The 72,089-nt window shown below is 36.7% G+C and overlaps 5 protein-coding genes across 7 annotated transcripts in view; 3 read left to right on the top strand and 2 right to left on the bottom strand.

Annotated features, from left to right (window-relative positions):
• The first annotated feature begins 408 nt into the window (after positions 1-408).
• On the top strand, positions 409-1,788 carry LOC118348317 (E3 ubiquitin-protein ligase PUB24-like). The gene has a single exon (XM_035689830.1). The coding sequence runs from the start codon at positions 409-411 to the stop codon at positions 1,624-1,626; it is 1,218 nt and encodes a 405-aa protein (XP_035545723.1). The 3' UTR covers positions 1,627-1,788.
• A 10,941-nt stretch (positions 1,789-12,729) lies between these two features.
• Positions 12,730-14,474, top strand: LOC109013576 (E3 ubiquitin-protein ligase PUB22-like). Its single transcript, XM_018995721.2, has one exon. It carries the CDS (start codon positions 12,888-12,890, stop codon positions 14,121-14,123), a length of 1,236 nt encoding a protein of 411 aa, XP_018851266.1. The 5' UTR covers positions 12,730-12,887; the 3' UTR covers positions 14,124-14,474.
• An 8,300-nt stretch (positions 14,475-22,774) lies between these two features.
• Positions 22,775-24,365, bottom strand: LOC109013612 (dof zinc finger protein DOF3.5-like). The gene has a single exon (XM_018995758.2). It carries the CDS (start codon positions 23,881-23,883, stop codon positions 23,035-23,037), a length of 849 nt encoding a protein of 282 aa, XP_018851303.2. The 5' UTR covers positions 23,884-24,365; the 3' UTR covers positions 22,775-23,034.
• A 1,178-nt stretch (positions 24,366-25,543) lies between these two features.
• On the bottom strand, positions 25,544-55,222 carry LOC109013523 (protein virilizer homolog). 2 transcript variants are annotated; one of them, XR_001999593.2, is made up of 29 exons: positions 54,983-55,222; positions 54,590-54,678; positions 54,066-54,189; positions 52,355-53,011; positions 51,805-52,176; positions 51,609-51,713; positions 51,261-51,443; positions 50,397-50,538; positions 50,136-50,317; positions 49,938-50,023; positions 49,805-49,853; positions 49,181-49,247; positions 47,963-48,447; positions 47,788-47,887; positions 38,399-38,532; positions 37,257-37,324; positions 36,954-37,170; positions 36,502-36,717; positions 36,244-36,399; positions 36,110-36,163; positions 35,797-36,011; positions 35,631-35,700; positions 35,139-35,464; positions 29,959-30,142; positions 28,460-29,857; positions 27,608-28,351; positions 27,438-27,509; positions 25,917-26,012; positions 25,544-25,738 (listed from the first exon to the last, which is right to left on the bottom strand). XR_001999593.2 is itself a non-coding variant. In XM_018995644.2 (28 exons), exons 1-28 carry the CDS (start codon positions 55,055-55,057, stop codon positions 25,992-25,994), a joined length of 6,591 nt encoding a protein of 2,196 aa, XP_018851189.2. In that variant the 5' UTR covers positions 55,058-55,222; the 3' UTR covers positions 25,544-25,991. The 2 variants fall into 2 exon arrangements, 1 of the variants encoding a protein (XP_018851189.2); XM_018995644.2 differs by having other exon boundaries at positions 25,544-26,012.
• Positions 55,223-59,426: 4,204 nt separating this feature from the next.
• LOC109013520 (trafficking protein particle complex subunit 8) overlaps positions 59,427-72,089 on the top strand; it is a 25,798-nt gene continuing 13,135 nt past the window's right edge. The window contains exons 1-15 of one of the 2 annotated variants that reach the window (XM_018995640.2): positions 59,427-59,773; positions 59,933-60,027; positions 60,653-60,746; positions 61,230-61,334; positions 61,563-61,725; positions 64,779-64,899; positions 65,084-65,146; positions 65,267-65,347; positions 65,469-65,563; positions 65,659-65,809; positions 70,965-71,051; positions 71,390-71,509; positions 71,583-71,711; positions 71,801-71,898; positions 71,992-72,089. The exon at positions 71,992-72,089 is cut by the window's right edge and continues 26 nt beyond it. In XM_018995640.2, coding sequence (XP_018851185.2) covers positions 59,614-59,773; positions 59,933-60,027; positions 60,653-60,746; positions 61,230-61,334; positions 61,563-61,725; positions 64,779-64,899; positions 65,084-65,146; positions 65,267-65,347; positions 65,469-65,563; positions 65,659-65,809; positions 70,965-71,051; positions 71,390-71,509; positions 71,583-71,711; positions 71,801-71,898; positions 71,992-72,089 — 1,660 coding nt within the window. In that variant the 5' untranslated portion in view covers positions 59,427-59,613. Of the gene's footprint in view, positions 59,774-59,932; positions 60,028-60,652; positions 60,747-61,229; positions 61,335-61,562; positions 61,734-64,778; positions 64,900-65,083; positions 65,147-65,266; positions 65,348-65,468; positions 65,564-65,658; positions 65,810-70,964; positions 71,052-71,389; positions 71,510-71,582; positions 71,712-71,800; positions 71,899-71,991 lie in introns of those variants that run through there. The other variant, XM_035689456.1, reaches the window with a different exon arrangement.

Below are 72,089 nucleotides of genomic sequence, written 5' to 3'. Positions count from 1 at the left end.
GGAAAGGAAAATGTGATAAAAGAGAACCAAACGCATTTAAATGGGATCTGCTCATGCGTACATTTGATTTGGCCTTAGTCCACAACATCGTCCTCCTTTGACTGCCACCAAACGCTAGATGCATGCCTTGGAATGAATTATTGGCTTTTGGCTAGAATCGTCTTAATTAATAGACAACATGACTGGCAGGAAACGACCGGTCTCATGATGATTATATTATATTATATTATATTATATATAACTCTCTCTCTCTCTCTCTCTCTCGATATATATGTTTTTAATGAATTAGCTAGCCGCATTCCCTTACCAGTACTACTGCAACCAAAACAACGTTGCCATTCCAAGCTTGGTTTCTTTAAGTTATATATAAAAAGATCTATAGCATCCTATACGCGGTTTACTAATTTCATGGATGACATCGAAGTTCCTCAATATTTCATCTGCCCCATATCTCTCCAAATCATGAAAGACCCAGTGACAGCCATAACAGGCATCACCTACGATCGGGAAAGCATTGAACACTGGCTATTCACAAGCAAGAACAATACAACATGTCCGGTCAGCAAGCAGCCCTTGCCAAAAGAATCCGATTTAACACCTAATCACATGCTACGCCGCCTCATCCAGGCTTGGTGCGCCCAGAATGCCTCCCATGGCGTCGATCGGATTCCCACACCCAAACCACCTCTCGACAGGTTTCAAGTCCTCAAACTCATCAAACATCTTTGGCTACCTCAGTTCCAACTGAAAACTATTGGGCAATTGGAGTTGCTTGCAGCTGAAAGTGAAAGGAATAGGAATCCTATGGTGGAAGCTGGTGTTCCAAGAGCCACGCTGTCGTTTATTGCGATGTGTTTCAAGAAAGGCCAAACGGATGGTCTTGAGGAGGCCCTTAGTGTGCTTAAATTTATCCCGATTCCTTCGGCCGAAACAAAGCAAGTACTTGTGGAGAACGATCATATAATCGATTCCTTGACGTGGGTTCTTCGTTGCGAGATGAAAAATCAAATCACGGTGAAATCCCATGCGATGATAGTGTTGAAAACAATCACCAAAGCTGCGGGCTCGCGTGTACTAGAAAGATTAGAACCAGAATTCTTCAAGACGATTGTAAGGGTTTTAAGGTGTGGGATCACTCAACAAGGAATTAATGCAGCTTTGCATGTGCTGTTAGAAACTTGTCCTTGGCGTAGAAATCAAATAATAATGGTTGAAGCAGGCACAGTTTTTGAGCTCATTGAGCTTGAATTGGGAGTTCCTGAAAACAGAACCACAGAGCTTATTTTAGGGGTATTATTTCATCTATGTTCTCTCGCCGAAGGGAGAGCTCGGTTTCTGAATCATAGAGGAAGCATTGCAGTGGTCTCTAAAAGGATCTTGAGGGTTTCACCGGCAGCCGATGATCGAGCGGTGCTGATCCTTACAATGATATGTAAGTTCTCTGGGACACATATGGTGGTCCAGGAGATGTTAAAGGTTGGGGCTGTGTCAAAGCTTTGTTCATTGCTCCAAACTGACTGTGGCACATATTTGAAAGACAGAGTAAGAGATATCCTCAGGTTACATTCCAAGGATTGGAAGGATTCTCCTTGCATTGGTGTTTCCCAGGACCTATATCTTAGGTGAAATCACCTTCTTTATATTTTGTCATTTTATTCTTAATAGAAATATTTTAGCCATAAAAGATTTTATAAAAATAGATTTACAAATTAACGTAATTTGACGTAATATGTAAGTCAAATTATAAAATTATTTATATTATAAAATAAATTTAACGGATCACATAAAACCATAAGGAATTTGTGAATTAATTTACTTTTGAAAAACCTCATTGTGGCTATGCACTTCTCTTTTTCTTAATATTGTTTCTCTCTCTTGTTATATATGATCCATCAATATTATATCATTTTGCAACGCAAATTAATTATATATATATATATAATTACTTGACCCCCGATTTGCATGTGATTAATGTAATGATCTTGATTCTTGTGCACCTTTGTAAAAGGTATTTTGAGGAGAGAAGAAGAACCTGCATAATGCAAAGCTTCTGAAAATCATGAAGAATAGTACTACTAGATCAGGAAATTGATCTCACTAGTTTTGCTTGAAATTAATAGCTATAGCTGGGAATGATCTTTTTGCTTGTTTTGTTTTTGGAACAATACATATTAGATGATGAGGCTGTTAATGTTTGAGCAAAGTCACCACCATAATCGTGGTGAGTGTTTCTTCTATATATATATTATCAATTTGAATAATTACAAATCAAGGTATAAAGACTTATAATTACAATAGAAATGAAAGAATTGATCTGTACAAATAAATCTCTTAAGATTAAGGACAATAGATAAAGCCGAGGATTACGTTGGTAATGTATCCTTGACATCCCCCTGCAAGCTAACCGTCGGATTTGAACGAACATGAAGCTTGGTACGAAAGAATTTGAAGAGAGGTCGAGAAACATTTTTGGTGAAGAGGTCGGCAACTTGTAGATGAGAGGGCACATATTGAGTGCGAAGTTTGCCAGCAACAACAAGTTTTCGAAGAAAATGATAATCTAATTCAACATGTTTGGCCTGTTTATGGGAAACGGGATTGGAGCTTAAGAAGATCGCACTTTTGTTGTCACATAAGACAATAGGCGTCGGTGAAATGGGAACCTTGAGATCATGAAGTAGATGGGTAAGCCAAAGAAGTTCAGTGGCAGTTGAAGAACCAGAAGATTTAAGGAACTTATGGAAAAGGTCGAAACTTTCAACCTTGGAGACTAGATCAATGAAGGAAGGTAGGGGAGTTTGAGCCATTTGGGCGGTGGAAAAGCTGGTGAACTCCGAACCCAGTCTTCAGAGGAACTAGTGAACTTTATTAGTGCCGTCGACAAGTCTTCCGATGGCATGAAGTTGATTGCAAAGGGCCTTGAACGCCTGAGCATATTCGATTACCGAACGCATCCCTCATTTCATCAACTATAAATAGTCCTTGAGACGATTTTTGAGGGCTAGCCAGACTTCCCGTGAGGTGGAAAGACCCACAAACTCGGCCATGACTTCCTGCGTGAGGGAGGAGAGCAAGAGGCTCAAGAGTCGCTAGTCAGTATTCTTCCACACCAAGTGTTTGATGTTTGGCGTCTGAGAGCCAACAGGGTCAAACCATGGAGGAGGTGCAAGAGTTCCATCCACATGTCTGAGTAGTTCTTGGTTTTCAAGGAGAGGAAGAAGCTGACTTTTCCATACGAGATAATTGGAGGAGGATAATTTGATGGTTACCATTTGAATCATGGTATTGAAGGGGAGAAGGGTGGGTGAGGTGTTTTCGGCAGCCATGGAAGCAAGAGGGATCGATGGAGGTTAATTCGAGCGGGCTGTTGATACCATATTAATTTTTTAGCAAAGTCACCACCATAATCATGGTGAGTATTTCTTCTATATATATTATCAATTTGAATAATTACAAATCAAGGTATAAAGACTTATTACAATAGAAAAGGAAAGAATTGATGTGAACAAATAAATCTCCTAAGATTAAGGACAATAGATCAAGCCGAGGATTACGTTGGTAACATATCCTTGACAGAGGCGTTGCTAGTAGCTTATATTATGTATAGAAAAATATTATATTTTGTATATATCATATTATTGGAAACAAGCTAAAATATGATATTGGGATCGAGTAGTCTTTTATGTATTAATCCAACGGCCGGTTTATCATTAGTATTAGGGCTACATGATACTTATACCAGGCGGCCCGAAGAAAGGCCGATTTGAAACTTTTATCTCTTAATTTAATTGGTAGAACAAAGAAAACTGAAAGCAAAATGTCATTTATTGGGAGGAATAGCAATATAACACACACACACACTCAGGGGTCCTCCTGCATGTGTCTTTTCAGGGAAACTTGGATTTTTTTTGGCTCCCAGCCGCAGATCATGTACGTTCTCAACTATATATTTAATTAGAATTAGTACTCCATTAACGCCAACTTCAAGAACCACCAAATGCTATATATCTTCGATCGGCGCTTGTCTCGACTGATGATCGTTGTAATTATAAGTTTGCATTAATTCCCATAACTTCGCATGCATTGATCTTCTCATCATGTCTTTCTGAAAAAACTTGGCCGGGCCGAACTGGCTAGCTGTATCTGATCAAGATGATAAAAAACGGTGCATGTCTTCATGTTGTATATTGGAATTAAATTCTATTAATCATTTGCTTAATTATTTTCTAGGATATATATATATATATATATATATAATTAAGGAAGTACTCCGGCGGGCATGAAGGGGTAAAACCACTAATATATATTCAGTTGTTTATTATGGCTTGAACAAGCTAGCTAGCCATAAACAACTCAATGATGTACGTGTATAATTTGGAAACTTGTCATGATTCTCAAGAATACAGTACGTACATGCACATGAGCAACGTGCTTAATTGATTATTAATCCAACTACTACCAGCGAAAGTGCATGCCATGCATCTAGTATATAGGAATTGATCATAGACCAAATTCGTCTACGAGATCAATCAAACATAATAATGACTTTAATTCACAGGATCATATATTTAAATTCTGTAGGGAATTTAATTGAGAATTAAAAAAAATATATATGTAATTAACAAAAGGCAACCATACGCTCACGATAATCATCATCAGTGCTTGGTGAATTAAGCCGATATACAAATAACCCAGCTTTTCCTTGGGCCCAACTTTAAGGCTTCAATATGATGGGCCGGTTTTGTGCGTGCATATAAGAACTAGCCTTTTCTTTTTCTTTTTCTTTTTTTTTATCTTTTTTCAGGGCCTAAAACTAAAATACATTTCTCAGTCTTTGAAGAAACTTGGGATTTTTTTAATATATTTAAATTAGAACTAATGAAAAAAAGGAAGACTAGTGAGTCTTTATCTCATCGATTAAATAATATTACTGGTAAAGGTTTCCCAATATATATATATATATATATCACGTGGAATTCATGCCCAAATTAACGAGGTGGCCGTGCGTATGTGATTTTGTTAAAGGCGCGCAGTGGAATTTCTAAAGAGTTAGGCCCGTTGCCTCTTGCTAAGTACTTTTAATTATAGTATATGTGCACTAACTAAAATTGGTATAGATGTATGATTATTATAATTAGTAATGCTTTCCCAATCTATTCAACGTGACAAATTAAGATGAACTTCGAGTTATATATATTAATAATATTGATTATATAAGGTATGGTCAAAATGAGTTAATGTCGTGAGAGCCATCATTTTATAAATTTCCCAATCTATTATAATTAATTATGTTTCATATTTCACATGGGAATTAATAAATAGTTATATTTATTAGTTGACAATATAAATAATCTATGAGCCATTTTCTTTTATAAGTACTAAATTAATTAATTATATATTCGAGATTCTATTATTCCTAATTATAAAATCAAGGAAGAAGATAAGGAAATAGCACACAAGCCATTCGAGAAAATGCCTTAGAAGGCAGAGTATTCCATTCAATACTTTCTGAAAACTTTCACACTGTTTATTACAGCCACAGTCCATATTTATACACTTATAACAAGACAAATGATTTGATCATAAATTGATCAGACGGTGTACAACCATTTAGTCAGTTACAAGAGAATCTTCTAGAGTGGGACAGATGGCACAGTTGTTTTGCTCTTGACAGCTATGCTGGAGTTTGTTAGGCAATCCATGGACTCCTTGTGCACATGGGTGCCTTCTGTTGGATTGATGGCAGCAGGCTGATCTAGTGCTTCAATAGCCCCCCGAATTTGTGTTCCGAACAGTGGAGTTTGCTGCAATGGAAGTGTCTGAAAGAAGAGAATTAGTTTGATGTGTGATGCGAGACTCATGATTTAATAGATAGCTAAACACTTGAGGGGTAGATAAAGGTTCCGGACGTGTGGTGAGGGAAGTGACTAAGGATTCAAGTCACTGCCAAGACCAGCTAACAAGTAAGTAACAAAGTCAGAGCTCGGAAGAGGATAACCCACAGCACCTAAGGTGGATGCAAGAGCCGTAGCTTTGTTAAAATAAGTTGTAATGGAATCAGACCTCTTCTTAAGTGTAGCTAATTGAAATTTTGTCTGCATAATGTGTGCAGAAGACTGTGCAGAGAACATAGTCTCAAGAGTGTGCCAGACCTCGTGCGAGGTATTACAATTTAAGACCTGTGTAAGAATACTATCTGAGAGAGAAGCATTGATAGTGGAAATTATCAATTGATCTTGCAAGACCCAGGTATGATGATCCGGATTTGATAGGTTGTTGACCACAGAGGGGGGTGGAGGATGAGAACCATCAACGAAACCGAATAGATGATGACCTTTGAGGAACGACACTATTTGTGCCTTCCAGAGTAAGTAGTTTTCATGCGTGAGTTTTATGTTGATGCAATAAGTGGAGGAATGAATGATAGTGGGACCGATAGAAGGTGGCGGGGAGGAGGTAGGAATAACAGTGGTGTTTTCTGAAGTGGTCATTGTTGTAAAAACTAAGAGGACTTTAGTCCGTGGATGGCTCTGATACCATATAAAATCAAGGAAGAAGATAAGGAAATAGCACACAAGCCATTCGAGAAAATGTCTTAGAAGGCAGAGTATTCCATTCAATACTTTCTGAAAACTTTCACACTGTTTATTACAGTCACAGTCCATATTTATACACTTATAACAAGACTAATGATCTGATCATAAATTGATCAGACGGTGTACAACCATTTAGTTAGTTACAAGAGAATCTTCTAGAGTAGGACAGATGGCACGGTTGTTTTGCTCTTGACAGCTATGCTAGAGTTTGTTAGGCAATCCATGGACTCCTTGTGCGCATGGGTGCCTTCTATTGGACTAATGGCAGCAGGCTGATCTAGTGCTTCAATACTAATAAACATTACTATAATAATAATAAAAAAATAAAAATAAAAAATAAACAAATTAAGGAACTAAGGCCTAAGCTAGCTAGTGAGTAGTGAACCAATTAAGTAATGATCTACACGTAGGAGACGTACAACCAGAACCAACAGATCATCATGTGTTGAATTCATTCACACGCAATTCTCAACGATACAGCTAGCTATTCTATCCCGAATTAACACATACAGTTGGACGTTCTTGCATGGTTTATGTGGATGCACGTCGGTTTTACGCGATTAATTGTATATATTAAAATTTAAAAGTCTTGATCTTAATTTGATGCAATCCTAGGTTTAGTCTTTAAACTCAGAGCTAGCTGTAGCTAGCTAGCTAGAGCGCCTGGGTCGTCGGGGTCCACATTATACGTACTGCATGTATTAATCACACGTATATATACGTGTATAAATTCCTGTAATGACCGGCAAAATGTTGACTTTGTATTTAAATTTTGGCTGACTTTATCACCAAGAAAAAAAAATAGTTGACTTTGCATTTATTAAAAAAAAAAAAAAAAACTAGTAGAACTTTTTTTTTTAGAAGAACAAAATAGTTGACTTCGCATTTATTAAAAAAAGAAGCTAGCAGAATTTTTTTTTAGAAGAAAATTAAAATTGTACAATTTTTAATACAAAAAAAATTTCTGAAGAACCATAAAAACAACCATATATTAATATAGTGGTTGTGAAACATTAATATTAAATTCTCGTTTGTTTTTATAACTTTTCTCAATTCATCTCATCTAATCTAATTTAATCTAATCATTATAATTTTTTTAAATTTTTATATAAAATAAAATAAATAATTTAACTTTTTTAAATTTTAAAATTAAAAAAATATATTTTAATAATATTTTATTTAATTTTTAATTTTAATTTCGACTTCACTCATCTTTTACCTAAATTTTGACAACAGGAGGGAGAGAGGGGAAAAATATGTAGAAATTCTCTGAACCGTCTAATTAATTAACAGATCCGGGATCATAATCAGCTACGCTGCTCTCACACGGCTTCTGACCTCTGAGGCATGCATACAGTGAAAGCAGATAGCATATTATACATATATAGAAAAGTAATGATTTGTATAAATTTTAAATAAGTTTTGAACAGTCATTTTGAACTTCATCATAAAAATACATATATAAAAAAAAGAACTATTCTTTTTTGAAAAAAGCTACTTGCACCCGGGACGGGGACACACCGCGTACCCGGGTTCCAAGTCAGCTTTATTTAAACGGTACTTTTGCATCCTAAGTTAAACGCACCGTTTTTTCTGCTTGTTATCAACACTTGTGAAATGAAACTGACCCACGAAGACGAGACTATCTTCAGACGATTAGGACTGAACTCAACACAAAAACACCCATGGAAGACTGCTTCACCCCAATCTTCGTCCTTTCACACCTCCAAGCTTCCCAAACTTGCTACGAAGATGATTCCCCCACGAAGGTACAATGGGTGGCCACAAGCTTCTCCTCAAACAACTTTGGATGAAATACCCCCAACGTTGTAATTTTCTTCGCTTAATTTTCTTTTGTAAAATTTGAACCAACGTTGAAGTAATCCCGAGATACAAATTCCAATTCTAATCAATCCCCCCAAGTCTCAATATAAAAGACCACTTACTTGGATGAAATTGTTGAGAAAGCAAGAGGGCACGGCCTTGTAATTGGGCTTAACAAACGTGAGGCGCATCAACTCCCTCATCTTCTCGGGACTCCGCGGCAGCAGGATGCTAACAGCCTCATCCAAGCTCCTCACGATGTCGTTTCTTGAGGAATATACAAGTAGAAGAAAGGCTATCGCGGCTTTGTCACACTGGGTGGCGAAAAAATACAAAAAAAAAAGGAAAAAAAAAAACATCACTAAAACAGAGCATACCCACAACACGATGAAGAAAAATCAAGAAAAAAAAAATTGCTCAGGCCATGGGTACGACGGCACTCACTTGAAGAACGATGAACTCGATGAAGAACGACGAACCCGCGGTTCGCAAAATGGTTTCAGTACAAGCCGGGTTCTGGTGCTTTTCTTCTTCAGTGCAAAATGGGTTTCGGTGCTTTTGTTTTCAACGCTAGAATATTTGTGGTGCTTCTCTTTTCAGTACAAATGGTAACGATGAAGAACGGAACTCGTCTTTTTCTATGTTGCTTGGAGAATGGACAGAAAGCAAGTTTGGGAAGCTAGTATCATATTCAGACTGCTACACCCCAATCTTCGTCCTTTCCCCCACGATGAAGAACAGAACTTGTCTTCTTCTGCGCAAATGCTTTCCGTCCTTTTCTTTGTTTTTTTTTTTGTTTAGATGTGGCATTAGCCACTTCAGCGCTTCCGCAACGGGTACCCGAATACGGGTACCTATAGCAGAATTGTTCTTTTTTTTTTTTTTTTTTATAAAGAACCTATATAAAATTTATCTATACCACACGATATTATTCTCTCTCTCTCTCTCTCTCTATATATATATATATATATATATATATATATAAAAGGAGACAGGTCAGCGTTGCTAGCTTAATGCATTCATGGTAGCTTGGACTGTGAGGAAATTAGCTAGCTGGCGTGCGGCTTTGACATTTATATGGCTAGCTAGCTTGCCACTACTTATCAAGTCCAACTCTCCGATCGATCTGATTACTGACCTTTTGGGTTTACCACGTGGTCATAACGTACTTTCATCGCCGACAGACATCGATACGAATGAATTTTATGTACCCCACCATACTCATGATGATCATATATATGTTGTCTTATATATGCACAGGATGCATGCATGCATATGCTTCATCGATCTTTCAACTTGTTTCTTTTTCTTTCCTACCCACTTTAGTCTCCTTTAGAAATTTCTTTTACCTGAATATTCTTTTTCTTCTTCTTTCTCTCTCTCTCTCTCTTTCTCTCTCTCTCTGATCTAGCTATCCTCTCTCTTGATTCGTCTGCAGCTTTGAGCTTCATATAATATAACAAAATATATGGATTTGGAACACGTTTTCATCATCAATTGGTTTTGTTTCTGTCTTTTGTGTGACCTAGAATATTCATATATAGCACGTACGTAGTTTTCATTAGATCTTTAGTAATTGGCTGCAAAATAAAAATAACAAAACTGCGTACTACTGTTGTTTCAGATTCGGTGGGAAATTAAGTACTACTTGATATAGACTTTAAAAAAATGGAAGAGTAATTGGATCGAAGTTTGTAAACTTGGGCGACAATATCAAGGCTTTTTGTACGTAATAGCTATCTAGGTTATTTAACAGATCAAAGGTACTGATCAAACTGATGATGATGAACAAGTTCAATATATATTATTAATTAATTATGAATTAATTAAGTTTGTAGATGCATGAATATGCCAATTTTAATTAATTAGGTAAGTTCATGACTTCAGATCCAGTAATGGTTTAGGTATTGCACCATATTCCTAATGGGGATCGGACCGGATCAGTAGTACTTTATGATGTTATTTCTGGTGAAGAAAAACTGCTAAATGACATGTCATCGTGATCATGGAATTAATAGCATATTATATATAAATTTTATATAATACGTACGTATATATAACTTGCAGAAGGCATGCATCCAAAGTAAATTTATAATAAATTAAGATTTTTATTAATTATAATTTTCTTCCAAGGGATACATGCATGCATGACAAGGTTATTTGTTGGGATATGATCTCTTTGATCAGTCGTGACGTTTTATACAATCAAATACTCACAAGTTGGGTAGTTTGACTAGGATTTGATGATCATTCTCCTTGTTTGATAATTCATTTTCACAAAATTGACTGGTCATGACTCATCAATATCATCATCATCATCCGTGCCCATGTAATTCTGGAAATGAAATAGTGGTTAATGAAACCATGCATGAATCCGAACGTCTCATGCCCACGCGCATCCGACTATTTACAAGGCTAGATAAGTACTTTCACTAGTCAATGTAAGGATATGTTAGCTAAGTATATTCAAGACTAATATTAAGTACAATAGTACTCTTATTAAAGTTTGCAAATCTCGCATATATACTTCTTTTGTAAAGAATTATTTTATTTTCAAGCTGGTATTAGAGCAACCAACTATGTACATATAACTAATTAAATAGTAAGATTTGATTCGTATGATTTAAATTTTAAAATTTTTCTTTTAAAATAAAATGTCATCTAAACACTTTTTATTAGGTGTCATATTATAATCTATGGTGGGTTATAAATAAAATTTTTCTTATAGTGGCCGCCCACTATTAAAAAGTAGAATTTTTCATGCAGATATCAAATTTGTTATTATTTTTTAAGGAGAATACACCTTATTGCACATATATCCTAAAACCTTAAAAATTATTTTTATTGTGTATATATATATATATATATTCATACTCTTCCAGCCATTAGGTCGTTTTCATCATTCCTTCAAAAATCATAATTAATGAACCTGATCTTAGTTTTCACCGATATGCATTTTGCCATGCATGTAGCATGCATGCATGCGCAGTAGTTGTTGGTCAACCTCCCTTATAAACGAAAACATCAAGGATAGAACCGATCGAATTATTCCTCAACTACTACTTTCCACGTGGTAGTAATATGATCATGACCGGCGCCATCCACGACATTTTTGTTTAATTTGTCTTTGCTTGTTTTTTAATATATAAATCATTTGTGGAATATTTCCTATATATGTTTGGATCTGGGGGAGTGGAATGGATCAATCGAGCGAGGTGGCCTGGTTCATCATACGTACTACAAAACTCTGATCACTTTGATCAAGCTGTATTTTGATTGGAATAAAAGCACTACGTACTTTACGATCCTTTATAAACAACACTACTGTAATACATGATGGTCTCATCGATCCTAAACCCTAGGGGAGACGGTCCAGACGGAGACCGGATCAAGCTCATGTATTTTGTTATTTTTATTCATAAAACAGTACCACACTGTTCTCGCCCTAAACATTACTAGTAGGGGAAAAGCTAATAAGCTGGAAGATATATAAATAATCTCGAGGACACTGATCACCCAAATAGTAAATAGATAACGCTATATGCAGTTATAGAGTATACAGTATTCGCATATTTTCTTTGAAAAAAAGTATTGGAGACTACCATTAAAAAATAAATTTTTTCATGTAAATCTTAAATTTATCTATTTTTTTAAGGGAATATACAAAAATGATATTTTTTCTGTAAACATCATTTCTAAGAGCAAATTAATAAAAATTAAAACCTTCAAATTCCTTAATTTGGTGGGCGCAACTAAGGCTCGTTTGTTTTTTGATATGAAAGTTGAAAGTTAAATTGTTTATTATATTTTATGGAAAAAATTTAAAAAAAATTATAATGATTAGATAAAATGAGTTGAAATAAAATGTGAAAACAAAAAAAAACTCTTAAATTGCATGCAATGTGCCTACGGCAAAACCTTAATTGGGAAAGTACGTATATGTTGACCAAATTCGAACAGGAAACTGAGGAGTATAATTCGTTGGTTCCCTTAGCTTTCGTCGGCAACTGGACCCTGCCATTAATTAGAAAATACGAGTTTGAGAGGCGGAGGAGGATCGGACGACTTTTCCAAGCTATTGAAAGGCTCAAGAAGGTGCGACTTTACCAGGTCAGGAATGGGTGGTGATCAATTGCACATGCAAATTATATGTATTATCCCATGCCAACTCTCCCTTTGACTTTCTCTCTCTCTCTCAAAGCTCTCTTTTTTTTTTTTCCGTGTTTTGACTTTGCAATATTTTTGGACAGCTCACTCTCCCACACGCATATAAAACCCACCCCAATCTCTTCCTAACTTCTTCAAACCAATTCACAACTCCCCGGCCCCTAACAGTTTGCAACCTACGTTTTGTCAAACACTGATCATCAAATTCCTTTAGTACTGATTCCTAACCATTTTTCATCAACCGCACTCCTGCAATATCTGGGTTTTATTTGAACTGTTCATCTTCTTTGTTTGTTTTTGATGGACGAGATTGATGTCCCTCGATTATTTCTCTGCCCCATTTCTCTTGAAATCATGAAGGATCCTGTTACGGTCCTTACCGGGATAACCTATGATCGCGAAAGCATCGAGAAATGGTTGTTCTCCGAGAAGAACAATACCTGCCCAGTCACAAAACAAATACTTCCAGCCGATTGTGATCTAATTCCAAACCACACTCTCCGGAGATTGATCCAATCATGGTGCATCATGAACGCTTCGCATGGCATCGAAAGGATTCCAACACCAAAACCTCCAATCAACAAAAACCAGATTGCAAAGCTCCTCAAAGAAGCTAAATCTCCACAGTCGAAGATCAGATGTCTAGAAAAGCTCCGTTCAATCGCCTCCGAGAGTGAAACCAATAAACGTTATATTGAAGCTGCAGGTGCCGTTGAGTTTTTAGCATCAATTGTTAGTAACGCCAATTGTTTTGCATCAGAAGACCAAGCTTCGGATGATGGGGTCGGTACTGCAAGCTGCGAAGCCTTGAGCATGCTTCACAGTCTCCAAGTTTCTGAAGCCGGCCTAAAGAGTCTTGTAGGGAAAAATGGTGAATTTGTCAAAACCTTAATACGAGTGATGCAACGTGGGAATGACGAGTCTCGCGCTTATGCTGTTTTGTTATTGAAATCCATGCTTGAAGTGGCTGATCCGATGCAGTTAATCAGTTTGACAACCGGATTCTTCATCGAAATAGTCCAAGTCTTGCACGATCAGATTTCCCAGCAGGCCTCCAAAGCTGTATTGAAATTACTAATCCAGCTTTGTCCATGGGGAAGAAACAGAATTAAAGTAGTTGAAGCAGGCGCAGTTTCTATTTTGATAGAACTTCTTCTTGATTCTTCGGAGCGAAGGGTTTGTGAAATGATTCTAATGGCGTTGGACACGCTGTGCGGATGCGCCGAGGGGCGGGCCGAGCTGTTGCAGCACGGTGCGGGGCTTTCCATTGTGTCAAAGAAAATATTCAGGGTTTCCCAGGTCGCGAGCGACAGGGCAGTGAGAATTCTTTTGTCCATTTCAAAGTTCTCTGCAGCTCCGGGTGTTCTTCAGGAAATGTTGCAGCTGGGCGTTGTGGCAAAGTTGTGTTTGATTCTTCAAGTGGATTGTGGGATCAAGGTTAGAGAAAGAGCTCGAGAGATACTTAAATTGCATGCTAGGGCGTGGAGGAGTTCTTCATGTATACCAAACAACTTGCTTTCTTCGTATCCATCTTGACGTACGGGCAAGATCAGCTAGCTAGAAATATTGTGACTTTCCCTTTTTATAGATACTTTTTCTGTCTACATGTACAAATTAAATTGATTGGATTACATCTATGCTGGGTGCGAATTACGCCCACAAAAATATGATGAAACTTCATAAGATCATTAATGCAACGTCGAAGCTTAATAATTAAGCTGTTGCATTTTTCATATATATGTGAATGCATGGTTTGGTAATTATAATGTTTTCTTTCAAGGTGATCTAGCTTAAATTCTTATGCAAATTGTTTGAAACTAATTGGAATATTGCATGGACAAAAGCCAAAAACTACTACAATTTATAATGTTCATTGACATGAAGATTATATAATCAGGTGATCACCGGCCGGCGGGGAGGCTTCCTAATTATTAATTAATTCCGTGGATGTGCTCGAAATTATGAGTTTCAATTAATGGTCACAATTAAAAAAATGATACGTGACAAGATCTTTTAGATCAATTGACAACACCTTAATTTTTCACTAAAAGAATCAATGATCGAATTCCCCGCTCTCCCATGTATTAAAAAAAAAGAAGAAGATATGCAAGTAGTATAAGTCCTTGATCAGTTTGTTTTTTTTTTTTTTTTCCCCTCCAATTTCATTGTAGAGCTTTAAATAGTAATTAATATTACTTCTTGATCTATCTGGCCAGTATTTAGATGATTATTTATGGAATATATAGGTAATAAGCCATTTTAATTCACTTTTACAGGTTTCCTAATTCACTAATTTTTCAGGTCTCCAATCAAGTCCGATATTCGACCGTCAAAATTAACTGTTTATGATAATTAATCCATCTGGCGCTAGATCATTTTTGTTATAAATTTGTACGTAATAGATAAGCTAGAAACCGCATGCGTTTGGGTTTGTTAGAGATAATATCAAATTAAGATTCTTAATTTGATATATTATATTATCTTGATATCATGATTATCTAGATATAATTGTCAAATCAAAGTTCATGATTAGATTAATACTACTAATTAGATTAAGTACGTACTCTAGGTATATATATTACTTTGATTAGAATACGTCTTTATTTTATTAATTACTTAATTGGCTTATAATTTCTCTATATATATATAATAGAGATACATATATATATATATGCGGCATGCCTAACACTTGTGAGTGAATTTATTAATTTGTGAGTGAATTACATGATGATATATCTATATATGTTGAAGCATTACTTACCGCGTATACCAGCTAAGATGCCGCAGCTCATTAGCTATATGATTATCTATATATATAGCATGAGCAGCTAGCTAGCTAGAGTACGCGCGTACGTACGTAATTGATCATCTCTGCTTGGAAGATAAGAAAAGCATTAGATTATACAGATCTTCGAGCGCGTGCCCAGTTTATCTATTAATGACGTGGCTAATTCACATGTTATGAATATCTCTCTTAATTACACGCGCGTACGTAGATATACATGGCTTATTATCTATCCCAATTAGCTAGGGATTCGCTCGATCAACTAATTGCTAAATCATACATGGCCGGACGTTAATGATCATAGTTAGTATTTTATATAAATATATATATATATATATATATATATATATATTATATGCATACATGCTACAAATTAATGAATATCAACTACATGGTAGTGGAAACCAAAAACAATACATGGTAGTGCAGCCATGCAGAGTACTCGTTAATTCTATGCCTATTTCTGCATTAGTTACACAAATGAGATGAGATGAGATTAAAATTGAAAGTTAAATAAAATATTATTTTATTTTAAGATTTGAAAATTTTAAATTATTTATTGTATTTTATGTGAAAATTTAAAAAAATTATAATGATTGATGAGATGAATTGAGATAGATTGTATAACCAAACGAGACATTAGTCTAGTCGCTGTATATATGTAAGATCAATCCTGATCATGATGTGGTGACCATGAGTACGTGGCCGCCTAACTCCTCCCACATCTCGAATGAATCAATCTAAGCCATATATGTTTGGTATTTTAATTAATTTGTACCGGATAAATTAGGGGCTACCAATCGATGTCAAATTAGGTAGGTAATTTAATTAATATATTATATGATATATATATAAGATCATGAGCGATATATATTGATGATCTGTTGAAATGTTATGCTAATATCCATTTAATATAGAGAGAAATTAATTAAAGTACATCTACTATATATATATATTTTAATTCAAACCTTTTGATTAATTTAGTGGTCATGTGCTTTTCAAGTTTTAATTGTGATTCAAAGATTGAATTTGATCAAACTTTTAGAGCCTTTTACCCGATCGAGATCATGCGTCAATGCAAAGATTATTTGGGAATTGTTTTCTTGGAATATCATGTGCTAATTTTACGGGATCATGCATTGTATATTTTAATTTAATTTTAACCCAATTTTGCCAACCCGATCAACCCAATATTTTAATATGTCTTTGAATTTTCCTACCAATAGTAATTAATTAAAGACCGAAACAAAAGCTCTCAAACTTTTTCAAGGCTGAACATGATGAGTTCGTACGTGGTTCCATCAGGTGGTCCGATCCGGCCCTAAACACGTGGTCCATATCATTCTGTAAAGTTCAACGATCGAGTAGCCAATTAATTAATTACTACTTTTAATATAATGTTTTCGCTTTTATTTTTGAATGCTAGCTTTTGAAATGAATAATATATAATATATAAAAAAGGCAGGTCCACAAGAATACAATAAACAAAATACATAACAAACCAGTAACTCATGTTGACAATATTACACACTCTATATATATAATTCTTTCATAAGATATAGAATATTAAAATATTTTTTATAAAATATAAGATATAGAATGATAAATAGTCACTGAACATATAAACTTTCAATACATAATACCAAGCCATGCAGACTAGCTAGGTGTTTTTTTCAAAGTATTTTTGCATTATTTGTTTTTAGATATGAGATGAGATGAGTTAAGATTAAAGTTAAAAAATTAAATAAAGTATTGTTAAAATATATTTTTTAATATTATTTTTATTTTAAAATTTAAAAAAATTGAATTATTTATTTTATTTTATATTAAAAATTAAAAAAATTATTATAATGAGACGAGATGAAATGAAATGAAATATTTTTTGAAAACAAACGAAATTAATAATACATTTTGACCAGCATATTAATTAATATAGAAACTAATTCCTTCCGACCAACGACTGTTAATTGTACGATTCTTGCAAGTTGCACCCTTTGGTATGCAGTCGGTAGCTAGTCCGATCACTTCTTCTACCGTCAATTTTGAAGAACGTATATTCCACAAATCCATGTATATAGGCGTGCATCGACTTTAATATATAATCTGTGAATAATTTATTTAAAATTATTTACAATATATATTATTTACGTATCATAATTTGATTTAAAATTTAAATCTTATAAATCAAATTATATCATATAGATGGTATGTAGTATAAATTAAGACTTTTAAATAGTATTATTCTTTATATAGGAGGGTTTACCGCCACCTGCGGTTTCGGTGCTTTTCTTTCTATCAATTGCGCCTAAAATAGTTGAATGATAGGATGTAATGGGTGCATGAATTAAAGAAATGCGGTGCATGCATGTCTGTGGTTGAATTGGATCTTCCTGTATTTTCCATTTGTAATTGTTCCTCGTGTTATATTGAAGATAAACTCATTACCCGGCCCCACCTTCTAACGTGAAAACAATGGCAATCCCACAACCTATATATTATACTAGTATACCTTTGGGAGTCTAAGCAATTAATGTGCGGCCAAGAGCTGTCGAAGTTGCTGCATTCTTGACATTCTTGCCCTGCAAAAATGACGAAGATATCACTGATGTGATCAGACTCTTCCATCAGTTCTGAATATAGAGTATAATCAAATTTCGAGAGAGAAAATATATTCAAAGTTAGCTACTAATTACTTAAGGTGTTGAAGGTTTGAGCTTATAATCTAAATCAATTGAATTACTGAGGATTAATGGAGAACAAATTACTGATCCGAAAGGTATTAAATGCATTCCTTACTTTTCAAATTATTTTCTATTAATTGTTCAATATTTTGAACTTTTGTCTTCTTATGTTTCTGAAGCTAGAACAGAATTATTCTATGAAGACTTGCCAAGAAACTCGCAAATGAAACACAAGTAATAAAGAAAGTCACAAAGAATACAAGATCATTACGTGGTTTAATCCTATTGATCTACATCCACGACAGGAACAGCTAAAAGCCTTATGTGTTTATTGATGAAGTTTATCAATACAGTTTGTTTCAAGCATATACAACTCTCACATATCACTTCCTCTCTTGATGATAAAATGTCTCCCTCTCTCGAGTTCTTTTTCTCTTGCTCTACTGTATTTTTCTTTCCTTACATCAATTATATTGCATTACATTATGACTCACAGAGAACTGCTTCTATAGAGTATACGAGCATAACAGAAAATAGCAGCCCTCCACCTCAGCACTTGAGTCTTTGACTGCTTCCTTTTTTTCCACTTGACATGTGTAGAGTTCTAACTGGTTGTCACTATTTATAACAAATCTATACCTTGACAAGCATTTTGAACTTGCAAGATGTCTTCTCCTTCTTAGACGTTCCTGCTTGTTCCCCCTAGTGGGTACTTTAACAATTTCCCATGTGAATCAAGCTTAGACAGTATCTAAACTTGATTGTAGGTAGAGATTTTGTCATCATGTCGAAGGGATTGTCTTCAGTAGGGATCTTTCTCTTCATTTGTTTCTGGTATTTGAGAAATTGACAGTTTTGTATGTTGTCTAATTGGGGTGTTCACTGTTTTTGCTTGATCTATTCCAAACTTGTTAATAACTTTTGAAATGTATGACTTTTGAGATAGGTAGAAAAGCCCATTTTCCCTTTCCCTTACTATCTCCATTCCCAATATCCTTTTGTCAAGACCTAAGTTTTTCATTTCAAATTCTGACTCGAGTATGTATTTGACTTTATCAATCTAATTTTTATCCTTACATGCTATGAGCATGTCGTCCACATATTGTAGTAAGTATACTGAATTTTCTTCATGTGGCTTGTAATATACACAGCTGTCATAGTTGCTTCTATTGAAACCATTTTAAATAATGTAGGAGTCAAACCTTTTACACTACTATCTTGGGGACTGTTTAAGTCCATAGAGTGATTTTTTGAGTAAGCAAACTTGGTCCTTTGTGGTTTCAGTCATGAACCCTTCTGGTGGCTGCATGTATATCACTTCTTCTAGTTCCCCATGTAAGAAAGATGTTTTAACATCCAGCTATTCCAAATGCATATCCTAGTGAGCCACAAAAGAGAGCAACAACCTTATTGAGCTATGGCTTTACCATAGGAGAGAAAATTTCATTGTAGTTCACGCCTTCTCTCTGTGTGAACCCTTTAGCTACTAATCTAGCTTTGTATCTAGGTAATTCAACCCCTGGTATGCCTTCTTTTCTTTTATAGATCCATTTTGATCCAATTAGCTTCTGATTTATTGGTTTTTGAACCATTTCCCATGTTTTATTTTTGTTTAGAGACTCCATTTCTTCTTGCATTGCAAGAATCCATTTATAAGCCTCTTTACTAGTCATGGCTTCCTAAAATGATATTGGCTCTTGCTCAATTATTTCATTTGCAATAGTAAGGGCAAAGGCTGTTAACTCAGCTTGCCCATACCTCTGTGGAGGTTTTATAATTCTCCTTTCTCTGTCTCTAGCTAGTCTGTATGAGTATTCTCCACCTTGTGTTTTAACCTCAGAATCTGTGTCCTCAGCTTTTCTGACCTAAGTTTCCTGATGGCATGGTATACCATTTGATTGCTCCACCTCAAGGTGCATATCAATGGAGATGGATTGACACTTCTTATTGTTTTTCTGTCCAACCATTTGCTCCTCATTAAAGGTTACATCTCTACTTATAATACACATTTGCCTCTCAGGTTCATTTACCCATAGTTTATAACCCTTGACACCTTCTGGATACCCCACAAATATGCACTTGAATGCTCGAGGTTTCAACTTGTCTGTTTTGGAGTGTGCATATGCTACACATCCAAACACGCTTAAGTGTTCATAACCTGATGGTTTTCCAAACCACATCTCTTTAGGAGTTTTGAAGTTCAAGGCTGAAGATGGGCATCTGTTAATTAGATGCACTGCTGAACAGCAGCCTCAACCCAAAAAATCTTTGGTAATCCTGATGTTGCAAGCATGCACCTCACCCTTTCCAAAATGGTTCTATTCATTCTCTCTGCTAAACCATTTGTTAAGGAGTGTGTCTCACTGTTTTATGTCTGGCCATGCCCTCTTTCTTACAGAAATCATTAAAATCATTAGATAGGTATTCTAAGCCATTATCTATTCTCAACCATTTAACTTTTCTGCCCACTTGGTTTTCTACTAGACTTTTCCATTCTTTGAACTTAGAAAAAGTATTACTTTTATTCTTTAGAATGTATAGCCATACTTTTCTAGAATAGTCATCAATAATGGTTAAAAAATATCTTGCTTCACCATGTGAAGTCACTGTTGCAGGTCCCCATAGATCAGAGTGAATGTAGTCTAAAATCTGCTTGGTTTTATGAGTTGCTATCTTGAAGCTGACCCTTGTTGATTTCCCAAGAATGCAGTCTTCACATAAAGGTAATTCCCCAAGCTTTTCATCCTTTAATAGGCCTTGTTTCTTCAGTTTTTGTATACCTTGTTGGCTGACATGTCCTAGCCTTCTGTGCCATAACAAAACCTTGTCTTCCATTTGTTTTTGGACTAAAGAGGCTTCACCAGTTACTGTCTTCGCAACCAGTGTGTAAAGCCCATTTTTTATAATACCCTTCATCACAGTAAGGGACCCCTTTGGAACCCTTAAAATCCCAGCTTCAGATTTAAAAAAACAGCCTGATCAATCTTATATCCCCAGAGAAATCAAATTCCTCTTCAGCTCAGGTATGTATCTTACTTCCCTGAGTAGCCTTTCCATACCATCATGCATCTTCAATCTTACTGTCCCAATTCCCAAAATTTTACAGGATTTATTATTCCCAAGAATCACATGTCCTCCATCAAGTTCACTGAAGGTTTCAAACCAAGATTTAGTGGGGCACATATGGAATGAGCATCCTGAGTCTAGAATCCATTCCTTTCTTGAATCCACTTCTGAAACATTCAGTACTTCAGCACTTTCTTACCCATCAAAGACCACAGCTGCATCTCCCTCCTCCTTAGACTTGTTTCCCATACTTTGTCTCTTTTCTGGACAATCCCTTTTAAAATGTCCTTCCATGTGGCAGAGGAAACATTTTAATTGTTTTCCTCCCGATTTTGATCTTGTTTTATTGTTCTTCCCCTTGTAGTTTCTTTTATCTGGCCTGCCCTTTACAACTGGCCCGCCCCTTACAACTGGCCCTTCTCCAGTTTCTGTTTTAATTTCACTTTTGTTTTGTAACTCCCTTGAATGCAAGACAGATTGAACCTCTTCAAGTGACAGACTTTATCACCCATACATCATAGTTTCTTTAAGGTTCATATATGAGGAATCTAAGGAACTCAGTAATAGAATTGCTTGATCCTCATCTTCTATTGCTATGTCTATGTTTGCAAGATCCAAGATGATCTTATTAAACTCATCGAGGTGATCTTCCATAGCCATACCTAGTGTCATCTTGAAGGTGTAGAGCCTTATCTTCTTATGGAGTCTGTTTGCCAGAGATTTTGTCATGTATAAGTTCTCGAGTTTTAACCAAACTCCAGCCGCAGTATCTTCTTGAGCAACTTCCCTAAAGACTTTGTCTCCAAGAGAAAGAATTATGGTGCTATGAGCCTTCTGCAGAACTTGTGCATTCTCCTTTTTTGATAAAGAACTCAGTTTCTTTTCTCCAAGAATTACATCGTGGAGTCCCAGCTGAACCAGTAGTGCCTTCATTTTAATCTCCATAGGCCAAAATCATTTTTCCCTGTGAACTTCTCAACATCAAACTTGGTAGTCCCCATCGAACCTGGCTCTTGATGCCACTTGTTGAACTTTTGTCTTCTTATGTTTCTAATGCTAGAATAGAATTATTCTACCAAAACTTGCCAAGAAACTCACAAATGAAATACAAGTAATAAAGAAAGTCACAAAGAACACAAGATCATTATGTGGTTCGATCCTATTGATCTACATCCATGGCAGGAATAGCTAGAAGCCTTATGTGTTTATTGATGAAGTTTATCAATACAGTTTGTTTCAAGCATACACAACTCTCACAGATCACTTCCTCTCTTGATGAGAAAATGTCTCCCTCTCTCGAGTTCTTTTTCTCTTGCTCTCCTATATTTTTCTTTCCTTGCATCAATTGTATTGCATTACATTATGACTCACAGAGAACTGCTTTTATAGAGTATACAAGCATAACAGAAAACTGCAACCCTCTACCTTAGCACTTCAGTCTTTAACTGCTTCCTTTTTCTCCACTTGACATGTGTATAGTTCTAACTAGTTGTCACTATTTATAACACAATATTACTTGGAAAGATCTCTAATTAATTAGATCGATGAAATAATAAATGAGATTGTTTATGCCTTCATAATTACAAATATATTGTACTGTTATTAACGATTAGACCCACGTATATAATAAACACTTCCAAAATGAAAAAGAAGGGGAAAAAAGGCATACATTATCCAGTACTCGACTTTTGAGAGAAAATAATCAAATATATGTAACTTCGTGTACTACCACTTTGCGAATAGATAAGGAACTTGGCTATAAGATTGTCTTACCTTTATGGATTATTTCAGTACGGTGGTTTGTGGTTTTCCCATCCTATATCTAGACATAATTATAACTATAGAGTAATGTAAAATAAGATAACAACGATGAAAATCATATTCCTCATATCCGCGAGAAAGTTGCATGATCACTTTACAAATCGAACGGGCTGATCCAATTAGAAATCATTGGATTTGGGTCTTGTGCTCCGGATCCGAGCCCTGGCAGTTGTGCTGCTTCAAAGTTATGATTCAACATCATTTGAGAACTCGACCACACTACTTCTTGATCAGAGGCTATAATGTCTTCTCCTGGCAACGGTGGCAACCCATAATTGCTTGTGTTATACTTCATAGATTGTTCAGTTCTATCAGCTTGATCATGCTTCTGAATAGGGGAAGCTGATCCACAAAAGTACATCTGGTTATTGGCACTTGGAAAACTTTCAACAGAAAGTTCATGAGAAAGAGTAAGCTGGCATTCAAAGAAACAATTTTCTTCCACTAATTGAGTGCCCGAGCTCATATCAGTGTTTGATATACTCAAAGACTCCAATCTTGAATCGAAATCACTAGGAAATTCCGGCAACTCAAACCCTGTCTTGGAATCCGGCTTTTGATTTAAAAACTTTGCATAAACAAGTGCAAGGTCAATATGTGAACCATCGTTCATCAGTGACGAGCTAGTGGACTCAACCAATAAGGAATTCCCCATTAATGGACCATGTCGGAGATTCCCATTAGACAAACTTCTTGACTGGACACCATCAGTACTGGATAACCTTAAGGACTTCCCCCTTCTGTTTTTCCGGCAGCCGCCGCCGACGGGTACATTCCTGAGGGATCCACCTTTAGTCCAATACCTTCTACAGCCCTTGCAAAAGTACCTTGGTTGTGTCAAGCTGTAGTTGTTGTAGTAGCAAAATTTTGTGTTGCAAGAACCACAACGTGGACAATTTGGAGATATATGATCAACTTTTGGTTTCCATCCGCTCTCCATCATGACCAACTGCCTCAGACTGCATATGCTTCATGAAAGGCCCTCTCTCTCTCTCTCTCTCTCTGACTGGGAGGAGAAGAGGAGGGAGGGGCGGTGGAGTTCAGTTGGAGAGAATGCTCTTGTGACAACTGAGATATATGATGGGGTACTGGGAACGTTTATGCAGCCCAATGCACACGAGTGGAAGGGGTTTACGTCTGTTGATCAAGGACACATGGTTGTATTGGGGAATGGCTTGGAAATGCGTATATTTGCACCCCCATGCACATGCAAGTGCATGACAAGTTGGGATTTTCTGGCGCCGTTGAGGACAACAGATGGTGTAATATCACGGCCCCCGCCGTAGGCTGATAAGAGGTGTCGGTGATTTGCCACAGCGATAATGGCGGAGATATTGAGGGTCATAAGGGAAGCAATAGCCTCGAGACTCTCATTTAAAGTTTCTTCCAATGGCAGACATTTGAGAATAAATTAAGCACCATCGCTTGATATGGTTCCCCTTAATTGGTTCTTGATTTCCACCCTCCAATCCCTGAGATTTTACTATTTGACGTCCTCCCTACGAAAAATGAGTTTCCATGTTGTAGAATTCCTTAAAATTCTAACTTTTCTTTACATAATAGCTCACTTCTAACTTTTCTTTTTTCCAGACAATTTTGTGTGTTAATACTTATCCGTAGAAAAATCGAATGAGCTATCGGAGTTCCTGATTAGTCATGATCGTAAGCTGTCGCATCAATGTGCGAGGCTTTTATAATAAAAACTACCCTATGTTATTTTTTATTTGGATTAAATGTGCTGATGCTAGATGGAGCATGCATATTTACGACTTCTGGGTATCAAGTCGTTGCATTTTTTATTTTCCTGCATATACTTTTTTCTTCTGTCTTCAATATCTTCCTTGTGTTAGATTATTTCATGATACGACGGAGGACCGAGGAGAAAGGTGTTATCTGTTTTCATTTATGGCCGACATTTTATTGCGCGCAAGGCACGTTCACAAGTTCCTTAAGGAGGAATGTCTCATTAGTCGGTTGTTAAATTCGTAACGAACAGTCTCTCGGATCATGGGCTTCTGGGATCATGCAACTTGTATTTTACGATGTGAATACCATGATTCTATGAGATAGTGAGCAACTCAATCTTTTCTTCTGGACAGAGAGTAAGTCAATCAATAGTGAAGAAAGCCGATATATATTTTTTGAAAATAGATATTTATAATTGTGAATTACGCAAACATTACATAATTATTTTGAAAGAAATGAATAAAATATAAAATCCACATTAAAAAAATTAATTTTTTAATAGTCAACCACGCTCTTTTTTAAAGCGATTACGCGACGTTTACGCAATTCCTAATTATATTTAGAATCTCTTATTTTTGACAGCACAAAAGATATTCTCATATCATTTGCAATAATGACGACATTAATTATTTACTCTTTTAAGAAATATAGATGGGAGGGGGGAATTTATTTATTTAATTTTGGTACTTCCTCCAGAACACAATCACGAGCACTACGTTTTCTTACAGAGAGGCCAAAGTAAAATTCACTAAAACAAGACCAACACAAGTCCACAAATTCGGGGATGAAGCCAAACATTCACTCTAATTAAATTCGCAACCTATCCCCAATTCTTCACGAACTAAGTAAGGCTCATGAGTCAATAAACTGACTTCTGCGTCAATCACATCGAACGGAAAGTGATGAGGTTTTTCTATATACATCGAGTTAATGATAGCAATGTTGCTCTCTACAATCTCAAAACAACAAACATCTACGAAATAAACCCGTTTCAAGTAGACAAATTTGTCAACTAGTACCTCCACCTTTCTTGTCAAAAGCCACATCTTCAGCTGTAGACAAAATACATGAAAAGCTTTTCCCATTGAAAATAAGATGATTCGGAGGCAATTTAATTAATATTAAGATGAAAGAATACATGTATATGGTACATTACTGAGACAAAATTTAGCAGACTAGACATGATCGAAAGAACATCAATGACTGTTGGGGCAATGACTTCATACATACTCGGACCAGTAGTTTCCAGGTCTGAAGTATACCCACAACAGGTAAGAGCTCATCTTTTAATTCCTCTACCGTGTGCTATAGCTGACCCAACCTTTCCTGTTGAACCACAAAAGCCACCAATTTAAGCATCAGAATGACAGTTATATGCTAGTCATAAAAAGAAAATAAAGTCCCTTCATAGCTCAGATATTTTAGGGCTACAGCAGCTTGAAATTCCATTCATTGATGCGAGGACACCAAGCATATAAAGGTGCTGCATTGGCATGGGCCATTTAAACTCAAATGTTGATGGTTATTGCATTGGAAGCTATAGAATGCGTGGAGGGAATGGGATAGTGAGGAATGAGAAGGGCACGTTGTGATGGCTTTCTCACACTTCTATGGGGGGAGGGGACAGACAAACTCAAAGGCAGAGGTAAGATGGCTCTTGGATGGTTTAATGTTGTGCAGGCAGCAGGACTTGTTATCCATAGAGGTGGAATCAGATTCTAGGGTGGTAGTAGATTAGCTAAATGGACAAGGTTGTATCCCATGGTTTCTTCGGGACCCATGGGACCAAGTCACTATAGTCGGAAGATTTTGTGATATCCTCATCAGCCATGTCTTTTGAGAAGTGAACCAAGTGGTGAATTACTTGGCTAAATTGGGAGCGAGTGACGTATCACGAGACTGCAATCAATGGGATGAGTTGCCGAGAGAGGTACGAGGAGCCTTTCCAGTCGACAGAACGAGAATTCCTTACATGCATTGTAAACAAATTTTGCTTTTGGAATAGATCAGAGAGGATATAGGCTTTTCCACACCTTGGTTTTGGGCTTTGATGATATTTTTGTATCCCCCAAGGTGTTCTGATGTAACCATTGTTTTCTACCACCATAAGTGAAGATTTTATTTTTTGATCAGTAAAACCATAAGTGAGGATTTTTAAATGAAAAAGATGTCTAGGTGTGGGTCGAGGCTTTTCAAGGCCAACCTAAGCTGAAGTGAAAAAAAGAATGACAGTAACATACTGCCAAAGAAACCAAAACATGTAATGTTAATGTGCATAAAACGGAAAATACAAAAAGGCTAATTCATACTCCAATAAAAAATGCAATGAACTAGAAACGACGGTGGAAATGGTCCTGTGGCATGACACCAGAAACTTAGGAAAAAAGGGAAACTAATATTCATAATTTTTTGGGTGAGAGAAAACTTCCAACCTTGGCTTCCTCTTGTAATTATCAACCAAAGAACACATAACTAGGAGAACAGACCTAAATTATGTATAAATAAAGTTATTGTTTAACACAGGAACTATATTATTCTTATATCTTTTTTGTTTTTTTTAGTAGGTAAGCAAGAACGTTTATTGATAGCAATAGTTATAGCCCATGTACACGGGTCGTAAAAAGAGAAAAACCTAAGCATGATTAACATTTAATACTTGTATCTTTTTTGTTGTGACGAGAAATGAACACTTCCATGGTAGAAGAAAGCCAAAAGATGGGAAGCATAAATCATTGAAATAAAACCATATACCTGAAGCATCTGCATTAGTTTAGGATGCTGTTCCAGAAGCTGGCAGAGTTTATCCCGATCGCTTAATAAAGACTGCCATGAAAGGGGATTAGCAATGATTAGAATGAACAAAAGCAATACTAATAACTACATATGTAGAATTCTTTCCCATGGATTATTCATAAAAATACCTGAATAGCTTCTGGAGATTTGAAGTACTCATGTAATGACATTCCTGGATCTTGTAGCTGGTGGATTGCAACATCCCCCTGCTCATGTAAAACTGGCTGTTGAACAAGTTCCACTTGCTGTTGTGCATGTGAAAATTCCTGCTGTTGAGATTGGTAATAGGAATTGATGGGAGACATTTGTGAATGTTTCAGCATCTGCAGTGGATGCGCTTGCATGTGAATTTGATTTTGCAAAGGCACTCCTTGTTCTAACTGCTGTGAAGCTTGAATCGATGGCCTAGGATGCTGAGGCGGCTGTGGAGGACGTGGAAGCTGAGGGGGTTGTAATGGCTGCAACTGGGCTATGGAATGTAATGTTGGAATCGACGGCTGAGGGATGGCAAGACTCTGCAAGATACTTGGTGGGTTCTCGCCGAGCTGCTGACTTGCTGTGCTTCCATAAAGAGTGATGGGGATCGAAGCTGGTCGACTGAAACTTGCGGATGGCATCAAGGGAGGTGGTAGATAAGATGTTCCAACACTTGTTGGATTGTATAGTGAGGATGGTGAGGTAGAAGTTTTAGTAGATCCTAAATTAAAGGGGCTAGATGAATATGGAGGTGGTGTAGGAGGAAGTGGTGGAGGCGGCCTAGCAGATCTGGGAGAAGGGATGGAAGTCCTTGAATACTTGGAATCTGGCATGGGAAGGGAAGATAAAAATGTTGCTGAACTGTTGTTAAAGGTGGATAGGTAATCTGACTGAACCTGAAAAGAAGAAAAGGACATGTAATTACATAAATGCAGATTAAGAATAAAGCAGTAGACAGCAATGCTGCTGCAAAATTTGTGAATGAGGGGCGGAAATTCTCTTACTTGGAAGGCTCCAGGAAGTGACTGCTGTACATCCATTACAGAGTTAATAAATGGCGATGATTGAATAGGAAGTACATCAGAAGTCTGAGATATAACAGGCAAGATTGTTGGAGGTGGCGGCATTGGAGGTAAAGGAGGTTGATTTGGAGGAAATCTCTGGTCATAAAGTCCTTGAGATCCCATAGCCCCAGGCACATTAAAAGGAATTTGTGGATTGTTATTTGCATAAATCTTTTGCGGAGTCATCCTAGACTCCAGTGGCAATTGCAAAGATGATGCTGACGAACCATTGTAAACAGAGGCAGGAAAACCAGAACTACCTGTTGCTGCTGCAGAATCAAACCTGCCTGAGATCTTAACTGGAAAAACATTTTTTGTCTCATCGGACTGCTCAAAATACTTCTTATCTGAAGAAACACTTGGTTCTCGAGTCAATCGCATTTCAGGACGCGAGACTGACATAAGTGAAGAAAACTCACTTTGGGCATTTTCATCAACATTAGATGCTATTGTAGTACCCAGGTGAGAAAATTGGCTATTTTCATTGACATCACTCTCTGTCTCTTCAACAATAGAGCGGGGAGAACTTTGCTCCCCTATGAGTGGGGCAGGCTGCTGTAGATTATCGTCTGGCTGAGGAAAGGGCAATTTGTCATCAGATTCTGACTCCTCTCCATCAAAAACTATATCAATTCCCTGAAGTTCATCATCTAGCTCTGTTTTCAATTGCTTAGACTTGAATTTCTCCAAATCTGTGCCATTCTCAGGACCTACATTCTTCCCAAGTGCTGCTGCCTCCCCAACAATTGTTGCCATTGGATTCTGGCGTTCCCTTTCTAAGGCCATAAATTTATCCACATGTATTGAGGGCGGCCTTCCACCAGTAGATCCAACTCGTGGGACAGCTATTACATTAGAATTACTAGTATTATCTATACTTCTTTCTCTTGCAACATAGTCATCCACATGCATAGATGGTGGCCTGCTGGTATTTGGCTTCCGCCCCCTGAAGTTGTCCCTGCGAGTAGAACCAGAAGGGGCATTAGACGGTCCCAATCCCCGTGGAAATGCACCTTGGGCCACAAGCTCAGCCGGTGAATTTTCTCCTCTAGCACGTTTACTCAGACCGTCCACTGAAGAAACTTTTCTCTTTCCAGGAAAAGCTGTCTGTGATGATCTATCATCAGGACATTCCCACGGGAACTTGTCTCCTAGTCCTAGGTAAAGATAATCATCATCCTTTTCAGCACTGCCATCAGATATCCGATATATCTTTGATGAACCATGAACATAATTTGGCAACAAAAGAACATTTTTACTAGAAAAAATATCATCCACCTTAACAGAACCAGTAGGCTTCTGCAACATTAACAACAATGTCTTAGCAGACTCTGTGGCCTACAAAAAATGATAAGGTATTGGTGAAGTCAGGTAGTAAACAAGCAGCCAAGAGGAAAAGTAAAGAACGTAAGCAAAGCTAATTTTAAATTTAACTATACCCGATACAAAGAGGTGTCCACGTCAGAGGTGGCTGCATGGTCATCAGCAGTGATCTTTGAATTCAATAAAGTAATCATTTCTTGGATGTAATTAATATTTTCTTCAGAAAAGCCATCAGTCCCATGCATATCATCAGGAAGCCCAAAAAGGAATTTCAATGCAACAACACTGTCCAAGTTCAAACTAACCAACAAGCACACTGTAAGTCTAGCCAGTCAAATCAATTTTCAGAGAATCAATGTATGGAAAGATGACAATAATAAGTACAATCAAATATTACTCCATCTGAGACTATAGGAAGAGTTTGTGGCAGTAACTAAAGATAACACGTGATAAATTATGCTCATACAGAAGACAAGTGACATATATCCTCAAGCCAGTTCAGATCAGCAAGTATTTTGCCATTCCGGCAGAAAGGATTGAAAAAGCTAGTAAACGAAGAAATCACACAGCAAGCAAAGCTAAAAGCCTAAAACTAAAATCAACAGCAAGTTCCTAGCATAATAAACTAACAGAGGCCATCAACTAATTGTCAATGACCATTGCTTCGGTTTATTTTTGATAGGTAATTAAGAAGTAGTATTCATAGAAGTAGGCAAAGCCCAAGTACATCAGGAGTATACATGAGAATAACCTAATTAGAGTTTACAATCGAAAGTAGAAGATCATGGGCATTCAGCCCATTACGAACAATCGCCCTCGCCCATAAGAACAAAGTTCTAAAAAAGAAAACTTTAAGCTCATCCATTGTTCTCTCATGGTCTTCGAAGCTTCTATCATTTCTCTCTTGCCAAATACACCAACACATACATATAGAAACCATTCTCCAGATTGCTGCCACTTGTGAGTTGCCTTGAAGACCTCTCCAACTTGCAAGGAAATCCACCAATCTAAGAGGCATGACCCATGACAAGCCAATTCTCGCTAAAAAATCATCTCACATGGTCCTGGCCACCTTGCAGTATAAAAACAAATGATCGATTCACCATTCTTCTTACACATATAACACCAGTCCAACACTATTGCTCGGCGTTTCCTTAAATTATTTGTGGTGAGGATCTTGTCCAGAGATGTTATCCATACAAAAAAAAGCTACTTTTGAATGAGCTTTTGTCTGCCATATCTTATCTGACTTATCATACTTATCTTGCTGGCCAACACACTTAACCCTGTATGCAAGATTGTGCACCAGCCCCACATCCCGTGGCTGCAAGGGGAGACACTAATAGTATTCTAGCATACTATGGTAGAGCACGCTTAGCTCTGTGGCTTTCACATCCACCCATAAATCGCATTGGTACCATGCATCTAAGCGGCCATCTGATTAACTGCTCTGAACTTATCTTACACTTGATCTTATGAAAACTTACGTGTTTTATGCAACGTGAGATGCATGAGACGCATAATACATACATAAACTATAATATGCAGAATGAAACATAATGAATGGCGTACTTACAAATATCATGACTGCGTAGTACATAAACACTGGCTTCCAATGAACTGGCTTTAATAATAATATATATAACTAGCTAACATATGTTAATCCTAATTTATGATCAAGCTGCTTACCTTGTAACACTAATCCGATATTTTCGGGGTGCAGCTGATTTCCTTTTATGGGCTCGGCCGCTGCACTTATGAAGTTTTATGGTTTTTTCCCCAAATAACACACGGAAGTGATGTATTTATAGAGAGATTTGGGAGAGAGTGCCGACGAGTTTGAATTGGACTCAGTTAATACATGTAGTGATACTAATCTGCTGAACACTCAATCGTGATCATCTAAGAAGAGAGTTTGAATTTGAAAACATGAGTTAGCAGTTCATTCAATGTAGGATTGACAATGACTAAAACTGTGTAGAAGACTTCAATCAGTGATAATTTTAAATTGAAATAAACTTCTAATGGCCGATATTTAAATTCTAAAATGAGCTTAACTCGTTCAATAAATAATAAATGGGATTTTACCTAGTTATTAAGCCTAATTAAAACTCCTAATCAACCTTAATAATTTATCATTCGTGAGCTTATCCAATATGGCCCATTAAATATTATTTAGGCCCAATAAAAATAATCAATATTCTGACTTAAGAATTATTGGCCCAGGTCGTTACAGCCCCCCCTTTCATGTCAATACCTCTACAACCATTTACCCAACAGGGCTTGGTTGAATTTCATCAAGTTACTCCCCAACAAAAAACAGACCAGACCAATTAGTTGTCGCCCACCACAATATGCCCGAGATTTGCTCCAAGGAAGATAAGAGTATCGTCAGCAAAAGGTAGGTGAGAAATATTGATGGAACCATAATCACCATAGAGCTTCCATGACGAATAAAAAAAAGTAAAGGAGAGAGCGGATCCCTCTGTCTCAAACCACGGGAGGAGTCAAAGAAACCCACCTGTGAGCCATTCACCAAGATAGAGAATCGAACTATAGAGATGCAAAACTCTACCCATTTGTCATTTATCCCCAAAGTCACATCTTGTAAGTAAATAAAGTAGGAACTTCCAATTGACGTGATCATAGGCTTTCTACATGTCTAATTTGCAAAGTAAATTGGGTTCTCAAGATTTGAGTCGTTCATCCAAAACTTCATTTGCAATTAAGACCGAATCTAGGATTTGTCTACCTTTGACAAATGCGTTTTGCGGCTTCAAAATTAACTTTTCCATCACCATACTCAATCGATTCACTAACACTTTAGAAAGGATCTTAGAAACCCCCTTCACAAGGCTAATGGGACAGTAGCCTCTAACATCCACAGACCCCGTCTTTTTGGGAACGTGTGCTAGGAAAGTAGCATTAAGATTTTTTTCAAATCTAGCATTAGTATGAAAATCTTGGAAGGCCCACATAAGGTCTCCCTTGATCACTTCCCAACAAGCTTGGAAGAAACCCATGGTAAAACTGTCAGGGCCCAAGGCCTTGTCAATAGCCATGCCACGGATTTCTTTACCGACTTTATCTTCCTCAAATGAAATTAGAAATGAAATCAGAAAATTCCCACATGGCAGGAATGATGTGGGACACACCCGATCTTTCATTCGGGAAGCGAGTTACATTGAAGTGCCCCCTATGCAGCTTGGTAACTCCCACCAACTAAGATGTCCTGCCAATTCTTCCCACAATGACCTTCTCTCCGAATCAACATTAGGGCCATAAATTCCAGTGAATGCCCATTGGAAACCGTCTTCTACAAGAGCAAGCCACAGTGAACTCACACACATATTCCTCCACCCTTTCCACCATCTTTTTATCGAACATAATTAGGACGCCACTAGATGCTCCTTTCGATGGCAAATACAACCATCCTACATGTTGACCTCTTCATAAGCCCCGAACTAATTCCCTTGTGATGAATTCCAATTTGGTCTCATGTAAGTAAATAATATCACCCTTCCATTGACGAAGTAAAGTTTCTAACTTGGAGCCGTTTATTATACTCATTGCTCCTTTATTTTTCATGATATTATTTTTGGCTTCATAAAGCAACCATCTTACCTCTTATAAAAAAAAAAAAAAAATCAACCATCTTACCCCTCCCCCTTGAGACGCCCCCAGTTAGAGCTCTTCTCCAGTTCTCCCCACCTTCATCTTTCATGGCCCACATAAGCCTCTAGAGTTCTCTCTCTTTTTTTAGCCGAATTAAGGGATGGATTGGATTGTGCATATCCAGCCTCTATTGTTGTGAGTAATGCCATAAATTCATCTTCAAAACCCCACTGCTTCAGTTTATAATGCAATATACACCTCCAAACAGTTGATTGTCTATGTATATACCCCTGACGTTAATTATGCTCTGAAGTACTGGATATAACAGCTAATAACTTCATGCTACGTAATTTTCTATCCCACAGGAAGGTTACATGCATAAACACGTGCACAACAACACAAGAAGCAGTAACCTTTCTCAACCAACAATCCTTCCCATAGTTTGAATCCCATACCTACGATATGCTATAAATGGCATTGGTAGGCTATATGGCAGGCTATGAAAAAAATTTCATGACACTAGTTTGATAAAGAACTCAAGCAACTAGGGGTGTACAAAATTTGGTCCAGACCGGACCGAACCGGACTGAATATTGTACTAGTCGGTTGGATCAGACCGGACTGAACCCCTATATATATTTTTTTTAATATTTTTAATAATTTAATATATTATTTTTATATAGTAATTATATAAGTTAATGATGTAATTTTCATCTAATTTATTATCATTGATCATATAAAATATAAAATAATATATGCTATCAATTAATAATAAATCATAAATCATGTGATAATTTATGTCATTATATGTCAATAGTTAATACATCATACATTCATACATACTCTACAATTTACACTTAATTAAAGTAATTAGGTGATTTTTTTTAAATACCTAAGTTGCAAGCAAGCATAAATAATCTATGTACAATGAAATTATTTAATATTCATTAACCATATATAAAATGTATGACATTATTAATAATTATGCATTCTAAAGAGTAAAGTATAAGTTAGTAAGTAGTAACTATCGACATCATAAATATAATTATAATTAAATATTTTTTTAATGAGTTAGTTATATAATCCACATTAATAATTCACTTAATTTTAATTTTAGTAATTTAAATAATTTATTTATTAATTTAATTGTAAAAAAAAATTAAACAAAATAACAAAATAATTGGGCCGGACCGACTGGACCGATAGCTACTGATCCGGTCCGGTCCCTATGGGTGTTTGGGAAAATGAAGGTCCATCACCCCCACTCTCCCGGACCGGACTGATTTACCCCTACAAGCAACCACGAACAATGGTAGCTTTTACATGCTACACACCGATGAGCCCACTAACAACTTACAATTACATAGCTATAGATTTGCAAGTCACTGTCTACAACCCAACAAATCAAATGTATGAAAACTAATCACTACAAAACTTGAAGTTTGGGCCGTGAAGAATATTGCACAGAACATAACATCTTTCTTAGGTTGACTAATAAAAATTGCTAATAAATACAGAAGAAAGAGGGCAAGCAAACAATATTAAGGTCACCAAAATGACAAATTAATGAATATAAATGCAAGCAACAAAGTGGTGGCGATAAACCTTTTGTCAACGTAAATCCAAGTCTATAGACAAACACTCAAAACCACCTCTCCTCATAATGCATAAAAGAACTCACCTTTTCCCATCAATGCAAAAGCGCACAGCACTCAAAAACAAAGCGTCAACAGCCTCTATTGCATCCGTTGACAAACCATCTTTGGTATCGACTGATGTTAACAACTTTTTCCAGCAGCTTAGCATAGGGGGGTGCCTTCTCCACTCAAATTCACTAAGAAGATTATCTTTGCCATCCCTTTCATCTCCTCTCCCTAATTCGAGTTCCTGAAAATCAGATTGAATATGGAAGGAAATAGCCGCTAGAGCACTTCGACCTTCACTGCAAGAACCCAATTCACCAAAGGCTGCAAGACATGCAAGTAACTCTTTTCCAACCGGTAGGACCTGGAAACAATCAAACATCCAATGACTGATAGTGATCTTTGACATTTTACAATCAAAAGAAAAGCATTTTACAACACAAACTTCTATAAAATAATTTACAACATATATATAGCAGCACGAACTTAGAAAAATGAGCTTCATTTATATGAAAGGAACAAGTAGTTACCATACAAAACTTGAGGACATAACGTAAAATTAGTAAAAAGTCTTCAGCACTCAAGGTTTCAAAATTGCACCTGACAAACCCATCAATAAGTTTAAAATTTATATGGTTAGATTCACCAAATATACAAAAGAAAAAAAAAAAGAATATAAAACACATTACTACTTACAAATTGGGTCTGCCCGGGTATTGCCTGGGTGTTCGTGCATTACAAAGTAGTGAGATGAACTTGAATGCAGGGATGCACCAACTAATCAAAGTAAACCCACATTTAGTTGAATATTTACTGTCTGGAATATGTTTTGTGTCCAAATCAATGGAATCAAAAACCCTCTCCAACACTTGTGTGAGCATCTGAACAGCACCTTCCTTCAAGCATAGAGCCTGCAAAAGAATGTGATTGTGAGTGAACCCAACACAGGATAAAAAAACCCCATATATAGTAAAAAAATAACAATAAAACTAGTGAAAGATTAGAAAACCTTGCCACAGGGATGCTCCATTAAGCCAGCAAGAAAATCAAGAAATTTGTAAACCTGAAAATTGGGAAAAAAGAATTACAAGTAGAAGTACCAGGCTAGATAAACACGACTGTAATGTGAAAGATAATCTTCACCTTGTAAGCATCCATGTCCGATGGAGAAGAGGAATCAGAAACACAAGCACGAGTCCATGAGAATATGGGTCGCAAAAGTACACAAGCATTCTCAGCATTTTGGCAAGCGATGCGAATTATTAAAACACGTAGCATATCTTGAATGACCACCAATGCCTATTAAAAAAAAGAATTAAAAACAGAACCCCGAATCCAATTCCACCCTTTGTCAACAGTGTCAGAGGAGAGAAAAAACTAATCCAGAGGAAAGTGACATACAGATATAGCATATTGTTGGATAATTTGGGCAAGTTTGTCAAGCTGTGGTGTCAATTGGCTAAGCAGCTTTTCAACATGTCCCGGTTCTAGATACCAGTTGACCTGTCTCTCCTTCCGAGGCCCCAATAAAGTCCCAATGGCCAATGTTCTAAATGCACACAACAAGGGCGTCCCATTTTTCCAAAGCCAGATACCTTCTTCAGGAAATAAATCATTCTTGCAATACAAAAGAGATTTAAGAATAAAACTAGTCAACCATCACAAAATGCCAGTCAACGAATTGACAATGCAGGAAAAAGCATATGAAACATATCAGCTAAAAAACAGAACCAGAATGGAGAATAAAAAACACTCAAGCTCATCCAGTCAACAAGAAGACAACGTAAAAAAATCATTGCGTACTTATAATCATAGCATCAATGACATTATATGAGAATGGAAAACTTGCATACCAAAAGACACAGCAAACTGGACGTTTCTTTTGGGCCCAAGGCCAGGAAAGAAGCAGCATGAACACTGGCAAGCAAGGAATGGAAAAGGCCAGGAGTCCAACCACATACTGGCCAAGAAGCAAGTGCCGACACAATCAGATGGCACACGGCTCCAAAACCAAGTGCAGAATCCGGATAAGGAGAGGACAGGTCTGCTGCACATGCAGCTAGCCTTGGACTACAAAGTAAAAAATAAAAACTAAATCATATACAGACAACATCGCCACAGCTCTCAAATGCAAACAGAAGGAAAATCCAAATTACCTTACTTCTCGATGCAATCGTAAAAGGGCATTCATTAGTTTTGCATTTCGGTGTTGCTCCTTAGCTTCCTATAGGCATGGCAACGAAACAAATTCTATTCAAACACAACTTTGGTATAGGTAGAGAACGTCATGAAAGTCATAATATTACAACAGAAAAGTCAATTGTACCAGAAGAAATTTCCTTTTTCCTGAAAGATAATAAGATGATTATACAAGAAGAAATACAATAAAAACTATTAAGTACTAGTCTCATATCAGCCAGGCCAATTCTTATGTAGCCACAATGGCAGTCTTGAAGTATTACATGTCTGAAGAATATTGGCACCTTACACCCAGTGAATCATTAGAACAAAGAATAGTGGCAGACCAAAGATAAAGACGATATCAAAAGAAAGGGGCCAATCTCATGCACTGAACAAGAATATTATTATACACCAAATACTGGAAATCCTCCACACTCCTTGATCTGGATAGAAAATCCCATGCATGCAACATTAAATAAGATTACTGAGGAAAAAGGTTCATTATCAGCACGCTCCTCGGAACTTGACAGCAACTGACCACGCAGACACCCTAAACTTCTCGGTTAATTATTATGAAAAACCAACTGCCCGGCATCTGAACAGGTCTACAATTTCATCAGTCACCCATTTCTGTTGCAACATTCTCACATAAACACCTTTTCTTGCAGCACCATATAAACTTACCTGCTCTAGAGCGAGGACAGTGCTTAAATCCTAGAGGTTATCAGACGAAAAGAGCTTAGTCTATTTATGTTATGTAGAGCCAATTTCACTCAACGACTTGCGTTCTAGGTGTTGGGTTCATGTAACCTTTAAATTTCAACACATAAGGATAGTCAAACAGTTCCACGATTATTTTTTAAAAAAAATGGCTCCATCTTAGAGGCCAGAATTAAGAGAAGTTTCCACTTAACAAAGCTTGTTAAATTGGTTTTGAACTACCTATGTCACATGCAGGGCTGTCCCAATGGCTAGGCAAATTAGGTAAGGAGTCCTCCAAATAAGAACTGCTAGGAAATAATATTAAATGTATGCTAAGAAATGAAAATTCCTAAAACGGCCACAGTAGATAAGGGAGCTGTGCATAATTAAGAAGCCAGATTCTTAAAAGACATACCTGTAATTTTTGCAAAAGGTTGATCAGTAACACCAAAGAAGGAACCAAAAGATCAACTAAGCTCTGCTCACGATTACGTTCTAATAGTAAATCTGATGTAGAATTGCACTCTGTGCCCTCATCAACAAGGTAATCTGTTCAAGAGAAAACAAGAGGATGATGATCAAAAACAGCAGACATCTGCCGAGACTATGAAAAGTATATGATATTACAATGCCAAGGACCCGCTATAATGCAAATAAATTAACTATTAGAATGATAAAATTCCAAGGAACAAAAGATGATAACAACAACCTCATTGCACTACAAACAACAGTGAAAGAAATTCAATTAATTATATGCATAACAGCATCAAATATGGTCTTGGACAAAAATTTAAAAAAAAAAAAACACAGATAGCAGCTCATGGTACCTAAGTATATGTGTCAATATACGAGAAATGTTTGGCCTACAAAGAATATTACAAAAATGAAGCTTACAAAGTAACAGCTTGATGTGTCAAATCTACTTTATAATAAAAACAATTACAATCTGACGTACCATATTAAAATACGTCAGTTTGTAAGTAGACATTTGTAATTCTCTTTGTACGTCTAGCATTTCTCCTATAAAAATATTTCCACGAGTTTTCATGCACACACACAATCCCATATAAGAAACCCTTTTCTGGCAAGTATCCAACAGAGTATCAAATAAGCCCCAGCAAGGTAATGTTGTGGTTGAACGTAATGATGAAGAATCTAGTGCTGTCTCACCCTTGAGTGAGTCATCTTTGCTTTCACCACATGGAGGGTGAAAGGCGTTTACGATTGAAGAATCTTTCGCATTCTTGTTGGAGGGTGGTAGTAGTGTTCGCATCACTGAAAGAAGTAGAAGAATGGCTACGTTTATCGTCTTAAGTAGGGCATTGGCTACATGGGTGGTACAGATGGTGGAAGAAGAGTTAGCCTCTTGTCGACGTGAAAATTTCTTCATGCAAACAAGGATGGGGAATGAAGTCCGCACCATTCAACGACACGTTAACTCCAGGGGTTGTTTCTTACACTTGGGGGTGTAACCGGTCCAGTTTTAGACAAATTTTGGGATCGAACCAGTATAACATTTTCAAAAACCAATATCGCACCGGTTATCCTCCTAAACCGGTACTTCCAGTTTTACCGGGTCCGGTTTGGTCAGATTTTCCAGTTTTTAATATATATTAAATCTCTAATCTCTTATACTTATATATATTAATATATATAGATATTAGTAATACACTAATACTATTAGTATATAGTTAGTATATAGTAATACTATTGGTAGAGTAATATCACTATATGTTAGTGATAATATAGTAATTAATATACTAATGTATATTAGTATTATTAATATATTTATCAAAAGGAATATGTTGAGAATTTATTAAGCCATAAAATGTAATTAATATATATTTTATATTTAAAACATATGATCAAATAAATGTTCATGTTTAAAATTAAAATTAAAATTTTCTGTTATATATTATAATATAACATTATTTCATATATAATTATAATTTATAAAAATTATATATAATATTAAAAATATAAAAATATGCGAACCGGTCAGATCCGGTCCTAGAAAACATAAAACCGAGACCAAACCGGTTATGACTAGTTTTTAAAATGAAAGAACGGGTCCCGGACCGAACCAACCGGTCCAAGCCGGTTTTCCGGCTCTCCGGTTTATTTTTACAGCCCTACTTACACTTGGCAACTTGTGGATGGGATTGTCCCTAAAGGCTTGAAGGGCAGTGGTTGGGAGGATTTTGCTTACCACCTCGGAAAAATTGCTAGCTTCCAAAAGGGAAGGAAGACAGCTAGGGACATGGAGGCAGAGAGATTTCTACCCTCCAAAGGCGCCACCTACACCTCGGTTCTGAGTTTGCCGACAAGGAATGACTCTGCCGTGGTGGCCGACAGGGCTCAGGTGAAGGATACACGGCTTGGCAATGAAGGAAATCACAACAGCAAGCCTACCTCTGACATGGGTGGTAGGGGAGCCTCTGTTTCTGGTGCAACAATGGGAGATTTAGAAGGGGCGTTGTGGGCTGTCAGAGGCCATTTGTCAGGCATATCTAAGGAGATCTTTGCACTGATGAGGAAAGTGGACTTGGGCTTACGAGAGGTTATGGGCCAAGGCAGTGGGCTTGTGCAAAATGAGGAGCCTGCGAAGAAGAGAGAGCCCGAGGTGAATTTGGTAAGGGCTATGGAGACTTTAGGTAGAGGCTGTGGAGCGCCCGCTAGACGAGGCCTAAGCAAAAAGGGGCTTGACTCTCATCCACCAACACAGGTTGGGCCTGCAAAGTGTGGAGAATCGATTAGGCCCACCAACTTTGTTTGGTGGGCAACGAACTCATCTCTGGCCCGAGTCTCATCCACCTCGGGCTCGAGAGCCCCAAACCCACTGGCCACCACGTCAACTACCCCTCCAGCATCACAGAAAACGCCGACGACCCCCTATGACCCTAGTGGCCCAAACAAAGAGCTCCTAAAGGACACGGTGGCGACAACGCTCTTAGGGTTGGCCCAAAATGAAGTTGCCACCTATTCTCAAGCCATCGGAAGCTCGTCGTCGACATAGAGTGGGCCATCCTCCTCAGGCGTCCCCACAGTTTGTAACTTGGACCATCTCTCAGCCTTGGAGGGAGTAAACAGCCGCGATGAGGTGGAAGCCTCACCTGGGCTGTCTCATGTCGAAGCCCCCACTGGACTCCAACTCTCACAACCTCTAGAGGCTCCCTCCAAGACCCATGATCCTCACTCAACGGTGGCAGCAACCTAGGGCCCAGGACCCTCTTGCAAGGGACCACTCATGATGGCAACAACTGAGATCCCTTCCAGGGTTCTATGTACGGTGGAAGAAGAATAGGAGACTATTTCTAAAGATGAGGCACTCTCAAACAACGAGCCATCAATTAGGTCAGATTTATACTTGGCTTGCAAAGCGTCCGGAGATATTGTTCCCTTTTCTGAACTGGGGGACCCCAGGGATGACTCTAGTCCTATTTGTTCTCTAACTCCAGTGTTTATGTGTAGGGGTGAGAATCAGACGGTCCGGACCAGAAAAACTGACCGGTCGGTCTTGGTCCAAATTTGACCAAATTCATTCGGTCCAGTCCACGGTCCAGGGGTTTTTCACCCCGAACCGGACCAGACCGGACCAGACTGAATGAAAATTAAAAAAAATATATATTTTATAATTTATATATACTAATTATATAATTTTCATTTAACCTAATCATATCACTAACTCACCATTAAGTAATTATTAACTAATACTAATATTTATAATTTTATACTAATAGTAATATTTATACTAATACAAGTATTATATTAATAGTCTAGACTCTAGACTCTAGACTCTAATATGGTATAAAAAAAAAATACTAATAGTCTAATATAGACTATAGTTATACTTATACTAATATAGTTATATCTTATACTAAATCACTATAACTAATATTACTAATATATAGCTATACTATATTACTAATAGTCTAATACTGATACTATTATATAGTTATACTAATCATGATTCATAATAACTAATCATTATAAGTCTATAGTATTAATGTATTATTATATAATATATAATATTAGTATCACTATATCATTATAATATATATTTGAGTTCTGCTACATACAGTCACTTTTGTGGACTCTTTGCGTACTTCACTGATGTAATTAGCCAAAACAGTTATTTTACATTAAAAAAAGTGACACGGCCAAACACATTAGTAGAGTGTGCAAAGAGTATGCAAAAATAACTGCATATAGAGTTTTTGTATATATATACAGACACTATTAAGTCTATATGTAGTAGTAACAGTAACACTATAATAGTATAATATATAGTATTAGTATATAATATATATTAATATAATTTTTTTGATAAGAAGTATTAGTATATATTAATATAATATGAGAGTTATAGCATAATACAGTATATAGTATTAGTAATAATTTAGAATCAATGTATTATTATATAATATATATTCCAAGATTGGTATATATTAATATATTATAAGAATTGTAGTATAATATATGTATAACAGACTAATAGTATAGTTAACTTAATATGTTACTAATAAGTCTATAACTATATATAATATTAATATCACTATTAGTATAATATATAGTATTACTATTACTATTAGTATGGGTATAGTCTATAGTTATTTAGTATAATATAAGTATTATATTATACTATAAGTATTATATTATACTAACTATATAACTATTATAAGTTATAATAACTATACTGATGTTTACGCCTTTTTCATTTTATTTTGATATGGTGTGATAGTATAATTATGAAAAGATTTGGGTTTTTAAGAAAACAAATGAATGGATAAACATGGAGTTTCATTACGACTAATTCCTCTATACTCTCTCTATCTCTTTCTATGCAGGAACATCTTCATATTGCTGGAAAATATGGTCTTCATGCCATGCACCCATTATATGTTAAGTTGTTAAGTTTTGGATTGTAATTTGTAATTTATAATAACTTTCGTATTTTTTTTTTCTAGTTTTTTATATAGATTAGTTTTCTTTTATCATTGTATTTTTCAAGATTAAGTTCTTTTTTAGTATTGTTAGCTAAAAAATCTACAAAATTTAAAGTGGGCCGAAAATAATTGAAATTTGGCCCAAAAAAACTAGATTTAGATGGGTTGAATGGCCCATTTTGGGCATGGTCCAGATCGAATGGACCGACCGGACCGGTCCTATACATTACTCGGTCCGGTCCAGGGTGGAAAATCTCTGGACCAAATAGGTCCGGTCCAGTCCACAAAACCGCCTAAGACCGGACCGGACCGAGATCACCCCTACTTATGTGGACTGATCCATAGTCAAATTGGGTACTAAAGAAGGTCAATGAAATCCGACACTGAATAGGGATCTCCTGTGAAGGATTCGAGGATCAATTTAAAGCGCTACTTACGGCCATTGAAGCAAGACAGCCCCTCATAGTTAGATCTGCTTCTAAAAAAGAAAGGGAGCATAAGAGGCTATCTTGTTCCATAAATTATGAAACAAGGGAAGGAAGCGCTAGCAGGGGGAGGTATAATGATAGGGCAAACCTAGGTGACCCATGAAGCCCAAGATCCTTTCATGGAATGTTCGGAGTTTGAATAACTCGAACAAACGCCTTAGAGTGAAGAACTTAATAGGGGATTAAAAGGCAGTCATTATTTGTTTGCAGGAGACTAAATTGAAGTACGTTAACAAGAAGATAATAAGTAGTTTATGGAACTGTCCTTATGCGGGATGGACTAGCATTGCTTCAAAGGGCGCTTCACGGGGCATCATAGTGATGTGGGACAAGAGAATAGTTGATTTGGTGGAGGAGTTTATTGGAGAGTTTGCGTTAGCATATTCTCTCACAAGTTTGGATGATGGTTATGGATGGGGATTTGTAGGAGTTTACGGGCCTAACGATGACAACAATAGAAAGCTTCTTTGGGATGAGATCGCTAGTTTGTGTAGCAAGTGGGATGGCCCGTGGTGCATCGGAGGTGATTTTAACATCACTCGGTTTTTGAATGAAAGGTCAGGGGCTTCTACCTCGAGGTAAGCTTTGGCCGACTTTTCAGCTTTAATTTTCGAGCTGGATTTGATTGACCTACCTCTAGCTGGGGGCGACTACACTTGGTCTAATGGGAGGGTATGGTCTAGGCTAGACAGATTCATTGTCTCCCTTTCTTGGGAGGCACACTTTCCCAACCTATGCCAAAAATGCCTCCCCAGACTTTGCTCGGACCACTTCCCACTCTTATTGGATTGTGGGGGCCTCCTTGAGAGGCGGAGATACTTTAAATTTGAAAATATGTGGTTGAAGGTAGAGGAGTTTACGGATAAGATTAGATCGTGGTGGTCCTAATATCAGATCTCGAGTACTCCCAGTTTTGTTATAGCCGAGAAACTTAAAGCCATGAAAAATGACCTGAGAAATTGGAATACGAAAGTTTTTGGAAACTTTTTTTTTATGTCGAGGAACATCTCCAAGGCAGGGCCCTTCGGACCTACCCATGCAGAGTAAACCCCGATCCCGTGCACCACACCCTCGGAAGTAACACTATATGGAACTGGTTAAATCGCTAGCTTTTCACCAAAAGGTGTGGCCCCAAAGGATTGTTTGCACCCATGAGGTGTTAAATCTTAGACCTTGAAGGGAGTGATACCTCAAAACTAAGACTTTCACCACTTGGGTCAACCCCTTGGGGCTAAGTTTTCGGGAACTTAAATGACCAAAGGAATAACCTTTTTCAGGAATTGCAGCATTTTGAGGAAAAAGAGGTGAATAGGCCCTCCCGGTTGATGAGAAGGCAAGGAAAATTGTTGTAGTAGCTAAGCTGGAAAAAATACACTCATGGAGGAGTTATCCAGGAGACAAAAATCTCGGGTCCTTTGGTTGAAGGAAGAGGATAAGAGCACAAAGTTTTTTCATCGAATAGCTAATTCCCATCGAAGAACCAACGCCATCGAGGTTCTTCATTCGGAAGGGAGGGTTCTTTCAGACAAAGTAGCTATAAAGGATCACATTGTCCACTATTATGACCAGCTCCTAAAGGAGCAACATCATTGGAGGCCCAAGGTCGATGGGCTGATTTTCGATTCTATTGATCCACCAAGTGCAGCTTGCTTGGAGAGACCGTTTGAAGAAAATGAGGTGCTTAAAGTGTTAAAGAGGATAGAAAAAGACAAGGCCCCGGGTTCAGATGGTTTCACAATGGCTTTCTTCCAGGCTAGTTCAGACATTGTCAAGGAGGACATCATGAAGGTCTTTCTTGAATTTCACTCATTAATGAAATTTGAGAAAAGCCTCAATGCTTCATTTAGCACCCTTATTCTGAAAAGGGCAAGGTCGGTGGAGGTGCAAGATTTTCGTCCCATAAGTTTGGTGAGTAAGGTTTACAAAATCATCTCCAAAGTGTTAGCCCAGCGGTTGAGCGCAGTCATGGGGAAGATCATCTTGACGTCCCAAAACACCTTTGTAAAAGGAAGGCAAATACTAGACTTGGTCCTCATTGCTAATGAATGCTTTGACAGTAGAGTCGGAGCCAGCATTCCAGGTATCCTATGCAAATTGGATATGGAGAAAACTTTTGATCATGTAAATTGGGATTTCTTGGTGTATATACTTGGCAGGTACGGCTTTGGGGAAAGGTGGTGCCAGTGGATGAAACATTGTATCACAACAGTTAGATTCTCTGTTTTGGTTAACGGCACTCCTAAAGGCTTCTTCAATAGTTCTTGGGGCTTAAGGCAAGGGGACCCTTTATCCCCTCTCCTATTCATTTTAGTAATGGACGTTCTGAGTAGAATGTTGAAAGGGATGGCGCATAGGGGCTTCATCTCAGGGTTCTCTGTAGGCAGCTCCTCACATGGTAGTCTATCAGGGCTCATTTGTTTTCACAATTCATTTCAACTCATCTCATCTAATTATTAGAAATTTTCACACAAAATATAATAAACAATTCAATTTTTTCAAATCTCAATTCCACTTTTTCAAATTTCAAAATAAAAATAATATTAAAAATATATATTCTAACAGTATTTTATTCAACTTTCAACTTTCATCTCAACTTATCTCATCTAATCTCAAAAAACAAACGAGGCCTCAATCTCTCATCTACTTTTTGCTGACAACATGCTGATTTTTTGTGAGCCAGACCCGATCAGATTTGCTCCCTGAGAGCCCTCTTGCTTTGCTTTGGAGCTGTCTCCGGTGTCAAGGTGAATCTATCAAAATCTGAAATCATTCAAGTTGGCTCGGTTAATAACTTAAGCAACGTGGCTGCCATTTTGGGTTGCAAGGTGTCATCCTTGCCAATGAAGTACCTTGGACTCTCTCTAGGAGCCCCTCATAAATCCAAGGCAATGTGGGATGGGATTGTTGAGAAGATCGAATGCAAACTAGCGGATTGGAATAGACTTTACTTGTCCAAAGGTGGCAGAATCACTTTAATTAAGAGCACACTCTCCAATCTCCCCACATACTTACTATCTTTATTTCCCTTGCCTGCAGGTGTGGTGCATAAATTGGAGAGGATTTTTCGTGATTTCCTATGGGGCAATTTTGAGGACGTGAAAAAATTCCTTTTGATCAAGTGGGATAAGGTATGCACACCTTTGTCCAACGGTGGATTGGGGTTCGTAAATTGAGAACTTTCAACAAGGCTCTCCTAGGAAAATGGTTATGACAATATCATAGGGAAAGAGATGCCCTTTGGAGGAAAATTATCAACGTTAAATATGGGGGCATTTAGGGAGGCTGGTGCTCTAATGAAGTAAGAGGGGCCCATGGCGCGGGGGTGTGGAAATTTATTTGCAATGGCTGGGAAGACTTACTTGCTAACTGCAAGTTCGCGGTGGTATGGGCACACAAGTCAGATTTTGGCACGACACTTGGTGTGGCGATGTTGCTTTGAATATCACTTTTCTCCCTCTTTTCATGATTGCGTTCGATAGGGACACCGCAGTTGCTGATAATATGGCCTTCTCCTCTGACTCCACTTAATTGTCAATGAGATTTATTAGAGTGGCACAGGACTGGGAAATGGGAGATATTGTTGATTTCTACAGCGCGTAATACGCGCTGAACTTCCATGCAGATGGAGAGGATCGTTTGCTTTGGACATCTACAGGGAACAAAAACTTCTCAAGCCAATCCTTTCTATAAGGTATTACGCACCCCCCCCAAAAAAAAAAAAAAAGCATTCCCTTAGATGTGCATATGGAGGAGTAATGCTCCCTTCAAAGTGACCTTCTTTGGTTGGCTAACATCTCACAGGAAAATTTTGACTATCAACAAATTGAGAAGGCGTGGCCTCTACTTAATAGATTGGTGCTTCATGGGCAAACATGACAGTGAATCAGTAGATCACCTACTTCTTCATTGTGACGTAGTTATGGCTTTATGGGATGAAATTTTCACAAGGCTTGGTATGGCATGGTTAATGCCTAGAAGGGTGATAGAGTTATTGGCATGCTGGAGAGGAATCCAAGGCAACAGGCAGATCGCGGTTGTTTGGAAAATGGTGCCTCTTTGCCTAATGCAGTGCACATGGAATGCGAGGAATAGTCGTTGTTTCAAGGACAAGGAGCGCACACCGGAAGGATTTAGGGACTTTTCTTATCATACCTTGCTACTTTGGGCTTTTTCTATTGTATTAAACGGAACATCTTTTAACGACTTCTATGCTGCTTTTCGCAGCACTTAGCTTGTAATTAGGCTTTCTTTGTTTACTCCTTGTGTACTCGAGCTCTGCCTATTTACGTGTATTAATAACATCTTTTCTTACTTATCAAAAAAAAGTATCCAACAGAGTAAACCACTAAAAACAATAAAAACAAACTTACCATAATTGTTTGAGGACCTCTCCAGCATGAACCTGCAACTAACCAGAACAGCATAGATAACCGTTGTGGCACCTTCATCATACATTGCAGCAGCAACAGTCTAAGCCAAAAGAACTAAAATGAGCCAAGTCAATAATACAATTTTCACATAAGTAATATACAGACAATTACATACTGAGTTCTCCGAAATAAATGCCAAAATTCGAAATGTTGTTGTCAACTGTGCCACAGAAGAGTCACGCAGCATAACACCGTCAAAAGACTTCTCAGAAATATATTTTCCAAGAGTCTCCATAGCATTGACATCAAAACCGCTGGAAGAATCTCCAACAGCATTCTCACCATCAGCCAGATCTGACACAAGAACGGTGTTTGAAGTTAAGGGGGCATGGGCATCTCCTCCAGAAGCTAATACAGCAGCATACCGAAGAAGACCAGCCGCCCCATTCTTATGATAAACAACACCAGCATCTATCAATTCCAACAGCCGTGTAGGAGCATCTTTTCTATTTGACCCTGGAGAAGAGGAAAGTAGAGCCCTATGGATCTCTAAAGCATGTCCAATCCAAGAACATAGAGACAATGCCGTTGAATCAGTAACAATGACTTCAAGAATCTCAGCAGCAGAGTGAGAAATTGCAAGATTTAGGGGTACAGCACCTGGATATCCAAAATTCCATTGTCATTTCAACAAGTTTGAACATCCCAACGGAAAGTGTTTTATACTACATTTGTTTTCTCGTTCAATTTTTTTAATACAATAACTTGTTCTATTTTAATTTCAAACCATTAACCAGACATAAAGCTTTAAAAAAAAACTACTCAAACGAATATATGAAACACTGACTGACTGACCAACAGTAATTTTAAATATCTATAACAGCATTAACCTATCAAAAAGAAACCTCATTAGATGAATTATGCATGCTGAACTCAATTTTTATGACACCAGCACACAACTTGTGCATTGGCTATAGTTGTTTGAGATGTTAACTGAGTTTACACTCGTCCAACAGAACACATTAATTTGATAAATTTAATCAATCAAAATTTACTCTTCAATTCATTTGACTGATCTATTCTTAAGTTTTCTATGCACTTAAAACATTAATATTCTTTTACCAGTGATCGAAAAAATTTGTACAAAAAAAAAATGCAGAAGGCATAGCCTAGGTAGACAGGAAACTTAATTGCAACCTGGTATATAACACTGTATTCATAGAGTGGTTGAACTTGCTAGAAAAAAATTCTTACTATTAACTAATTTTCCCAATTAACTTGTTTTACAACTTATTGGTCCTTTCAAGAGAAAAGTATGCCTTATTAGTACTATCTCTTATTTCAAGATTAAAGCAGGAAAAAAAAAAAAAAAATAGCAGAGTAAATGGACTACCACTAATCTTGGCATCTGGCTCCAATTCCTTGACAGAATGTAGTGCTTCAATTAAAACTGAAACAGCCTACAAAAATGATAATTATAAAGCGTTACGGAATATTACTAAAGTATGTAGCCATCTAACAAGATTCTCTGCAATGAAAAACATGTTTACATACAATTGAAAATAATGTTGTGATAACTGGTTCAAGAGCATTATCAACTATTTACCTTGATAAATTGCACCAGTGTTGAGAGGGTTACTGCTAACTAAATATTCCACCTAGGTTATGTGTCCAAGCCTCAAAGAAATCATAGCAAAGACCTGGGTTTGAATCCCTTCTTAAAGACAACTCATTAACATCTAATCTTTTACTAGCACCCGAAAATTATATCATATCAAACAAATTAAAACCTATGTCATCTGATATGATATACCTGAAGTATTTAGAAAATTTGATAAATATATCTCAGCACAAGGGAAGTATCTGGCAAATCAATCACAATACAATCATCAAATAACCCTGAAAATATTATATGATGCTAGTTCATCTCTTGTACAGTGGTGACTGCATCAATGGAACTACAGTAAGACTTCTAAATGCCACAATGAATAACTTAAGATAGCATGCTCATCTCTACCTCTGGAAAATATCCAAGAGCCAGCAGAGCCTGGCGTCCACAGTCAGACCTGCAAATCATTTAAAGAAATCCAAGTCAAACCATTAAAGTGGTTTAAAAATTGAAAATTTACAAAGGACGGAATCTGTCTTACCTAGATAGGCCACAAAGTTCCCACAAAAGCCATAAAAATTCTTCTGAGTGTGGAGTTGATGTAAGTAAACGATCTATGGCATTAACCTGCACCAGAGCATTAAAAAACCACTATACTTGGCAACAATCCTGTAATAGAATCAGAAAAAACAAGAAACAGGACAGCGAAATTGTAGGTTTAATCAAGAATTGAACTAACCACCCTCAAATGCACCCCGACAATCATGCCAACTTCCTGAGGGCTGCAAAAGAAACCCTTGGATATTAAAACAGATGCATACCGAAGAGGAAGAAACTCTTCCTTATTCAAGTCATCCCCACCCCGTAGGGCATTAATTATTGTAGCTGAAAGTTCAGGATGATTTAGCAGAAATATTAAGCCTGAAAAATAAAAACACATAATTAGAAACACAAAAGTTGCAAGTCAGATTAATAAATATAACACGTACACTAACAAAACCTGAGCGACAAAATAGAAGTGAAAAGATTATGGCCTCAATTGACGATGCAATATCCACAAATACGTCCATGGCAGGTCCAACTTCAGACCGCAATACTGATGATGACAACAAAGCAGCTGACAAAGGGAGAAATCCCCTTTCCTGCTTCCACAAAAACATGCTCGATATTAGTATCGCCAAGAATTTCTCATGGCCATTTAAAGATATAATTGATTGCACGTCAAAATTCCACTCACAAATTGGAGAATAAAGGTTCCATCAATCAATAACAAATTGAAATTTATAAAAACAACTATTCTCCTGAATAGGGGTTCTCTTGTATACTTCTGGTGTAGTAGAGAGTTAAGAAGGCTTTCCTCCATTAATTTGACTGTTGGAGTACGAGTTGTAGTAGAGCTAAAGCGAGGATTGATTGAGAGCATATCAAGGCCACACCATGAAGTGTTCTATGCTTGATCAAGGGTGTCCTCAGTTCTAATTTTGCTTTGTGTAAGGAGTTTGTGGTGCTTTTCCGGGCCTTATAGGGAGTTCATTACATAGCTTGTGGTGTTTGGTGTTGTATAATATCTGCAGGGGTAGTTGGTTTTGTGGGATGGGACATGGTGGGTTTAGGGCATAGTTTGGTGGTTTTTTCTTTCCCTTTTGATAAGGTAGTTTTCTTGTACACTTCCTGTGTACTTGGGCATACCATTTGGTTTCTAATAAATTTCAAAAACTTTTCAAAAAAATATATTGTACATATATCCACACATTTAAGTACGCTCACACTTGTACATACACAAGTACACATGTACAAACATGCATTCATAAGTAGATGCATATCCAAGATCTGCTTGAGATGAAGAACTAGTGCACTGATATACCTTGATAAGTTCTAGCAAATGTGAGTCAATATCTGAAATTGAAAAACAACAATTTGATGAAGCAATCAAGCTATTGGTTGCTTTATACGACAATAATCCTTCTGTTTGACCAAGAATCAGTGATCTGCTTGCACAAGCCACTGGAGAGGGGTCTTCATTTAGGCCATGTGAATTTATCAACTTCTGCATTTTTTTATAAGTAATTAATCAGCATCTGCATTAATAATTGTCAATAAACGTAGACAAGAATTTAAATTACAAAACTACGGAATTTTGGAATGCAAAGGTACTGACTACTGCATGTCTCAGATACTAACAGAAACAAATGCAATAAAACATTCCACTGACCAGGAGCCTCTTAAGTTCAGATTTAGCACTGATAAGCATGTTCAAGGTATCTCTTGTAACCCTACCAACAGCTGAGAGACCTTCCAAAACAGACAGAACTGCACACTGGAAAAGAGAGAAATTACCTCAAGATACCAATAAATAAGTTATGGAGACACACCGACAAAAACACAAGCTCGCAAACCTCAAAGCATACCTCATATCTCGAAGCAACTTCATAAAATCGTAAACGGTGGAGGACATAAGTTGCAAGAGAAGCAACATCATGACGTGGTTTTTGCAACAACAACAACTTCAACAATTGACTATAACCTTCACTAATACCAGATGGGACATTTTCATCTTCCCGAGGCCACCAACCAAAAAATCCCTCGCATCCAATTGAAAATTGAGTAGCCCGCTCGACAACGCCTAGTAGTAGCAACGTGATGGTGATGGAATTTGGCTTGTCACAGCCAAAAATGTGTACAAGATGCTCCAATCCCCCACTATTTACAAAGTGAAAGCAGCTCTCTCTACTGGAGCACAAGAAGAGAGCCACACTCAACCCCAGAAGTACATTTTCTTTCTGAATTCGAGATAAGAGATCAGAACAGATAGGATTAAATATCAGAACAAGTTGATAGAGAGGAGAGGGAGGTAGAGAGTGTATGTTCTTTATCCCTTTTTCTGGTTCTATTTGTTATGTTAATTAGATGTAACTACATGGTGTAATATATGAGTGAAGAAGATTGTACTTAAATCACCTGTGAAAGATCATGATGTCCAAAATTTGAGGAGTTGCTGCTAAAATTGAAGTAGTTGCTGTACAAATCCACCAACTCTTTGGAATTAACCAAATCAGCCTCAAAATCAACAAAAGTGCATCCAGCCAACAAGTCAACAGATCCATTTCCGGTTTCCTGTTGCACTTTATAGAGCTCAAGAAGCTCTTCCCTGGCCTCACCAATAAGGCTGAGCAACTCCTTAAAATTTGTTGATTTGCCCCTTGTAATATTTTTGGCATTGTTTGCAGCATCATGCAACTCACATGTAACATATGAAGAGGCTGCTGAAACCAAAGTCTTTACGACTGTATGTACTGCATCCCCAAGTGTCGACAACCTCAAAATCTTAAACAACAGTTGTATAAATTGCTTGAGCTCAATTGATATATCCAATGGAGCAACTGGAATGGACAAAGCATTCAAAGAGGATATGGATTCCTCAATTGTCAAGTTAGTTGAGTGCAATGCCAACGGGAGATCTTCCAGCTTTCCCTCAGCAGAACTAACTAAATTTCTCAGCGAGTTATCATCAAATTCTATATTGAACTGCCCCAGATCCTCCGCTGTATTTCCATATATAACCAAACTTAGACTGCGGTAGCTGCCCCTTACAACCAGATGATTAGTAACAACAGCCTGACAAAATAATTGACTGCTTCAATATACAACTAAATCCACCCAAACACAAACCTTCAGAGTATATGCTCTAAAAAACAATCGAGATGAATCAAAATCATAGATGAACAAGGTGATAGATCATCTGACTTGTGCCCAAATTGAACCTTATTTGAAGTAAGCCCCAAAGACTAATCCACAAGAAATTGATTCTCAGAAGGACAGAATCTTATCACACTCATACCACAATGAATTTCTTCTATTCATTTCTCAAGGAGTACAATCCATAATAAATAGATCTCACAAGCACAGGAAATCCTATCACATGCATACCTCAACAAAGTTCTTCAATTAACTTCTTGAGGCAAACAGCTTGTGTACATGTTTTAGTGACCTTATTGCTATATATGTTATTTTGATCAACAGCCACCAACATTTCTTTCAACAATAGTGAAGTAAATGAAAAAATAATACATTGATCACAAAATACATCTCGGGCCAACAAGCTTTGTGCAGGCCCTTTGAAAAAAAAGTTGGACCCAAAAAATCCACCTTTATGGTGAGTCCCACCTTTTTTCAAAAGGATTGTGCAGGACTCGCATGCCCAAGGCCTGCACAAATCATTTTCCACTTTATAAACATCCATGTCTGCACAAAATTCATATTTTTGGGGAGAACATTTATGAAAAAAACTGTCAAAATAAACACTACTCAAGCAAGTGGCCAACCTCAATCTAGATTTAATTATACAATAATTCTAAGTTCTCACATGGTGGTGAGTATTTAAACGTTAGAAAGCTGATAAATTTAAATTTTCATAAAGGAACTTACTACACATGAAGGACCAGTCATCCCTTAGAATTCCTCACAAAACTCCTCAATATTAGATTTATGCACACTCAGGCAGTCTCCGTACCTTTTCTCCATCATGTAAAAGTAGCCCATTGAAGGACATTACAAGTGTGTGTAGTTAACAAGCAGATAGAAAACATATCACAGAGTTAAATAGAACAACAGCAAGGTTTCAACTAAATTGGCAAATGAAGCAGTGCAAGGAGAACGTAGGTCAGATTACCTCCACTTCTAGCACATTTGATGAAGAATGAGAATACAGAAAAGGCAGGCAGAGGCGCCTAAACCTTGTCTCCGCCTCACACTTAACAAACACTTCCAAAGCAAATGAAGGAGGTGAAGTAGCCCTGAAACAGATATGATTAATAGTCAGTATTAAAAAAATCTCTATTATATATCATCCAATAATAGCATGGCACGAGTTTCGCTTGTCAATTCAACCAAATATTCCCAAGTTTTTAAGCAAAATTTCATATGATCAGACATTGAAAATCACCAAATAGTCTAGACCAACCCGCCCATGTGACAATATATTAATGGCGGAACACAACCTGAGCATTTTTTCAGAAAACATATCAAACTAGTACTTCTTATTCTAAGAATTTATGGTACCACTACGTTAACATAATCCCATTGAGATTTTTATTTCAAAAACAATACATGCTTGTTAGTTTGAATCAAGTTCATCTTAGTTTAACTGATAAATGGGACCATTAAATATTAAAAGAAGCTACAAGCGCCACACACCCGAGAAGCGTTACTGCTTGAGCTGCTGAAGAAGCATTTTGTTCGAGGAACTCACAAGCAGTTATTACGACAGGTTCAGAAAACAATACCTGGATAAGAATAACGCATTAGTAAAAGGCAGCATTCAACTAATAATATGGTCAACAGCTTAGTAAAACTGAGCGTATTGAGTACTTTCCTATGCACAGTGGTTCATTAGATAGCAATTTAAGCATAGGCCGCAGTTTGACATAAGCTAAACATGGTAAGAAATTCAAAAATAAATCAACAAAGTTGCTACACATAATTTGAAAAAATAAAAAGAAAAAAATAATCGAATCAGAAGAACTGCGTCGTAAATTATAATGTGAGAATATAACGCTACGAAATTCGGAAAAAGCTGGAGTGGGTTACCTCGTCAACGTACTCGTCGAGATGTGGATGGTTGAAGGTCTGGGCAAACAAGACGTAGGGTTCGGGTCGACCCATTTGGTTTTTGCGGGTCTTGTAATATGATTCTTCAATGGAAAAAATAGGGGTCGAGACACTTGGATTGGAATCCTAGGGTTTTGGGCTTCTCACTCTGGAAATCATGTTTTACACGTTGATTTGTCACCGACTCGGAAGAAAGGAGAAAGTGGGACTCTCGTAGAGGGAAGAGAGTTTGTAATTTTTACCAAGTTTAGAATTAATTATAGACCTTTTTTGCGGCCTATAAAATGCAAACTTTATTTTTTAATCGCAACTTCATAGATCATAAAAACTCCAAACAGAAGTCTAAAAAATTATATTTCTATTGTTTCAAAAAAATATATATTTCAATGTTATAAACTATTATTTTTTAATGAAATAAAGATATCACGTCAATCACACAATTTTTTTTTAAATAAATGTTGAACTGAACCTCATAGCAGGAAGAAAGTATATTTCTTCATTTTATCTCTTTATTTTAATCGTTTATATATTTAATTTATTTTTAATAAAATTTATTAATAATTAAATAAATAATTATTAATATATTGATATTTTTTTATTTTTTATAAATATTTAAATATATTTAAAAAATATTTGAAATAAAATACAAAAAATAAAAAATAAAGTACAAATTATACTACACGGCACACAAAGCGATAACGCCTAGGTAGCATAATAGCACCGCTCAATCAGGAAATGCCACCTTAATAGATCCATTTTAGAAATATATTATGTAGGTTTAAAAGTTTCTTAACCGACTTGTTAAGGCGAAGTCATGTCCAAACTTAACGATTGATCTTACGATGCACTAGCCTATATAACTAGATTCCATTGAAATGATATTGAAACATGAGCAATCTTTTTAGTAGTTTTAATTCAATTAAAAAAATAGAAAATGTTTGGTCTACAAAAAGTAATTATAAAAAATTATCTTACCAAATAACGTAAATTGTGTGATACATTAATCGTAAAGTAACTTTGACATACAATATCAAGTCATTTCGATTTAAATAATATATTATAATTATTTACGTATATTTATCACTTTTCGACAAAAATAATTATTAGTGATCAAAATTTATCCAATTTACAACATGAATTCACCCATTCAACTAAATATATTAGTTACATAATGTCAATCGAACGAAAAAGTGTTGCCATCAAAACATAATCAGTGGATTGTACATATTCAGCCACTTTTCACTGCATATATCTCAAAACTAAGCATAGTTCTCTCTTCGAACGAAGGCAATCGAGCAATGAAGGTATAATTCTACTATAATACAAAGCAATTGATCCATTCTTACACCAATCAATAATTGAATATTGTTTTTTAACGACTGATAAAAACACATTAGAGGAAAGATCGAGTATTTTGGATAGGGTAATGCTATTATACCCCTTAATTTATATTATTTATTTTGTCTTCTTAATGTGGCAATGTGGTGCCACTTGACTTATTTAAAAATAAAAATAAAATCAAAAAATATATATTCAAAATACAACAAAATAAAGACTAAAAATCTAGATTCTTATACTCTCTTCTATGTTTGTGCTTTTATTTTTTATTTGTTTTTAACAAGCCACGTGGTGCCACGTCAATGAAGTATAGTAAGAGGTATAAATTATGAGACATTATAACATTTTCCTTTTTGATAACATGCACAACTTGCCAGTTAGATTGAAACGAGGATAAGATTCGATTTAGAGGAATGCATCCATAAACGGGTCAGTATCATTCATTTCTAATTTTGTGGTCTCCCTGTATAAATTTTCGGGGACTTGAAATTGTGTGATTGAGAAAAATGATAAGAGGTTGGTGTGATAGAAAATATTTTGTTTGTCTAGATGGGAAAGAATTACAATGATAAAAAAGTATGTTGTCTAATATTTCAACGTTTTTTTTTTTTTTCCATTTGCCCGTTGAGATGACTAATAGAATTGAGAGAATCTTTCGTACGTTTTTGTGGGGGCAATACTGGGAAACATAGAAAATTTCATTTAGTAAGTTGGGATAAAGCTTGTTTCTCGATTGATTGTAGATGTTTGGAGATTTGCCATTGAGACTTTTCAACAAAGCTCTCGTTGGGAAATAGCTTTGGAAGTATCATTTAAGGTGTGTTTGGTTGTTAAAATCAACTGAAATCGTCTTAAACTCATCTAAAACCAATTAATGATAGGACCTATTACTTTTTCAAATTCTCATTAAAAATGTTAAATCCATTTTAATTTACTTCAGATATTCGAACACATATCTTAATTTATCTATATTCAAACACATCTCAATGAGACTCACAAAATATTACTATTTACATATCAACTCAAATTATCAAATATCACTTCAACATCCAAACGACGTAGCCTTAGAGATAGATGCATTTTGAATGAATATTATTGATATTAAAAATAGAAGGCCTTAGGGGAATTGGCGTAACGAAGTAAGAATTATATATGGCGTGGGTTTGTGGAAATCTATTCGGAATGGTTGGTGACTTCTTTCAACAATGTTTCGTTTAAAGGCGGGTGGAGGTGATGGGATCATGTTAGCATGATCTTTGGTGTGGGGACTTGGCTCTTAAGAATGTTTTCCCTTATCTCTTTAAGATTGCAATGGACCAATAAACTACTGTAGCTAATTCCGTGACTTTTTCTAATAATATCTCTCAATAGAATGCGAGATTTATTAGAGATGCTCGTGATTGAAAACAATGAGAAGTGCCTATTGTTTCATTTTTTTAGTGGGTTGTATGATATGAAGTTTGTGCAAGGAATGGAGGACAAATTGTCATGGAAACATGCTGGAAATTCTATTTTTACCGTTAGTTGTTACTATAATATGTTAACTTGCCATTGTCTTGACCAATTTCCTTGGAATTGCATTTGGAGATCTAAAGTTCTTAATAAGGTTGATTTTTGTCTCCGATGGTTGATGTTTATTCGGAAAAACTTAACAACAAATAATTTGAGAAAACATGGTATAATCTATTTAGATTTGTGATTTTCATGTAAGAAAAATTATGAATCCATTGATCATTTGTTTATGCATTATAAGGTGGCTAAAACTTTTTGGAATAAGATTTCCAGTAGGTCGAGTATTGTTTGGGTGATGCCTAAGAGAGTGGTGGATCTCTTAACTTACTGAAAATGGTTTATGGTTAGTCATCACATTATTGCTATTTGGAAAATGAATCATTTATGTTTGATGTGGTGCCTATGTTTGAAAATGAATGGTCGTTATTTCGATGGTAGAGCATGTTTGTGGGGAGAACTTAGAGATTTTTTCTTTTGAACTTTATGTCTTTGGGCGAATGTTCTTGTATTGAATAGGGATAATTTTCATGATTTTATAGGGATAATTTTCATGATTTTTTTTTAGTTTCTTCTAGTTCATAGTTCCTAACTTGTATTTAGGTATTTATGCTTGTATACTTATTGTGTACTTAAGTTATGCCTATTTACATGTCTTAATAAAAACTTTTTATTACTCATTAAAAAAAAAAAAAAAAAGTAAGGTCGCAAGGGCTTTCTTGTTAATGGAATTGTCGGGAGAATTTTTCAACCCAAAGTGCAGGGGAGATTTCCATGAAATTCATGATGAGAGGCTACAATACAAGCCTACAACAATAGAAGATTTGCTTTCAAGTTTTGATTTATAGGCTTTGTTTGGTTTCACCAAATTTTAAGACTTTTTAAAATCAAACCAAATATGTTTAAATTAAAAAATAGAAAATGATTCATTTACAACTCCATGTAAAATACAAAAAGAAAGAAAGAAAGAAAGAGATACATTTCAACTCCACGTCAAATTATTATTTAAATACAAAAATCAATATAGTTTTTATACTCTAAAACAAAAACACTCTTAAAATTTGTTATTCAAATAATTTATAAACTCTTTATCTAAACATTATCAAAATAAAAAAATATAAATTTTATAAATTTCAAAATAAAAATATATTTAAAAAATTATATTCAAATAACTTTGAATTCTACCTATCAATTTTCATAAATTCCAATACAAAAGTTTGTTTTTAAATTTATTTTTTGTTTCTCAGTTTGTTTGAGGTTCACAAGCATTGAGATGGTCCCATAAACCATTTTTTCCCCAAAAATTTTACACACTTTTTTTTTTCCCCTCTTTCTGAATTATCGATTGGACTCTCTCTCCAGGGGGAAAAAGTCAATCGGACTAGAACAACCCTCTCTATAGTATTTTACTGCCGAATAGAACAACCCTTTCTATTGGGTATGAAAGAAGCCCACAATCGCATGGGCTCAATGAAAGGCCTATGGATAGTCCGACTCCTCCGCAGCCCAACAGAATGGATCTCATAATCCAAACTTCTGAACAGTAAGGAATCCAGATTCAAGAAAGAGGGGAATTTGCATTTACAAGTTGCAACGAGCTTTTTTCTTTTCTTCCAAATCGTCCTCCATTGTCGCTTGAGATCTGACTCATCCGAGCAGCCAGAATCCTTCCAACCCAACCCAGCGAGTGACTGTCCGGCCATTGAAGCCTTTTAGATTAGCTCCCCCCTCACGGCAATTTAGGGCAGCGGGGGAAGAAGAAAATGGATCCGGCGAGTACGCCACTTGGCAAATTGCTATTGGATGAGATCACTCCCGTTGTCATGGTGCTCTCCACTCCTCTCGTCGAAGAAGCTTGCCTTAAGAACGGCCTTTCCCTCGTTGAGATGCTCAGCCCCTTCTGCGTCTTCAACAACATTGACGGTAATCACTACGCAGCTCTCTGCTTCTCTCCCTATATATATGTATGCATATACCGTTATCCATAGACAAATACACCTGTATGTTAGATTTTTCTCAGGGTATAATTTGCGTAGAATCTGATGGTTGCTTGTATGTTTGGATCGTTTCCATTGGTTTCAGTACCTGTGCGAACAGCGAGTGATCAACCGTACCGGATTCAGAAGTTCAAGTTACGATTATTTTATGCTTCAGATATTCGGCACCCGAATTTGGAGGTAATTGCATAGCGTGCAATTTGGTTTATGAGAAAATACAGGAAATGCAAGAAAAGTGAAATCCGAATAAACCGTAAACCTCCTCTGAACTGAGCTTAACAGAGCTATTGGGAATAGTCAGAAAGCAGCATAACATTTTTATATGTATAAAGCAGCATCATATGTAACGAAAAAACATCATCATTATATTTTAGTTGCTCTACTTATTAAAAAAAATAATTTAGTTGCTCTACATTTTCTTGGCAACCAAACGGTTGAGAAAGGAAAATGCAGTACCTGATATCTTGCAAAGCGTTGGATGAATTTATGAGTATTCACTCTATTAAAAGAAAAATGCATCATTACGAAACAGGCAGCATAGGGAGGGGAAACATGATGAATTTAGAGTTCCACTTAAACAATTATTGATTTTAGACCTGATATATGCTAGTTTTCAGTTATATCGTTTAAGTTTTTCAAGTGATACCATGAAATGAACACATGGATAGTATCGTGTTTTAGTTCAGGTGAACTGTTATTTCCCAAATGTTAGCCGCATTTTGCATCTTCGATTGTACGAACATGATAATATTCTCTTTATCAGTATATTTTGTTGTTCCCGTCTGAATTTTTTTTGTACAAATAGGTGGCGAAAGAGCGATTGAAACAGGTTATTACCCGGGCTGGGGAGAAAGATGATTTGTATTCTGAACCCCCTCAAACTAGTAATCTACTCTCCAGTAAGTAATATCCATTATTTTTCTTTTTGATAAGCAAGAATAAGATATTATTGAATCTTAAGGCAATATACAAAAGAAAATGCCTAATATCCATTCTAAAAAAAATGTACCTATCAAAAGACAAATTTGTTGATAAGTGAAAATTGTTATTAATATCAATTATGGCCCAACTACATTGGATGTATACAAGAGAATATTCATTCTAATATATTTTTGAAACAGCTCCCAATTACATGATATGTGTGAATGGAGATAGTCTTTTTAAGTTCCTGCATAGGCAATTTATTCTGGCTGATTTCTTTTGAGTAATTTTTTTCTTTGTTCAAAATTATTCAGTGCAGCTTATCATCTTTACTCAATACTTCAATTTGAGAGTTTTACTCGTGTAGTTAGGATAGGAATGAACTGCAATAATTTTTTGAATTTTTAGTTGTTGTAAACATCACTTATGTTGCATTTATAGGTAATAACCTCCCTGTGCAGGCTCTGAATCTGAAATTCAACCCTCATGGTTTGAGTTTTTCAATAAAGAACTCGTACGGACCATGTCCTTTTCAGACCATGAAGCTTTTGACCATCCCGTGGCATGTAAGTTTCTGAGCTTGTTATAACCTTATATTATGTTTCTCCTATCTACTTTTTACGCTCATCCATTCTGTTAATAGGAAGAGAGTTTCTCAAAACTATGATTTTTTTCCTTTCTGTTAAAGGGATGAAAGTTTTTTTGGTGACAAGAATTAATGGGACGAGGGTTTCTCAAAACCATGTTACTTATATTGATACAAATACAACTTTTTTCTTCAAATATATTTGCAGGCCTTTTGGTTGTTTCCTCGAAGGATGAACAGCCTATTAACAGATTTGTTGACCTTTTTAACACCAACAAATTGCCTTCTCTTCTCAATGATGGTGCAATGGACCCGAAGATTTTAAAGCATTATTTATTGGTCCACGATTATCAAGATAGCGATCAAGAGAAGTATACTGGTTCTCTCCTTTCTTGTTATGTTGGAAACTATTGTATGACGAGTTGTGAGATTATACTAGCAATAAATACAGGTTTAATTATGGAAAACACAATTTAATTTACATCTTATGGAAAACTTAGTAACGCAGGCATAAATCACTAATTAAGGTCTCATTTGGTTACAAGAAGTATTTCATCTCATCTCATCTCATCATTATAACTTTCTCAAATTCCCACACAAAATATAATAAATAATTCAATTTTTTCAAATCCTAAAACAATAATAATATTAAAAAATAATATTCTGACAATATTTTATTCAACTTTCAACTTTCATCTCAATTCACTATCCAAACGGCACCTAAGTAGTACTTTCTGTTCTGTATATCTAAAATGTGGTGAACTTCCAAATCAAAGCCTGAATTTCATTGAGCTTGTAATTTATGTTATGACTCAAGGGTGTTACAATGTTTAAGTAGTACTTTCTGTTCTGTATATCTAAAATGTGGTGAACTTCCAAATCAAAGCCTGAATTTCATTGAGCTTGTAATTTATGTTATGACTCAAGGGTGTTACAATGTTTAATAGTGCTGATTTAGGGTATTGAGTAATTCTTTCTATGAAATAGTTCTATGGCTTCTTTAAGTTGCCTTCTTGTATGGATATCACTTATACGGGGATGAGTCCAGTAATTCATCTTTTTAGTATACATTTTGATTGGAAATGATGCCTCGATGTCCAATGCATAATTGACTCGATTTTATTGTGAGAATTCTCAATTTAGATGTATGATCCGTGATAACTTTTTAGGTTATTGCAAATAGTGTCATTCGTGTTTCTTAAACTATCAATAGTAGAGGGGCGATAACTTATCCTTAAATTTTTTCAGGGTTAGCTTGTAATTAAGTGTCTCTCTATGTACACTTCCTGTGTATTTGGGTTATGCCTAATTATGTTTATTAATAAATTTCTTACTTATAAAAAAAAACATATCCTTAAATCATATAAAACTAGCAAAACTAAAAACTATTTATAACTGTCATCCACCCTTAAAGATTCTTGCATAGATGATCTTTTAAAACCATATTTGTTCTCTCTCTGTCTTCAAATAATGGAAATTGCATTCTCTCCAATTGCACCACATCACAAAATGGAACACATCCTCCAAGCGTCTAACATTCAATGATTAATGAATTGACCGAGCCAACTGTCCAATAGCTTCACCACTCTATTAGGCGTTACCCATTTTACTATGGAAGATGGGAAATTGCAACGTTCAATTCTTTAGACTCTAAATGAAGCAAAAGATGGTTAATGGATTCCCTATTGTTGCTACAAATGAAACAATAATCCATCACTAATAAATGCCTCTTTTTCTTATTGGCACTGGGTGTCCGAGACTAATTCCAGGGGTGCACAAGCTCTCGGCAAGAAGTTTCCTGCAAGTGCATCTCGGATAATTCGAGGAAAAATTTCCCGTATCCATTGACCCCTACAAATTGTTTGCAACCAAGGGTTCGAACCTTTTATCTGGATGGATCATACCACTAAGACCAGGACTCTTACCACTTAAGCCAACCCCTAGGGGTTCTCTTTCTTAAATTATCCTAGGTCAAAATTCTTCCTAATGCTGCTGTCCAAACAAAAAAACCACTCTTTTTTTTAGAAGTAAAATATTATATTAATAAGAATAGTCATAACCCTAGTACACATGGAGTATACAAGAGGTAACACCTAGTTAGGAGGAAGAAATAGAAACAAGAAAATCAGGAAACTCTAAGTCATCTAAGATTGAAATCTACAGCTTTAGCCTTTATCCCATAGGAATAAGTTTTAATAAAGAACAATCTAATCTCCTCCCATGAGCGCTTCTTATCTTCAAAAGTCTAACCGGTTCGTTCCTTCCGTAGGCACCATGGAATACAAATAGGAACCATATTCCACATAGTTGTGATTTTGTGGAATACCACCCAAATTCGTCCAGTTGGTTTGAAGCTCGACCACAGTAGCAGGTGTAACCTAGGCTCGCTTCAATCTTTTGAAGACATCATCCCATAACCCCCTGGCTACCTCACAATGTAGTAATAGATAATCCATAGTCATGCCATTCTTCTTACACATACAACACTAGTCCACAACAATCACCCAACATTTCCGCAAGTTATCCATAATAATCTTGCTCAAAGAAGCTGTCCAAGTGAAAAATACCGCCTTGAGAGGTGCCTTATTTCTCCAAATGCTTTTCCAGGGAAAGTGATACTGTTGTAGATTTGTGAGAGAAGGAACGAACAAAAAATGTACATTTTCTAGCGGGTACCCACCACCACATCTTGTAAGTTCCCTGAGTTCTCAACCTCATGGTGTGTGTCTGAAAAAATCAGAAAAGCTGCCAACTTCCTAATCATGGGCCGCCCTAATAAAGCTCACATTCCATTGGATTGAGCCACCCAACATTTCCATGAGGTCTGCCATTGATGCCTCCTTTTCACACGCAAGCCTAGTAAAGTAAACCACTCTTATAGGGGTCTTATTCTTCCATATGCACTTCCATGATAAAGAAATGACATCATTGGGAATAATAGCAGAGCAAAAAGACAACTTCAAATTACATCCTTTTTGAAGGAATCCAACTGATTCTGCCTTCTCCCACACTATTCAATCAAAGAGAATACAATAAGTTAAAAAAAGAGGACCGCATTGTTTCTTATAAAAAAAAAAAAAAGTTAAAAAAAGAGGTGGCCATTTCTAGATCCCAAACATGAACATGCCTGATAAATGTCATATTCCACTGACATCCACATCTACAATATTATATGATATTGGGAAATCATCCTTCAAATTTTTTTACCATATCATAGATTGTGCCAAAACCAAATCTTAGGCCCATCCCTAGACTCGTATCTCATAAATATAGAGAAATCTGCCCAACCTCTTTCCTATATTCCCATTGATTTTGCTTTTGGATATAGCATATAATTTTGGTACTATGACTTCCCTTTTCGAGGAAAGAACTTTGTCGCTTATCTAGGATATGCTTCTTATTTGGACTTTATTTCTTCTTGCAGAGCTGCTAAGATTTTAACAGACATGAGGAGTACCTTTGGCTTACATGATTGTCAATTACTTTGTATTAATTCTTCTGACCATGAGATGGTTGAGCGTCAAGATAATCCTTGGGCTCCTTATGTAAGTTACTTTACGGATGTATTTGTTTTGTCTTCACCTCTTTCTTAGAAGATGATATTTTGTTGTTTTTCATTGTTGTATAAAGTGGGTCACTTATGAAAAAATATTATAGTATAAAGTGAGTTGTGTTAAGGCCATAGTTTAGTGAGTTTTGTTAAGGCCATAGTTGTATGTACTGTGACAGAAATCTGGTGATTCGCCTAGTCAGCGTCTTGGTTGCTTCCTTAACGTTGATGATTATAATGAGGTAAATCACTTTTCATTATCCTAGTGAATGGTTTAAAAAAGTTATTATAGGTAATTATTCAAATTCTTGCTTACATCAGCAAGATTGACTGTGGTATCTATTTGAATAAAATGGGAACAGATAAAAGATCTTTTGCAAGATTTATCATCTAAACACATCATTCCTTACATGGAGCAAAAAATACGAGCGCTGAATCAAGAGGTATTGTATACAAGCAATTTTTGAGTTCATAGGCGATAGGAATCTTGTACTTTTCCCATGTATAATTGCGCTAAAGTTTGTTATTATTTTTTATTTTCTGTGTCATATTTATCATGGGTAGGTTTCTGCCACGAGAAAAGGTTTTAGAAACCAAATAAAAAACTTATGGTGGAGGAAAGGGAAAGAAGATGTGGCAGATTCTCCTGCTGGCCCTATGTATGCTGTACACAAGTTCTAACAACCTGTCTCTGCTTGCTTCTCATTTCTGTTGTTGTGTTCTTCTAATTTAGTTTTTACATGCAATGTTGTAGGTATACCTTTAGCTCCATTGAATCACAGATTAGGGTTTTGGGTGACTATGCCTTCATGTTGCGGGATTATGAACTTGCATTGTCGAATTATCGCCTAATTTCTACAGATTACAAGCTTGATAAAGCCTGGAAACGCTATGCCGGTATACAGGTAGTTTCAAATCCTTAGCTTATCATTGTTGTCTTTTTTTTTTTTCTTTTTCATTTCTATGATACCTCCCCCCCCCCCCCAAAAAAAAAAAAAGACACATATACGAGACATCAATGCAAGTGTTTATCAAATTAGATGGCTGTACAAATCCCTTCGTTGGTTGCTGGCGACCCCTAGGCATGATTCAGGTAATGGTCCCGCCGTCAGAGGTGGTAGATGGGGATATGGAGGCTCGGGAGGCTGTGAATGAGGTGTTTTTTCTTCAGGAACTAGAGAAAGGGGAGTTGGTAGAGAGTTTATCAGGGGATGCCCCACGATGGAATTTTTTTCATCGTTACGTGAGTTGACTACGCCAAAGGAGGGGATGCGGTTATTGGAAATGGTTGGGGGGGTTGATGGAGGTAGATGAGTTTCAACAGAGGTATTGAAGGGTGCTGGGCAGATGGATTGTTCTTCAGAGGGTGACAAGGAAGCAATGGGCAGTCCCATCCCATTATGCACTACTATCTCTCCAAAGCTTCCTTACAAATTTACGTCAGATTGGGTGCTAAAAAAGGTGAGGAAGTTCAAGAGACGGTGGGGATATCTTGTGTTGGATTTGAAGAGTAGTTTAAGACTCCTCTAATTGCGATTGAAGTAGGAAGACACACGGAACTGAAATCAGTAATAAAACGGGAGAGGGAGTTGAAGCGTCTACAAAGTTCTATTAACTATGATAATAAGGAGGGAAGCGTGGGGAGGGACATGTTGAAAGGGCAAGGGGCATGTCATCTTATGAAGCATAAAATCATAGCTTCATTGGGCGCTTTAGGAGGTGTGTTGTTGATGTAGGATAAGAGAGTGATGGAGTTGGTAGAGGATTGTATTGAGTATTATTCAGTGGCTGTCTCTCTAAAAAACATTGAGGATGGATGGAGGTGGGCTTTTGCGGGCATGTATGGGCCTAATGTGGATACAGATAGAAGTTTTCTGTGGGAGGAATTTGCTGGTTTGTATTCTTTATGGGATTTACCTTGGTGTTTATGTGGAGATTTTAATATTGTTCGGTTCCTCAGTGAGAAGGCGGGGGCATCTACGTCGATAGGGCTATGGAAGATTTCTCAGAGTTGATTTTTAATTTAAATCTTGTGGACCTCCCTTTGGTAGGGGGCTTGTACTTGGTCCAATAGTAGAGGATGGTCAAGACTAGATATATTTCTCTTCTCTTATTCTTGGGAGATGCACTTTCTGGATTTATGTCAGAAGAGGTTGCCACGGGTATGTTCTGATCATTTCCCAATTTTGCTTGATTGTGGTGGCATCCATGGAGGTAGGCGATATTTCAAATTTGAGAATATGTGGCTTTATGCTGAAGGTTTTGTAGAGAAGGTAAGGACTTGGTGGACTGATTATTCTTTTGATGGTACCCCCAGCTTTATTATGGCGGGTAAACTTAAAGCCCTTAAGTTAAGTTCAGTTTAAAGAAGTGGAATGATGAAGTTTTTAGACATACAGAAGTGCAGAAAAATCTTCTTTGGGACGAGTTGCATGCATTGGAGGAGACAGAGGTTAATGAGGAGTCTTTGTCAAGAAAGAATGTGGTTGTAGTTGAAATTGAGAAGGTTTTATTGATGGAAGAAATATCTTGGAGGCAAAAATCTAGGGTGCTTTGGTTGAAGGAGGGCGACAAATGCACTAAGTTTTTTCACAAGGTGGCTAATTCTCATAGGCGCAATAATGCCATTGAGGTTCTCCATTCCGACTCAAATAACAGAATGGCGACCCAAACTAGATGGTTTGAACTTTGACCAGCTGGACTCGGGTGTAGCAAGCTGGTTGGAGAGGCCGTTTGATGAAGATGAGGTGCATCTGGTGGTGAGAGGCATGGGCAAAGATAAAACTCCGGGTCCGGATTTTTTTCTATGGCTTTCTTTCAATAGTGTTGGGATATAGTGAAGGAAGAAGTGATGTAGGTTTTTCATGATTTCCATACTTTTAACAAGTTTGAGAAGTCACTAAATGCTACTTTCATTGCTCTTATCCCGAAGGTAGCTGGAGCCTATGAATTGAAAGACTTCCGTCCTATTAATTTGGTAGGTGGGATATGTAGAATCATACTAAAGGTGTTAGCCAACCGAATGAGTATGGTGATGGATACACTCATTTCTAAACCTCAAAATGCTTTCGTCTGGGGCTGGCAAATCCTGGATTTAGTTCTGATTGCTAATGAGTGTTTGGACAGCCGGATAAGAGAAGGCATCCCAGGGTTTCTTTGCAAGCTGGATATGGAAAAGACTTACGACCACATGTGTTGGGATTTTCTCTTTTATTTGCTCAGGAGATGTGGCTTTGGGAACAAGTGGTGTGAATGGATCAAACATTGTGTTTCAACCGCTCGGTTCTTTGTATTAGTCAATGGCAAGTCATGTGGATTTTTTCAGATTTCGAGGGGTTTGAGACAAGGGGACCCATTATGCCATTTTCTTTTTGTCATCGTTATGGAGGCATTGAGTCGAATGGTGAAGGCTGCATGAAGGGGGGCTTTATTGCTGATTTTTTGGTGGGCAACAATAGTAATGGTGTTACCTCCATTTCCCATTTATTATTTGCAGATGATACTCTCATTTTTTGTGATGCAGATTGTGGCCAGATTCAAGCCTTAAGGGCTGTTTTGTTGTGTTTTGAAACGGTTTTGGGACTCAAGATGAATTTGGGGAAGTCGGAACTGGAACTGGTGGGGGACATGAGGAATATTAACTTTCTTGCAAACTTGCTAGGCTGCATAGATCTTCCTATGAAATATCTTGGGCTTCCTTTGGGGGCGTCTTTCAAAGCAAAAAGTATTTGGGACGGTGTGGTAGAGAAGATTGAGAAAAGATTGTCGGGTTGGAAGCGAATATATCTATCAAAAGAGGGGAGATTAACACTTATCAAAAGCACCCTCTCCAATCTTCCTACTTACTATCTTTCTCTATTTCCATTACCGGTGGGAGTGGCAAACCGGATGGAAAAATTGTTTAGAGCATTTTTGTGGGGTGGCATGGGGGAGGAGAACAAATTTCATCTTGTGAATTGGCAAAGGGTGTGTTGCCCATTTGTGAATGGTGGTTTGGGGATGCGAAATTTGAGTATTTTTAATAAGACATCAGTAGGAAAGTGGTTGTGGCGATATCAAATGAAAGAGAACTCATTGTGGAGAGAGGTTATTGATCAGAAGTATGGAAGTGAGTTTTTTGGGGGTTGGGGGGGGGGGGATGGTACTCTAAAGAGGGTAGGGGGCCGTATGGTGTTAGCTTATGTAAATTCATTAGAAAGGGGTGAAACATTTTTGAAAAACAGCTCAAGTTCGAGGTGGGTCAGGGAGCAAGAACCCGTTTTCGGTTCGATGCATGGTGTGGCGAGAGACCTCTTTACATTGTTTTTCCAGTCGTCTACAATTTGGCTGGAAACCAGAAGGTAGCAGTTTTAGAGGTGCTATCTCATGTAAATGGGACTGTACTTTGGAATATTAGTCTCTCAGGATTGTGAACTTGATGAGCTTGAAGGTTTTTTCAGCTTGTATTTAGTGAATTTGGGAGGTAATGGGAGTGATCGCATGCTGTGGAAACATAGGGGAGCAAACAGTTTACTATTAAATCGTTTTACAAGGTTTTGACAATCCACGAGCTTAACTCTTTTCCATGGAAGAGCATATGGAGGGTTTCTGTGCCGTCTAAAGTCGCTTTTATCACATGGACAGCTGCGCTTGGGAAGATTTTGATGGTGGACAATCTATGGAAACGTGGTACGGTTGTTTTGGAGTTGTGCTTCATGTGTAAGAGGAATGGGAAATCGATTGATCATTTACTTTTACATTGTGATGTGGTTAGGGAGTTATGGGCTGGCATTCTCAGTTTTTTTTTTTATAGGTAAATGGGCTGGCATTCTTAGTAGAGCTGAGCTGTGTTGGGTTATGCTTAAGAGTGTGGCATATCTACTAGTATGCTGGAATAGGCCTCTGAATAGCCTGAATTGGCAGCAGTGTGGCGGATGAGACCATTGTGCTTAATATGGTGTTTATGGACGGAAAGGAATGATAGGTACTTCCACAATAAGGAGCGTGCAGTGGGGGAAATCTGGAATTTATTTGTAGTCTCTCTTTTACATTGGTTTTCTGCTATTATACTAAAGGCCGTGAATGTTCATGAGTTTTGTCTACTTTTCAGCTTTCTAGAATGTAATTAGGTGTCTCATCTTGTATACTTCATGTGTACATGGGTTTTGCCTAGTTTCATTCGATTCAATAAAGTTTTCTTACTTATCAAAAAAAGGAAAATATAATCAGCTGATAAGTACACCCTTTTGATTTAGAGAACTGTTACAAATACAAAGAGATTATACAAAAGTAAACCCACAAACTGACATGGCTTCATGTGATTCGTAGATCTACTTTACACTAAAAGTAACTTTACAATCTGACGCACTGTATCAAGCCACGTCAGTTTGTAGATTTATTTTTGTGTAATCGTTTTGTGGCTAAAGTATTTTTCTTTGATTTAATATAGGTGTGATAACTCTTTTCTTATTCTCTTCTCCTTGTTTATAAATCCATGGATTATGGGGTAAAGTGAGCAATATGTCTTCATGTGTTGTTCTCCCTTTTCTTACCTATAAAAAAAAGTGTTAATCTCCCTTTACTAATTTGATTAAATGAATCTAACCATAACAATTGTTTTTTAGCTGCACCAATGAGTGTGCAAATGCATTTCCATCTCGTGTAAATTAGGGCAAGCTTCATGTGGATTTAGAATAGGCGTTGTCAAGTGTCTACTTTAGAGGATATGCTGACTATGTTCATGTAATTTATATTTGGCTATTATTTTTCTGTTTTCTACCTCTTTTCTCTTCCTTTTGTAACTTTTGCTTAACTCTGCAGTCTGCATGTGGGGCCTAATGAATAAGATGCTTAATTGACAGGAAAGCCTATTGTTACGACCTCTTAGGTGTTGCAGCTTTAAAAGTTCTGTTTTGATAACCTTGCGACATGCTGTGTAGCCTTTGCAGTTATTTAGCTTATTTTATGATTTTGTCCATCTTCCAGAAGTTCTATTTGTTGCTCTTTTGATGGTGCCGGTGATGCGGTAACTATTATCTTGTTTATTAGATCTCCCAATCTAAAATTCTCTCGTTCTTGCAGGAGATGATGGGTCTTACATTCTTCATGTTGGATCAATCAAGAAAGGAAGCAGAGTATTGCATGGAAAATGCTTTTAATACTTATTTGGTATGTTTAGTCTGCCCTTAGTTTATCATACTTGGAATTAAAGAACAACAATAATTTTTTAGTACTTTTGTAAAATAATTGAGTTGATTGAGTTTCTTTGAATTGCTCCTTGATTATTCTGTTTATTCAATAATTCCTTTTTTGTACCTTCATATACCTCTTCCATCACAGATATTCGTTTGAACTGCTTGTTCATATACATTTCCTTCAGAATTTTTTTTCTATAAAATGGGTGGCTTAATTGACAATTATCGATGAGTAATATGCTCTTGGAATTTATTTTTCTCTGTTTGGGCATTGATTGATGTTCAACAACATTAAATTGACATCCATTGCAGAAAATTGGGTCATCTGGTCAGCAAAATGCAACGCGATGTGGTCTTTGGTGGGTAGAGATGTTGAAGGCAAGAGATCAGCATAAAGACGCTGCTGTTGTATACTTCCGTATTTGCGATGAGGTAATGCACAATCTTATCCGAAATGAAATTAAAAGAGATCTAGTTTTTGCTCATAACAAATTTCTTTTCTTAGGAACCTTTACATTCAGCTGTAATGCTTGAGCAAGCATCTTATTGCTACTTGTTATCCAAACCTCCTATGTTACGGAAGTTTGGATTTCATCTTGTTCTTTCTGGTGATCAGTACAAAAAAAGTGATCAGGTATTTATGTTATAAAATTTACAAAAAATAATGCTTAGTTTGCCTAAATGTTGGATCTCCTTGAAAATGCTTCTACCTTGTGTTTCCAGATTAAACATGCAATTCGCACCTATAGAACAGCTGTTTCTGTTTTTGAAGGAACTACATGGGGGCATATTAAAGATCATGTTCATTTCCATATTGGAGAGTAGGTTATCTGTGCTTGGTGCTGTCATAATTTTTCATGAGTTTTGGCATGTAAAATTTGCATTTTTTTAAATTAAAAACTGGTTTGGTCTAGGTGGTATGCCATTCTTGGGATGTATGAGCTGGCTGTCAAACACATGTTGGAAGTCTTGGCCTGTACTCATCAGTCCAAGACAATGCAGGAGTTATTCC

This window comes from Juglans regia, chromosome 4 (genome assembly GCF_001411555.2).
Source record: "Juglans regia cultivar Chandler chromosome 4, Walnut 2.0, whole genome shotgun sequence".
Lineage (NCBI taxonomy): Eukaryota > Viridiplantae > Streptophyta > Magnoliopsida > Fagales > Juglandaceae > Juglans > Juglans regia.
This window is presented reverse-complemented; position numbering and strand designations above follow the sequence as displayed.

What these genes read in the sequence shown, in the direction of transcription:
- LOC118348317 (XM_035689830.1), top strand. Translation starts at nt 409, where the DNA reads ATGGATGACATCGAAGTTCCTCAATATTTCATCTGCCCCATATCTCTC.
- LOC109013576 (XM_018995721.2), top strand. Translation starts at nt 12,888, where the DNA reads ATGGACGAGATTGATGTCCCTCGATTATTTCTCTGCCCCATTTCTCTT.
- LOC109013612 (XM_018995758.2), bottom strand. Translation starts at nt 23,883, where the DNA reads ATGATGGAGAGCGGATGGAAACCAAAAGTTGATCATATATCTCCAAAT.
- LOC109013523 (XM_018995644.2), bottom strand. Translation starts at nt 55,057, where the DNA reads ATGGGTCGACCCGAACCCTACGTCTTGTTTGCCCAGACCTTCAACCAT. An exon ending in CTCTTGGATATTTTCCAGAG is followed by an intron (nt 49,248 to 49,804) that starts GTAGAGATGAGC and finishes TCATTTTTGTAG; the next exon opens with GCTGTTTCAGTTTTAATTGA. An exon ending in ACCTTTTGCAAAAATTACAG is followed by an intron (nt 37,325 to 38,398) that starts GTATGTCTTTTA and finishes CCATGCCTATAG; the next exon opens with GAAGCTAAGGAGCAACACCG.